Source organism: Cibotium barometz, chromosome 16 (assembly GCF_041138505.1).
Source record: "Cibotium barometz isolate CiBa-2024 chromosome 16, ASM4113850v1, whole genome shotgun sequence".
Taxonomy (NCBI): Eukaryota; Viridiplantae; Streptophyta; class Polypodiopsida; order Cyatheales; family Cibotiaceae; genus Cibotium; species Cibotium barometz.
In genome coordinates, this window is record NC_141061.1 from 4,176,939 (window position 1) to 4,249,027 (window position 72,089).

Genomic DNA, 72,089 nt, shown 5'->3' on the forward strand with positions numbered 1-72,089 from the left:
TGTTTCATAAAATGTATTGTATACATGAGCTCATATTTACAATGTTCGGCCGCCCAATTACAAGTGGGGGCCCAAAACTAGTCTTTCTAATTTTACTAGCTCTATGTACATCAATTCCTCATGAGACCAGCGTTACACATGCTGTAATCTCGGTCATCCCATGTCTCATATACAATCATCACATTATGCGGTTACAAAAAGATAGGTTACAAAAGGGGCGTAGTAGCCGCGCGAAAGGTCATGTTAATCGGAGTGGTTAACAGCTGTGAACATCAGAATTAGACACTTATGAAACCACTTTTTGATGAAGAGGTGGATTTGTAGAGTGGTTTTCCACCCTTCTTTGCCCTTTGGTCAATAGCCACTAGTAATTTTCTTGTTCTTTGGATAAAAGAAATGCAACTTCTCATACCTTAGTGCCTCTTCTTTAATTTTTGAGCTTGACTTTGATGTAAGTACCTTTGTAGGCTTTTTGGTGGCAGACTCTCCACTTCCCGTGTAAGTATTTTTGAATTTGCTGAAAAGCCTTCAAATTTGCTACAAGCCAATAACCTTTGAGTAAAAATCAATTTCTTGATTTTTCTTCAACTCTCCATGATCCAAATTCAAATCTTGAATTTGCCGCGCTCTGATACCACTGTTACAGGACCATGGTACATGGAAATTAGAATATTTCACAAATTGAATTATAGAAGAAATAAACCATCATCACCATAGCATAAAACAAAAACATAAAAATCAAAGAACACAAGATTGGGTGCAATATCCCCCTCGACGTGTGTGGCTCCACTCCCACATGCGATATTTAAATCATATTCATAAATTTAGTCCTTAGAACCATAAATAGCATAGCTTTTTCCAAAATTGGGCTTTTACAAAATTGAACCATAGTGTAATGCTTTTAAAGCATCTCATCAAAAATAAACCTTTCCCAACATATGTACAATGGGCCAAACCATATAAAATCAAATATTTAGCACATATGTGCTTGGCTAGATAATCTCGTCCAATGTCCACCTTGGTTGTTCCGAACTCATGATCTATACTCAACATAGTCCATAATGTTAGATCACAATTACTTTGGAATCACTCACAAAAATAATTTTAACAAATGGAAATAATTCACTACCATGCTTCACACACGAGTCATGCATCACACATAATTATTTAGATTCACTCCCATGATAAAATATTCTGAAAAATCTCACTCCCGTGATAGTTCTCCCGTTTGAGAGAAAACAACCGTCCTCCCGTTTGATAGTTACAACCGTCCTCGGTTGTAACTATCAGCACACACGAGTGATCAAACACATTAATTGTTCCCACATTAGATTCACTCACAATATAATTATGTATTTAAGTCGATTCACTCCCACATGTCCTCACACGCATCACACATGTCTTAAAGTTGATTGGATTCACTCACGATCGAATTCAAAGAACCTTTACATGCATCACACATGTCTTAGAGTTGATCGGATACACTCACAATGTTTTCATACGCGTCACACGTATTCACAGAGTACACCACATGTCTCACACATGTCACAGCAAGCAACTAGGGTCACCCTCATCAAGAATTAATTCAAAAGAGTTGATTGGATTCACTCACAATCAAACTCACACATTTCTTACATGCATCACACGTCACAGTTGGTTGGATTGACTCACAACCAAATTAATCACACTTGGGTCACCCAAGATATTTTTTCACTTATTGGATCACCCAATAATAAATTAATTACCATAACAGTCACCCAAGATATTCTTTTCACTTATTGGATCACCCAATAATAAATTAATTACCATAACGAACAAGGAGTTCTATTAACTTCTCTCATAGCAAAGGAACCATACGAGGTCATGTGCACTTGTGTAGAAAGGCTCCTATGGATGAAATGGTCATCTTCATTTAGGCTTGGTAGGGAGGGATTAAGAGAGTGAATCATAGGAGTAGGAACATAAATTGGTTTAGCAAATGATTCACAATGTTATGTACATTAACTAAGATGATGCGTTGCTCTTGGCTAAGTTGAAGTTGAGGTAGGAGTTGCATTATAACTACTTCTATCATTCGTTCAAGTTTGGCCTTGCAATCTTATCAAGCTACTCAAAACATGGAATTGATTTTTGTAGACATTTGGGGCTTGAACGTGTTCGTTGCTATTTGAATTGTGTTGGAAACAACTTCCAACAACATATGTCAATTGGAAGAAGGTGGTAGCCTCCCTGAAATTTGGACTAGACTCAATGTGGTATAGAAAGACAAAACAATCGGATTACATCTTCTTTGTGGTAAGTGAATACCCAGCTAGAGATAGGCCATATGTGAAAATATGGACAAAAAAAGTGAGTTTCTGAAGACTACTCCAAAAGGCATCACAATAGAGTCTTTGTTGATAAGTCGTATTCAAATGGGGTTTCAGTTCAGTTGGGAAAAATCCTCACTAGTGTGGGAAGATGAAACTTGGGATTTTGTGTGCTCTCAGAACTAGGAAGAAATGTATAGCTATGCTTTGGTTGTAAAAACTGTATGAACTTCTTGACTTTGTACTAAGCCGGGCCTATGATTGTTGATACTTCATTATTGAGTCCAGATACATGCCACTCTCTCTATCATGTATAACTTAGGTTAAGAAAAAGTATTATGAATTGTTTCATAATTTTTGAGTCCAGATACATGCCACTCTCTCTATCATGTATAACTTAGGTTAAGAAAAAGTATTATGAATTGTTTCAAGTGTAAAGCTATACATGCCCAAGGCAAGGATTGTGATTCACTTGTTATTAAATGTACATTGTGAGGTGCCACTTGAAGTGTGAGATAATCAAGTGGATCCTCCTTAGTCCAATTAAGAATGTACATTCTAGTGTTAGAAAAAACATCGTCCCTATCCTATTAAAATAAGAAGAGGTATTTATCTCAGTCACTTTTTCCTTTAAATATCTACACATCAATCGATTTCATAACATAATTTTTCAAAACCATAATCAGTGTTTTAAAGGGAAGAAAATTTTCAACAAACACTAATGGATTTTTTTTTCTAACATTGACTTCATTCTTTTTAAAGAGCATTAAATTATTCTTTCTAAAATTTATATCTCTATCACTTGTCTTTGTCTCTCTTACTATACACATGGTACACACACAAATCTCTCTCTCTCTCTCTCTCTCTCTCTCTCTCTCTCTCTCTCTCTCTCTCTCTCTCTCTCTCTCTCTCTCTCTCTCTCTCTCTTTTTGGAATATGTACTCTACTATTTACATTATCATCTCTGACTCATGGGTTATAGGTGAGTCATGATCCTCATACAATCTGCTTTAAGCTGATCATTTGTGATGCTGTAACAAACTTCCATCACTTTAATTCTAATAATGTTCCATGGAACAGTTACCTTGCAAAGCTGAACTTTTTCAAAGCACCAAAAGTTTCTAGCATTCCAGATATAGAATAAGAACCACATCCTTATTGACTGCATACAGAACTGCAATGCAACAGTAGGCATAGGGCATAAACCAAAGGTTACTGAAAACTGTGTAATTTTAGCAGGCATACACTGTTGAATGTGAGACAAAATCCATTGCCACCATTCTTTGACTGGTTTACAGTACCAAAATACATGTTTAATGTTTTCCATTTTCCCACAGAGGGCACATTTCCCATTGCCAATGTTTTTCTTGTGAAGCAACTCCCCAGTAGGCAGGGCACCTGCTAAGAGTCTCCAAACAAACACTTTGTGCTTATGTGAACAGGGTAAGCTCCATATTGATGATAATCTGGCAATCCACCAATCCTGAGATCTATGCATTCTCCACAATTTATTGCATCTTTCTGATATATTCTGTTGTGCCAAGAGAACCTGATAAAACTGTGAGGTTGTGGACTTCCACCAAGAAACTGCCTCCCCTGGAAGCTGCCAGTCTCTGAACCTTTCCCACAAATTGGTATTAGGTGGAATCTGCAGATTGAATGTGTATGTACATAGTTTATTCCAAGCAAGTCTGAAATTGCAGCCTAATCTGAACCTTCTCTTAGCTGTCAAGAATAAAACAAACTTGCCATCAGAATCAATTAGCTGCTTGATGTGCCTGACCCCTTTCTTGTACATTGTCAAAGCTTTCCTACCCAATTTATAACAGGGTGCCTTTTTAAACAAAAAACTCCAAAACACATTTTCATCCCCTAGTGAGTTCCCTGTGTATCTAACTCTGCCATCCCAAATCAGAAAGGAGCAGATGTGTTTCCATGAGTCAATAAAAAGTTGTGCAGTTTGACAACCTGTTTTCAAAGGTGCATGTGAAAAGAGTTTCTCCCAATCAGATAAATCCCAAGCCCCATGGAAATACACAATAGAATAGCCAATGATCTGCCACATGCATCTAGCCCATAAAGTATCTCTTGAAAACATGTGTTTAAGCATGGTTGCTCTTCTTGCATGAGCATGTGCAGCCAGATTTAGCACTCCCAGTCCCCCTCTCACTTTGGGTTGACAGATCATATCCCATTTGATGAATGCACAGGTTTTCCCCTTGTTCCCCCATAAGAACCTTTTGAATGCAGTTTCAAAAATACTCAAGTGTGAAGGTTTCCAGTTCAACAGAGGGATATAATAGAGCAGATAGGGAAGCAGGATAGATTGCACAATCCTTAATCTAACATGTAGAGGCCATTCATCACAGAACCATGAAGCAATTTTGGTCTGAACTTTGTCTGCCACCCAAGATGTGAGCTGTTTATTAGTCACATTGACTCCAATAGGATAGCCCAGATGTCTAAAAATGTGACCCTGATGCACTCTCTTACCAGCCCATATCAATGCATTAAAATTTTCTGCAATAATATCAATTAAGTGAGATTTATGCAGATTCAGGTTCATTCCAGCAGCCAAAGAGAACAGAGATATATATTGCATGCATTTGATAATGTTCCTATTAGAAGCCTGTAGAAACAAGATGGTATCATCTGCAAATCCCAAGGCTAAGAGTTGCTCTCTGGTAAGTTGAAGCCCTTGAATATTGCCTGCAGCAGCTTGAGTTTCCAAAAAAGTAAAGAGGGGATGTGTGGCCACTGCAAAAAAAAGGGGACTCAAGGGGCATCCTTGTCTGACTGATCTGCTCATATAAACTGGAGGACTTAATCTGCCATTGATGAGAACCCTAGAATATGCTGCAGCCCCTAACAGATATATGCATCTGCTTATTTTCTTCCCAAAGCCCATCTTTTGAAGAACCTGTTCAATGAAATCCCAAGCAACTGTATCAAATGCTTTGGCATAATCTATCTGTAGCATAACCATGTTCTGAGCAGTTTTTTGAGCAAGTTCAATCCCCAGTTGCACTGACAGTATATTGTCCAATATGGACCTGCCCCCAATAAACCCAGATTGGTTTTTGTGTACATGTTTCCTCAACTGAGGAGCAATTCTGAGAGCAACAGATTTAGCCAGCACTTTATATAAGAGTCCCATCATAGTTATGGGTCTCCAGTGATGAAGTTGATTACAGAAGGTTTGCTTAGGCAGCAATTTGATTACCCCCTGCTTAAGATCTGGGTGCATATACTGTTGTGCCCAAATATCATTGATAAGAGAAACCACAGTTGGACCAAGTTCTTGCCAAAAACAGATCAAAAATTCTTTAGAGAGACCACAGTATCCAGGAGTCTTGTCTACTCCCATTTTACTGAGAGCATAGAATACTTCATTAGCAGAAAAGGGGATCTCCATTCTCTGGGCATCACTTCCAGAAATGGAGGTGTCCACTGTTGCTAACAAAATATCAATAGCAGCTTGTCTTTCTACACATGTATCAGCAGGGGGGTTTAGGATTTTTTCAAAGTATGACACTGTTTCTTGCATAATGTACTGGCTATCTGTGTTCTCAGAACCATCCTCAGAGATGAGCATGTTGAACCCTTCCCTTCTATGTTTTGCTTGGAGTTTTTTGTAGAATGCCTTGCTAGTGTCATTGCAATCTGCAAGTTCTCTGATTCTGCATTTGTGTCTGGATTTAGAGACTTCCCTCTGAACAATCTCAAGCAATGATCCTCTTATGTTTTCAATTTCCCTGCATACCTGAACAGTAACATGCCCTGTATGTACCAAGGATAGCAGAGGAACCAGTTTATTTTGTAGATTAACAAGTCTGACTCTTTGTTGCTGAGCATGCTGCTTGCCTACCTTTCTGATACACTGTTGCATACCCTTACAGATAGAGACCCATGCTTCCAGATGTGATAGATTCATTTCAAGCACTGCTTTAATCAGTTTTTTAACATCATTTTGAAAGGAGACAATATTTAATAAAGAGTTATTAACCATCAACCCTCTGTGATCACCAACTTGCTTAGTGAGTGCATCAGCATCAGAAAATTCCAATATGAGAGGAAAGTGATCAGACATAGCCATTTGAATTTGCACTTGCATCTTGCATTTGGCAGGGAGCCAAGAGTCCCTAATGAAATAGATTCTATCAAGCCTAGACCAAGACATGAGATGAGATTTAGAGTGAAAAGTATAGCCAGGGGAATTCTGGCCTGAGCTCCATGCATCTACAAGATGGTGTTCATTTGCAACCTGTAGCCAACTACTGCTTTCTTGAGAGGATATAATAGAATGCATAGAAGTAGTATCTTGACTGTTGAGCACCATGTTAAAATCTCCCCCCCATATACCTTGCTGCACAGGCACTGATTCAAGCCATGACCAGAGATCTGCCCTCTCTTGCCAATTGTTACTTGCATAAATATTTAGAATGTCTAATCTGCCCCATGGGCTGTCTACTAAGAAGACAGAAGCTCTGCCAGATCTGTGATCTGTGACCCATTGTGGGTTTAGAGAATTTTTAATGAGAGTTAGTACTCCAGAGTACTCTCCCATTTTACCTCCATAGAAACAAGAATAGCCTTTAAAGTGGAAAGTGGCTCCACCTCTAGAATGCATTTTATGCTCTTGGACAAACACAATGTCACTATCAGTTTGTAGAACCCATTTATTGAATATGCCTAGTCTAGTTGGGTCATTTAGACCTTTAACATTATATGAGGCAATCTTCATTACTGAGAATCAAGCACCACCTGAGTGGAATTCAATCCCTGAGAACTTTCCTCAGAATCTGTCATGTTAATTTCCAGATTATCTATATTTTTAGGATCCTGTATTTGCTTTTTAGCTGTATTACAAGCTTCCTCAAGTGCAGCCAAAGTTTCAGGTGATGGCATCTCTTTAAGTAGATCAAAAACATTAGGACTAATATACCCAGATGATTGTTGCTTGGCTCTGAATGATTTCCTAGAAGCTACCAGCTGAAACCCTTCAGCATCAATGGCTCTTTTCCCTCTATCTCCACCTCTGATCCCAGGGAGAGGCCTGGATGATGAAGTTGCTGCATTGGTGTTTCTCTCTCTCTCTCTCTCTCTCTCTCTCTCTCTCTCTCTCTCTCTCTCTCTCTCTCTCTCTCTCTCTCTCTCTCTCTCTCTCTCTCTCTCTCTCTCTCTCTCTCTCTCTCTCTCTCTCTCTCTCTCTCAGGGTGACGGCATGACTCCGCGCAGGGATGGGGGGCCTCCCTTCTCTCCCTTCTCGGGGTGATGGCACGGCTCTGTGCGGGGATGGGGGGCCTCCCTTCTCTCCCTTCTCCCCCCTAAGTCAACGATACATTGTTTTGGAGTCACACACACACACACACACACACACACACACACACAAATCCCTCCCTCCCTCCCTTCCTCCCAATTGATTAATCACTTGTTTTGGGCTCTTTTCACAAAGTTGCAATTTGGAGGTTCGAGGAGGGGTAGAATTTGAAAAAAATATCAAGTTGGGAATTATCTACGTGTGAAGCATGGCTCAGCCCACTAGTCACAATATTATTGTTAATAATCGGTGTTTTAAAGGGAAGTAAAAATTTCAATAAAACACTAAAGGAAGTTTTTTTTTAAATAATAACATTGACTTCATTCTTTTTAAAGAGCATTAAATTCCTCCATTCATTCTTTCTAAAAAGTATATCTCCGTCTTTCTTGCTATACACATTGTACATACACAAATCCTTCTCTCTCCCAATGATAATACACTTGTTTTGGAGTCTCTCTCTCTCTCTCTCTCTCTCTCTCTCTCTCTCTCTCTCACACACACACACACACACACACACACACACACACACAAATCCCTCCGCCCCCCTTCTCCCCCCTAATTCAATGATAATACACTTGTTTTGGAGTCTCTCTCTCTCTCTCTCTCTCACACACACACACACACACACACAAACACACAACACAAATCCCTCCGCCCCCCTTGTCTCCCTTCTCCCCCCTAATTCATTGATAACACACTTGTTTTGGAGTCTCTCACACTACACACGTTGTACACACACACAAACCCCTTCTCTCCCTTCGTCCCCTTAATTCAATGATGATACACTTGTTTTGGAGTCTCTCCCTCCCTCTCTCCCTCTCTCTCTCTCTCTCTCTCTCTCTCACACACACACACACACACAAATCCCTCCGCCCCCCTTCTCCCCCCTAATTCAATGATAATACACTTGTTTTGGAGTCTCTCTCTCTCTCTCTCTCTCTCTCTCTCACACACACACACACACACACACACACACACACACAAATCCCTCTGCCCCCCTTGTCTCCCTTCTCCCCCCTAGTTCAATGATAACAGACTTGTTTTGGAGTCTCTCACGCGACACACGTTGTACACACACAAATCCCTTCTCTCCCTTCGTCCCCTTAATTCAATGATGATACACTTGTTTTGGAGTCTCTCACACCATACACATTGTACACCCCCCCACCCAAAATCACACACTTGTTTTGGAGTCTCTCACGCGACACACGTTGTACACACACAAACCCCTTCTCTCCCTTCGTCCCCTTAATTCAATGATGATACACTTGTTTTGGAGTCTCTCACACCATACACATTGTACACCCCCCCACCCAAAATCACACACTTGTTTTGGAGTCTCTCACGCGACACACGTTGTACACACACAAACCCCTTCTCTCCCTTCGTCCCCTTAATTCAATGATGATACACTTGTTTTGGAGTCTCTCACACCATACACATTGTACACCCCCCCACCCAAAATCACTTGTTTTGGGCTCTTGTGTGTGTAGCATCGCATCATGATAATAATAAACACATCATGAACTTTTTTTACATTTATTCTATTCGGGAATTGGGACAGGCGAGAATGGCATGTGCGTGGTCACGTGTTCAGTGTTCACCGTTTGGCAACACTAACAAGTTAAGAACGACTCAGCTTTAGGTGAGAAGCGATATCGTTTACTCTCGTCATGTTCGCAGTAGCAAATCTCAGTATCTCTCTCCCCATCTCTCTTCTTCTCATCAGTAATACAGCATAATCTTCCCCCCATCTCTTTCTCTTTTTCTGTCACACACACATACAGGCGCAGAGGCACGCGCTGGATCGATCGAAATAGATGGGCGAGAGTTCTTTGGAAGCGCAAGGAACCCAACCTTGCGAGGATTCTTGCTTATCGACGTCACAGGACGTGTTGAGCGAAGCATCGGAGCCTTTCCAACACGAAGCATCGGAGCCTTTCAAGTGCAGCACTTGCTTGTAACTCTCTCTCTCTCTCTCTCTCTCTCTCTCTCTCTCGCTGTGCGTGTGTGTGCCTGTCCGTGCGTGTGTGTGTGTGCGTGCGTGCGTGTGGGGGGGGGGGGGGGGCGCGGGCGGTTGCGTGTCTTTGTGCCAGGCTTGAAATTGCCCAATCTTAAAACCAGACCAATTGGCTCTTGGCTTTGACAGGGAGCTGGTGTACAAGCCCATAGTTCAAGGTAAATCACATGCCTAGGTCGAGTTAAGAAACATGACACCCGCCACTACTCCGGCCGAACCTCACACCATGGCTATGTGTTTGTTTTTGTGAGTTGCAGCATGCGGCCACATCTTCTGCTTCTGGTGCGTCTTCCAGGCAATGAATGTCCGAAGAGAGTCTCATTGTCCAGTGTGCAGGCGGCCTTACATGTATTTCCCCAGAGTATGCGAACGGCTTCACTTCATGCTCTCCAAGGCGGTTCCGAGAGAGTACGAGAGGAGGGGCCGCGAGATTCAACGTGGGTTTTTCTTCTTTTTGCTTCTCTGATCTTTCATCTATTTCCACAATGAGTGCTTTCTTAGGTCACGAAACTGAATTTCCCCTTTCTAGGTACGGAGGAGGAGAAGCAAGTGTTTTCACCCCGCTTTCTAGAGTCCCCGAGGCACCTTTGGAGTCCTCGCAATTATGAAGAGGCTGTTGGGCTGAAGGCTCAGATAACGACTTCCTCATCTACACCACGAAGTGGCACTTGGGCTAATGGCACTGTCACACCAGATGTCACCACCCCTGTTTGCAACCGTGACCAAGACAACAACCAAGCATCTGTGCCGACGCCTCTAAAGAAAGAACTTGATTGTGGGCAAAGGGATCTTGATCTTATGCAAAGCATGCTGACAGTGGATGACTTTTTGTGTTCCTTGTGCCATGGCTTGCTATATCGTCCTGTTGTCTTGAACTGTGGTGAAGGTGAAATCAACACTTTGAATTTTGTAGGGGATAATGACTTTTACAATATTCAACTTATTTTGTGCCTCTGATTATCAATTTCTTCAAGTATTAATCTAGTGTTTTTGCTGGCCAGTCTTTTGTGAGTCATGCTTGAAAAAGTCAACTTCCATAGTCCTCCATTGTCCATCTTGCAGAGAACCTCACCCCGGGGGCTTAGTGCTTATATGTTTGGAGTTACATCAATACCTGGAGTCTGCATTTCCGGCTGAATACATGAAAAGAAAGCAAGATGCCAAGCTTCAGGAATTGGCAGAGAAATTTCAGTCAGTTGATCGTAAGTTATTTTTGTTGCTTTCATGTGCATTTTTACGGTGTTTTTCAAGTTTATCCAAGTAATCGTATGTGTGTGTGTCCTTGGGCCTTGGGTCTCCCGGGACACCAATTGATCTAGGCTGGCTAGTTAGGGAGGTCTTGAGGACATGTGGATGTTGCCTCCATGCCAATTTCTTTGTCCTTTAGTTTGCCAGCCTATATGGGGTAGCCACATAACTCTCGCCCTCAATAAGGAGTCTTGCTGCTTGAGAGTAATAACTTTGGGGGATCATCTACCTTCTTGTTCCCTTGGAGGGGTTTGCTCATCATCTAGTGATAATGCAGTTGCTTCTTGAAACTTGTTGATCTATTGAAGTTGGGTATAATTTCAAGGTCCTTGCCTAATGCCTTGGGAGTTTAACAATGTATACCACGGTGTTGGTGTTTTTTTGCCATTCGATTAATGCAAGAACTTCTTGACCATTCGATTAATGCAAGAACTTCAAAGCTAGAAACCTTCAGTATGATTGTTACAAAGTGGAGCTAAGGGGCTCTCTTTGGGTGTGAATAACGAGCTACACTTGTTTTTAGTTGACATGCCTGTTCTGTAGGTAACTCTGGAGACATCGGAGAGGGTGGGACGGAAGGACATCTTCATGTGGGAGTTGGGTGTGATGGATGCGGGGTGAGCCAACCTAATACACCAGTTGTTACTGCATTTTCCAATTATAGTGCTTGTTAGGGCCACTTGGGTAAGTCAATGGCTCAAATCTATTACAGATGTTCCCGATAGTCGGTGACCGATACCGTTGCCGAGAATGCACCGAGAAGATAGGTTTTGACCTTTGTGGAACTTGCTACAACAAGGGAGGGAGTCTTTTTGGGCGGTTCAATCAAGAGCATAGATCAAGTCATTGCATGGATTTGGTCACGACTGAATTTCCAAATCGCTTAGTTTTGAACATGCGGAACGGTATATTACAACGCCGCCGTCAGCAGCAGCAGCAACAGATGATTGGTGACTTGGATGACTACATCAGTAGTTTCGTTGATTGACACTGTGACAAAGAACTGAGGTAAAAATCAGTGACTCTTCTGCAAGGGGTTATGGTGATTTTCTGTGGAAGTCTTTTGTATTTTCACTTTTTCAAAACTGTCAAGTCTTTGTTTCTTAATGCACATGATTTTTTAATCAAAGTGTATCATCCTTGTCTGGAGGAATGCCTAGTCAAGCACCTCTTGAAAAGCATCTGCAATTGATGAGAATCCTCTTAGACAAGCACCTGCTTGAGATTCAAGAAATGTCTTGCCCATAACTCTCTTGTGCATTTGCACGTGAGAAGTCCCTTGAGTGATTCTACTCAAGAAGTCATTGATGATTGAAGTACAAGTGGGACTTGCAAAGTTTCACCAAGCTTGATACACCACCCCTATTCTTCTTTGTAGCCGCTATGTGCAATCTACATTCTAGGAGCACATAGCCCAACATCTAGCTATCGGGCTAGCACTTGATCTAGGCTTGAGAGGATCTTGATCTGGGAATCCTCCCAATTGGAGACCCTTGATTATGAGCACTCCACTCACCTTTATAGGTATAGAGCCCTAGTAAAAGTATTACTATTATTAGATAGGTCCTTTACACATTGGGTACTCATCCAAGGCACGTCTGGCCTAATCTTAGTAATAAAGTCAGGTCATTATGGTCTTTTGGGCTTTTAATATTCCATTCCTTCATGTTATATGCAGAAGCTTCTGGGACTCCTTTACTTGATTAGCAGAGAACAATCACAAACTAAAATTATGCAAGAGAGATGGAAGAGAGAGAGAGAACGAGAGAACTGTACACATGATTGGGTCCAAATAACCCTTGGAAGGGCCCCTACCTGCAGGTTATTGTGGTACGAATGTAAAGGGCTGTAAACCCCTGTTTGCTGACCATGAGAGATGTACAGATTTTGAGAACAAAAGCTGGTTGCTGGTCGCCTTGTGCAGCATGTGTTGGACAGCACATACGTGGTGTGCTTTCCTCCACACAGGCTAGAAGTGCTTCTAATGCTGATTTGGGACGGTTTGTGACCTCTGACTGCTTGCGTCTGTGGCTGAGGGCTGCAATGAACAGTTGTGCCAACCCATGGTATGCATGCGATTGGTGAGATGATCTCCTATGCTGGATGTGTATGTTAATAAAGGGCCTAGGCTACCGGCCGACTAGGCCCAGTCCTAGCTGACTATGCTTGAAAGGTGAGTTTTATGGGCTTCCTTCACATGGGGCCATGGGCACCCAGCTCTCCATGGTTCACTCCATGGGTGGCCCAAAAGAGCTGCCCACAAATCTCTTTATGAATTTGGCCTTTGTGTCACGTGCATCCTGCACTTTGGATGCCACGCAGACATATCTGAACAAGAAGGTGTAGGACTTGGAGTGGAAAATTGATCCCATGTGAGCCGAGTCCAGGATGAGTCAGCCAGGGTTCCACTCTATGCGTTCGAGGTCAGGCGTGCATTGTCTTGCACATGAAGCAGTGCCAGTCCGTATGTTAGTCTCCCTATGGAATGATGTCAGGTGATCTCTGTGTATCTGGTCTACGACCGGGTGCCGGACATTTGAAGGTGCATGTAGGTTTGCATGTAGAGAAAGCAGAGTCACAGGGAATGGGCATTTTTAGACTCGGGAATGTTGGGGATGGCAGCATCTTCCCGTTCCCATCCTCATCCCATGTCACTCTATAGTCACAGGGAATGGCCATTCTCAATCTTTTCCGTCCCCGTTCCCCATCCCCATTTCGCGTCCCATGTGACTATGAGAGAAAGGGCCAGCCCATAAGGCTACCCCAAGGCAGAGCATAGTGCTCTTGTTGTGGGCATGGGGGAGGTGTAGAACCACCCCCAAGGAGCCAGGAGGGCCCCAGGCTGTGCCCACCAGCCTTGGCTTGGGCAGGAGGGGCTATCGGCCAGCCCCATGTCCACTGGACAGCCAGCCGATTGGTCCCCAAGCCCCAGAGAGGCTGTCAGCCAGCTGTGGGACAGCCCAAACAGCCAGCCCAGGGGCTGCCCAGCAACCAGCAGGTTTACTTGGGGTGGCCGGCCATGACAAGTGTGAAAACAATTAGATTTAATAGCATTTAAGTCTCAGCAGGTTGTGAGCATTTATGCTGCTGGCTGACTTGTTTATGCTGGCCGACTAGGGCTAGAGAATAGTATAAAAAGCCCAGCCATGAATTCAGTCCATCATCTCATAATTCACAAGGGATTGCTGCTTCGAAGGGGCCATGAGAGCCAATGGAAACCAGAAAAAAAGAGATTTTTTTTTTCACTTGTGTGGTTGGTTTCTAGACTTCGGTGGACCACTCCCTTTTGGTGTGACTCCTGTTTGTCGAAGGATGGTTGGTTTTCAGCCTTCGAAAGCCTTAGGAAGTTTCCGCACACGCATAGTGGATGGTCAGATTGTGCTCCGGAAAGAAGTGCATTTTCCTACTATGGTGAGCCATGACGACAAGAGAGAACGCACCAGGCAGGACATCAGGCATGAGTGTATAGGAGATGTTCCTTGCAAATGATGCGAGCAATCGGCGAACAAGGTACCAAATTGGAAGAGTAGAAGGCGCAGATCTTGGCCTTGGAAGAGCGCACCCATTCTCGAGCACCTCTTTTTTCGTCTCCTTCTCCCTCTCCTTTCGTTTTTCAGATTCTGGATCCTCTACTACATGACTCTTTTGATGAGGTACGACCGTAGCCGAGTTCGATGCTTAGGTTTAGCAAATTTGTTATGCTTATTCCTTGTAGGGCCAATATGACCGCCGAGGATGTTGCCCAATTATTCATTCGGCATTGGTACCCGATTGGCGGGATTCCTAGGACCATAGTGTCAGACCGAGATGCCAAGTTTACCAGTCATTTTTGGAGGGCGTTTGATAATTTTGGTACTAAGTTGAATTTTTTCGGTGCATTCTACCCACAGACAGATGGCCAAACAGAGATATACAACCTGTTGGCCTTTGATGTGCTGAAGTGTTATGTCCGCGATCAGCAAGGTAAGTGGGAATCGTATTTGCCTTTAGTTCAAGCTGTTTTGAATGACTCTTTTTCTTCAGCTATTGGTAGGACTCCATATGAGGCAACGTTTAGAAGACCTTTCCAGTCGTTGTTAACCAAGACTTTGTCTTCAGTATCGGAGGCGAACAGAGTGACGGAGTCTTACCAGGAGATCTTAGAGTCAGTAAAAGACAGATTGGCTAAAGCGCAAGAGGCCTACACTCGAGAGGCCAATAAAGACCGAAGTATGATAAGTTTTCGGAAGGGGATTGAGTTTATCTTCGGATTATGAAGCAAAGACTGAAACAGGTGGGCAAGCGATGCCCAAAGTTGTCTTTCAAGAGCTTCGGACCATTTTCCATCCGGAAAAAGATTAATGAGGTGTCTATGCAGTTAAAGCTTGCTCCGAGTTGGACTATGCACGATGTATTTCATGTCAATTGGTTCAAGCCATATGCAGGTCCACCCCCTTCAGAGGTCAAAAGACGAAGCGGAACCAGACATTGTTGATGAAGCAGAAGTAATGGTTACAGAACAGATCCTTCTGCACCGTTTCAAGCATGGCTCAAGCCGAAGACTACGACAGTTCCTCACGAAGTTTCAGGACCGAGGAACTCAAGGAGCGGTATGGCTCGACAAAGAGTTTTTCGAAGACTATTCGGCGTTATTGACGGATTATTTGGAGGCTATGCAGCTTTTGTCAAGTTAAGCAGAAGGGGATGTCACGTGCATCCCGCACTTGGATGCCACGTAGACATTTCTGTACACAAGGTGCAGGACCTGGGATGGTGAATTGGTTCCATGTGAGCCCAGTTCGGGACGAGTCAGCCAAGGATCCATCTCAGTCGTCCGAGGTTAGGTGTGCATTGTCCTGCACATGAGTCCAAGGTCAGGTGTGCACTGTCCTGCACATGAAATAGTGCCAATCCGCGCTGTGAGTCCAGATGTCAGTTGTTTTGTACGTTTGGTCTGCCACCACGAGATGTCAGACAGCTGTGTAGATGTAGGTATGGAGCAGGTTTGGACACGAGGAAGGCTATGGGCCACCCCAAGGGGGACCAGGCAGTCCCAGGACTTGCCCACCAGCCCAAGGAGGGGCTGGGCAGGCTGTCGGCCAGCCCAAGGAGGGCTTGGCCAAGCGGTCGACTGGCTTTTGGGCCAGCCAGCCAGTTGGCTAGTCCATAGGGAAGCGTGCGCTGGACTGAACAGCAGCCCACAGAGGCAGCCATGACAGTCCAGTGTAAACACGTGGCATTTTCAGCATTAAATGTTATTAAAACAGGTCGTGGAGGAAAAGTAAACCAGCCGACTGCTCTTGATGGGGAAGTATAAATAGTGGAGGCCACAATCCCATTCACCATCTCATTATTCACCAAGAGCTCAAGCAAATCAAGGGCTAGACAAGCCAAGGGAATTGCTAAGCAAAGGGGTGGAGAACTGAAGGTCAAGGGCAGGGTATTCCCAGCCAAGAAAAGGTCCAAGATTGCTGTATTTTCTTTCAATTTTTCTCATCATTCTAATAAAGCAAATACACCATCTGTGGTGGGGGTCCTACTGAGGGTAATTGGGACCCAATACTGTGTCCTCTCCACCTCTCTCTCTCTCTCTCTCTCTCTCTCTCTCTTTTCTGCACTTCTCCTTTCAGTTTGAGCGTTAATTCTCGTCGCGAAAAGAGTGCTAAATTTTGAGTATTGAAGTTACCGATTCTTCTCCGAACCTTCCGCATATTACACAAGGCCCCAAGGGCCAAGGCCCAAGGTCCAAGGCCCAAGCCTCAAAGGCCAAGCCATCCCCAAACGGCCAAGCCAAACAACCATAAACGGCTAGAAACGGCCAAGCGTACCCAAACAGCTAGAAACGGGCAAAAAAACAGGCGGACTGCGCAACGGCTCCCTGCCGTCCCCGTTCTCGCAAGCGTCCCCGTCCCCGTCCCCGTCCCCGTCCCCGTGAGTAACGCTTCCAAGGGGACGTTCGACCGTCCCTTGCTGTCCTTGTTGCTGGTCCGTCCCGATTTGGCGTCCCTCCGTTCCAAGCATGCGTCCCTTTTGTCCCCTGTGACTATGCTTTGGTGGCAAGAGAGTCGTTGTCTTGTTTGACATCGGCAGCACTATGGAGGATGTGGTCACGGAATAGGCCGCTCGGCGAGTCCATTTCTTTTTGACTTCGGTGGATAAGAAAGTTGAGGGATTTAGCTCATGCATGACGACAAGCATCAAGTTTGAAGCTAGAGTGCTAAGTTAGTCATTGAGGGCATAGAGTTTGTGCGTGATTTTATGGTTACTTCTCTTCTAGGAGCAGACGCAATTTTGGGAATTCAGTGGTTTCACAAGTTCTAGTCAGATATGAAGTGGGACATGCACACTTTCGAGATTAGTCGGAATGTGTCCAAAGCCTGAGTGACCATTAAGTGTGAGCCATGAATCCCGAACTTTCCTCTCATAAGCTATTTACAAGCTAAAAGAGAAATCAAGAAAGGCGCACAGCGTGCGATGATTTACATCCAGACTGCCTAGATGGTGGCCAGGGCTTCAGAGAAGTACTATGTTCTCCATGACAAGTTCTAGAAGATTTGTAGTACTCGAGATAACACGACATGTTTACAATATACACGAGGGTTACAAGTGTGTGCATGACGGGCATCACACTATCGTGTATGGCATTGACTTGTGCGGGACGTGCATGCACTGACTACCCCTAGGCTACTGGTACATTGACGACTCGTAGTGGACAAGGACGCACAATGAATATGCTTGGTGTTCGGCTTTAGGGCCTTGCATTGGTTGGTGAAGTATATCCAATTGTGGTGATGCATGGGACATCTCCTCTTACTTAACTTGACGACAGGGTTAGTAATGTCGGCGGATGCTCCTTCAACAATGCATAATCTTTCTTGTAGAATCTTGTGTTGGCTTTTTGAGGGTCTCCTATACCGAATGACAATATTGGATCGTGGTAGCTCTTCGGAAGGATGTAGGTACCGTGGTCTTGTACTTTGGCATCCATTGAAGCGTGGCATTCGACTACTTGAGTGGATGACGACGTTGTTGGGGGTGTCTCTCGGAATGTCTCCTAGGCTCTTTCGTTGGGGGTTCCATCTTCTTTGTTCTTCCAACTTTGCGTTGTGGTATTGTCTATGTTTGTCCCTGAGAAATCTCATTAACACAGTTAGTCCCATCTACATCAACATATCATGGAGAATCACAATGTTAGGACTACTAGACTGTACATTGGAAATGATTTTGGTAATGTCTATGATTCACAAAAATGTAGCATGGATGCTTGCGGAAACATGTTTGTGATTGATTGATTGCAATTAGCACCTAACCAATGACTTAAAACCATGCAACAAAGTGCTTCTTCTTCATGCTCAATACATAGTAGAGAGAGATGACCTAATCTACCATGAATTACTAACATGAAATATATACACTGTTGAATAGAGATACTCAATGGTAGCACTGCTCTTGAGCTCTCAACATCTTAATGATGCTTGACTGGACTGGTCATGATTGAATATGACTAAGGCCTAGATTCCTATTTAAGTTTTATAATCTCTATGTTGGTGAGTTGGCTACCAACCCTAATAATGTCCAACTAAGTGTGTTCACACAATAATCCAATAACTCTATCCACACTTGGTTGTTCATTGGGTGCCTGTACAATATTACAATGAAGTGGCACGATAGCCCTTACAAACACATAAAACTGGCCGCATACCTCTAAGTTGGCCAATGGGTAGAAGCATGTCCACGTCACACTTGAGTGTGTATGCGACAAAATTTATCATTCCACTAAACCACTCGTTTGTATTGTCTAAATCATTTACACCCAAGATCATGTCTGCACCAATTAGAGGTGTGACTAAGAAATTGCATGTAAACTCCGCCTGTGGAAATATCAGTTTTGGTTGTTTGGCAATGCAGTTATCCTATCGACGCATTCCATTGCGAAATCTTGTGACTGCCATGTCTAGTGGAGTCAAGTCCAAACCAGCGTTGGGGGCAAGCCGCACAGAAATGACTTCTTCGGTATTGCCACAGTCAGATAAGACTCCGATGGGGCGTAGTCTGAAGTGCCGCAGTACTCAAGGAGATGCTCTTCCTTGTCTGGAGTCCCCTCATGCTGAGCTTCGAGCTCAAGAGTGGTTTCCGATGGCTGAACCTCCAACGTCTTGCTAATGATGGTACTAAGCACTGGGTTGGGCGAGGGAGGAGACTATGGGTTTAACAGTGGGGCAACAATTGATGGGGTTGAGATTGTGGTGGGAAGGACTGGGTTTCTTGGGGCATTGTCTGATAAGATGCCCCACCATGTGGCACCACAAACAATGGTTCTCACATTGATATTGTGCCCTTTCATTTGGGTTTAAATGTTCATCCGTTACACACTTGGTGGATTTCTCGTCCGGGGTAAGTTTGGGTTAAGGTGTGGAAGTGGTAGCCTCTGTTGACTTCTTTGGGATTGCCCTTGTTCCCAATATTTTGTGCTTTGGGAGAGTGGGTGGACTTGAGCTTTCCATTTTACTTCATTGCACACTATGTACTTTTTGCAAGCGAAACCACATGGTCGAATGGTGTGGGCTGAAACATCTCTACATCCCAATGGATGTTTGTATCAAGCGCATACATAAATGCCGTCTCCTTGACAACAGTCTTTTGTAGTTGTAAGGCCAAGTGATGGCAACCTGGATGAGGGGCTGTGCATTTTGACAAGCCTCGAAACTCATCGTTGAGTCTTTGAAGGTAGTGTGGCGGTAGGAACTGCTTTTTCAAATCAGCTACAAATTGTCCCCCACTCAGAGGTGGCCACACCATCCTCTAGGGACCAAGCTTGTCATCACACAATGGCATAGCCAATGAGGTGACAGTTAGCTAGTGTAACCTTTTCCTTATCTGACCTATGACTATGTACCGCATAATAATAATGCTTCAAATTGGTGAATCCAAGATTGAGATGCCTATGAATGTCCCTTCACTTGCCCTTGCATAGGGGATTGATAGCAAGTTGCATTCATGTCCGCTAGGGCTTTTATGTTCCCAATTTGTATCCCAACTATCGGTCCATGTTTTGGGCATTTTTGGGCACCTGTTGGGCTACCAAAATGTTCCCAATTTGTATCCCACCTATTGGTCCATGTTTTGGGCACCTTTGTGTGAATATATGCTCTTATGTGTGTGTGTGGAGTGCGTGTGTGAGAGCATATCTTGATACAGTGTTCTACACCCACTATTGGGCATTGATGACATTAGTGGGGATGTCGTAGTATCTAGTCCATACTATGTAGTCTTGTGGGTTGACTACCATGAGGATATAACATGCACATTCCTAAAAGGTGAATTGGGCATGTTCCTAGGTATATATATACCATAACAGCCCCAAACATGACATCTCACTTAGTTGTGACCGAGGTTCTCCATACATTCTTAGTACCGAGGAATATATGAGATTCCCGATCAACCATGAGACGAAACTTGTGATATGCTCCTACGAGAGGAGTGATCATGAAGTCGCGCACAAACTCAATGCTATTTATGACCAACTTGGCGCCGTGGGCCTCGTACTTAATGCTAGTACTCATACTTGTGCCAAAACCTTCAGTTGTTCTATGTACCGACGCAAGTGGAAAGCAGGCATGACGAGCGACTTGCTCAGTGATCACATCCTTTGTGCTGTAGTGGTCAAACAACATGACAACACACTTACCCTTAATGTGCCCATAGCGTCTGAGTAGCTCATTCCGCTTATACTCCTGACTATCATCCCCCCCTTGTTGATCTTCTAGCTTCCTGCTAACAATAGCACCTATGGAAGATATTGGAGATACTTAAGGTGGTGGGTATGCAGGTGCTTGTGGTTGTCATAGGCTGAACTCACCACTGTTGCCGTGGAGGCAGGGACGGGGGCCGGGTTTGATGTCATGTGCACGCCCGTGCCATGGCTAATCTCCAGCATGAACATCATAAATCCCTGGTCAATCCATCAGTTAGGACATCATTTAGGTCATCAACAGTATCATCTTCATTGGTACCATCAGCAGTAGTACCATCATCATCATCATCATCATCATCATCATCATAAGCATTGGAGGGCATGGGAGCCCTGTCGGTAGCCAGCAGGAGCCCAAGGAGTAGGTGGCCAGATCCTAGCAAGTCGCCAGCAGTTAAGTGAGCACAGCATATTAAAAGGGCATTTAATGCCATTATTTGTCCAGCGGACTGGGCCGACCAGCACCCCTTGCACATATATAAGGGAGTTTGGGATTGGGTAGTCTTGGGTTTCTTGTTGTTGTGCTTCATTTTTGCATTGTGCTAAGTGAGACCGCGTGGTCAAATGACGTGGGCTGAAACATATGCATATTCCAACGGATGCTAGAATCAAGCCCATACTGAAAATCCTCCCCTTTTTGTCGTTAGTAGATTTTCGTAATCATAAGGCCAAGTGAGTGACTTTAATGGCAAACTGTATGACGGGCTGCGAATTTTGTCACGAGACGCGAAATTCATCATTGAGTCTTTGAAGGTATTGTGGCGGTAGGAACTGCCACTTCAAGTCGGCTACAAACTGGTCCCAATTCCCATTCATAAGTGGCCACGCCATGCTTAGTGTGGGCTTGGGACTAAGATTTCCACTACACAATGGCATTGCTAGTGAGGTGATAGTTGGCCAATGCAATCTTTTCCCTATCAGACCTATGTACTGTAGCAAATTAGCTTCAAATTGGTGTATCCATAGATGTAAAGCGGAGGGATTGAATTTTTCCTCATACTTAACATATAGCATAAGCATTTTTGTTAGCACTAGTATGCACCTAGGCTTTAGGCATTGCACTAATAAACACACTTGTAAGGGTGTTTTGCCTTAGGGGAGTAGTTACATCCACATATCTCTTGAATTCTCATGCACGTACTTTCATCTTTTATGTGCATTTGGATATAGAAAGCAAGCACTAATAAACACACTTGTAAGGGTGTGTAGCCTTAAGGGAGTAGTTTCATCTTTTATATGCATTCGGACATAGAGAGCAAGCAACAATGTAAAACAATCCTCAATGGAATACAAGGTTTTTGCTGTTCATCTTGTGCTTATTCCCGTTGGGGTTAACACTTAGCGATCTTGCTTGACAAGAACCCGAGTCTTTTCCATGACATCTCTGAAGCCCAAGATATTATTCTTATTACTATTGTTCCATTGCAACAATGTTGGGAAGGTAGCAATTGTGGCTTGAAGGCATTTTTGGCTTCTCAAATGGTTTCGTAGAAACTCAAGGGGGTGAGGATGCTGTGCACACCCAAGCCTGAATTCCAGTGTCACCCTATTTTTTTGGGGGGGGGGTGGGGGGGTGTGGTGCGGGGGGAGAGAGGGTAAGGCGATTGCATTCCTTGGATCTTAGCACCTGTTTGCACAAGAAGCTGCCATAGATACCCCAGTAATGGTGTGCTGGAATTCACACGACCTTGAGGGAGACACTGGTCCGTACTTGCCAGACAAAGTCTGGCATTTGGAGTTATGTCTCTCACTTCCAATCTAGCATCTCGAGTGATGGCGTACTGCAATCTGTTCTTTCAAGGGAAATGAAGACCAATGGTCAAAGCCAGCCTGCACCATTTTTGTGAGAAGTCTATGCCATTTTAGAGGGCCACATATCGACTGAAGTAGGTGATTCCTCCACAGTCATGGGATCGGAAGGTGTCCATGATCTGGAGTTGGCTAAGTATCCCAGAGTCACCTCAAGGCCCCCGATTCTACTGGGATCCGACTGCTACAGTTCCTCCGAATCTTGATTGTCCAAATCGTCCATTTTTCCATTTGCACCTTCAAACAACTACAACGGTCGCCTGCAGCATGACAGATTATGATATCCAAGGTGATCAGACTTGTTTCTTGCGTGGTGATGCTGTTGTGCATGAGGTTTGAGATTAGACTAGAGGAGATGTACCATGCGATTGCAAGCTTGTCCATTGCAGCACAACAATATTAAGGTTTTATAATCTCTCTCCTTACATTTCACATCAGTAATACTTGTTCACATGCCATCCAAGCAATGGAGTTCTTTCATATTTCAAGGTCATTTTTAACCTCTATTTCATGCTACTGATTGTTGAGTTTGAGGCGTTCTCTCCATTGGGTTTCCAATGACTAATGAAGTACCTTTGTGAATATTGTCATAAGGTTGGCCACTGCACCAAATATTATCCTTCGGATTTTGAGGATGAGTTTCAAACGATTTCAACCATTCTTGGCGGTGATCCTTCTGGTTTAGTGGATGATCTACTTGCATTAATATGTAAGGCTTTTAGGAGGCATCAAAAGCATTGTAGCGGACCTTTTTCATTTACTCCCAATTTGAATTGCTTATTGCAGCACATGTTACACTGGTCAATGGTTTTAGATGCTAGAGTGGCATCAATGGTTCTAGATGCTAGAGTGGCAAGGGAAGAGGTAGATGGCTGAGAGAGCCAAGTGGATACCTCTATTGCATCTAGTGATGTTGCTGATGTTTATCAGATGGGCATTAATCCAGTTGAGGATGCATGTCTTAATGAGGTGCCACATGATGCATTTGAGGAGGTTTCCAATGATGATGATATTGTTGATGCATATGGTTACGATGATGATGATCAAGATTCTTGTTCTAGATGTTTCGGTAGATATAGATGATATTTCAGATAATGTTCTTATTGTGGATGATCATGATGGTGTTCATGATCATGTTCTAGATGGTTTATTCCTTGACGCAAATAGTCTCGTAGATGATCCCGATTATAATAATCCAAAAGAGGTGTGCATATAGTAGCTTATGTGATGATCGAGAGATTTTTGCTTATATGATGCAGATACCTTTATCTCACATGGAGGCTTTTTTTGGTGGTTCTACAAAGACATTTCTTTCTGGTGACATGCTATTTTTAGCATATGATCTTAATCCAGGCAGATATTCATGCAGATATCTTCTTCGAGTTGATATCGACTCCACTTCTTGGTCTACATTGACATGGAACCTACTCCTTATCATGTTATGGTCCTATGTATTTGTCATGTTATGGTTCTATGTATTCATCTTGTATGATCCTTCATGGTACTCTTGGGTTCTCACTTATCCGACCATGGTCTACCTTGCCTACAGCTGTAATTGTGTTGTCAAAGAAAAATTCAAGCTACAAGGGCCAAGAGAAGGGAGGCTAAATATTATCTTCTCTCCTCTATGGAAGATAATAGTGGAAACAACTCAATTCATGCTCGGTTGTATGAAGTAAGGCAAGCTCTTACGTAGGAAGAGGTTATAGAAGCTAGGTAAAAAAGGCTATAAACTAGATTTTGGTGGGAAGGGTTTGCAAACAATAGACCTTCCTTAGCCACCTATGCCCTGCTTAAAAAGAAAGTTACCAAGGATCGCATCCCTGAAGTCCTTAAGTAGGAAGAGGTTATAGAAGGTAGGCAATACCCTAACTGTTTTTGAAATCGAAACTCTTCAAATGGTCCAGTAGTATTTCTCTAGCATCTTTTTTAGCTTGCCCAGATCTTTCTTGAAATTGAGCAATGTAGAGTAGACAGCGCAGGCCAAAGAGCACACATGCCTTAAAACATTGATGCTTTGATGGATCTCCCCCTTTCAGAAGAGGAATTTCATAGTGTAGTCATGGCTATGAATTACAGTAGAAGACTCCAAATTGATGAGCTCCATGCATAATTTTATATAGTTTTTTGGGACTCTAAAAAAAGGGGTTATTTGTCCAGAATGGCACCCTCCCTCCATATATTAGTGTTGGCATTATTAAACTTATCCACAAGAAAGGAAAAAAAGCATCTTTTGGTTACACTTGTGTCCCATAACCATGTCGATCATTCTATATAAATTATGCTTTTTCACCAAATGGAAATTTGGGTAAGGAAGGAGCAAAAAGGAGGTATCAAATTTGGACGCCATCATCACTCTCTTTGAAAGCATTAGATATGGAAAGATGCTAGGCATGATTTTATATTTTGTAAAGTTGATTTTGAAAAGGCACATGATAAGCTTGAATGGCCTTTATCTTGTGATCTATGTTGTCTATGGAGTTGGGAAAGCCTCTCATTAAATGGACTGAACTTTCCTTTGGACATGCCTTTGCTAGAGTGTTAGCTAATGGTCAATTCTCTAATAAATTCAACTTAAATAGATCTATTAGGCAAGGATGCTCTTTAGCTTCTCTCCTTTTTGTAGTAGCAGTAGATGGTCTTTCATGGCTGGTTCAAAAATAGATGCATACTTAGTGCATCAAAGGTATAAACACTTGCATACCAAGAGAGAAGCTACCTGTTCTACAATTCACAGATGGCACAAAGGTTGTAATTCATAATGATCTATAGTTTTGTTGCTTCTTAAGGACATGGGTGGCTTGGCTATCCTAGGCATTAATGTACATGCTTGGAGAATATCTGCCAAATGGATTTTGAGGGCCTTTTACACTCTGGATGAAGAATGGATATTTTGTTTCCTTGAAACACCACTATATTTTAAATAGACTACTAGAAAACTTGGAATAAACATTGCCCATACAATATCATTTTGTTTCACGCAATGTTAACCACATTGTCAGCCCGTATGCGTGCACTACATGGGAAATCACCCTTAGCCGCCATGAATCTTCACCTACCCTTAATGGCTTCACCTACTTTTGGGTCAGCAACTACCTTATGGTGGTGTGTGATTGTTGTAGTGCGAGTATTATTCGTAACTATGGATTTCTGAGAGCTGCAATGGATGCCTTCTTTGTTTTTCTTTTCTTTGTTGTTTCTCTGTTAGGGCAAAAATGCCACTAACACTTTCGCCACCGCGATGGCAGCAGCCTCCTTGGTGATGAAGACCAGTGTGATCGCACAAGAGAGCATAGCTAGCTTTCGAAGAAATCACTCTCTGCCTCTCCAGTCTTCACTCAAATACTGTTGCCCTAGGACGAATGTTCGCAACCCCCTCGTCAATGCCTAAAGCTTAGGCTACACCTTCGCGCTTGCTGTAGCTTGTCTGCAGTCGAAACCCTAGCCATGGCGGCGGAGACTGAAACTTTTGCCTTCCAGGCCGAGATCAACCAGCTTCTGATTCTCATCATCAATACCTCCGCCTACATGCTGTTGGATTCGGCCTCCACCAAGGTCTACAGTTTCGGGAGTATATTTTCGCACCTCTGAAGATGTGCTACAGCGGGTAATCTTTCCGGGCAATCCACTGTCGCTTCTGGACTGTCGACTCGCTCTTCGGAAATCGCCGTTTCCACCAGCCAACCCCGACTGCCCAGGACTGCCATCTCTGCACACGCCACCCGGATTGCCGACCTCTCCCTTCTCCAGCGCAGCGGTGCCCAATCTCCCTGCGAGTGCATTGACCAGGGTTGTTTTGCCGCAGCCAGAGGAGCCCATGATGGCTACGAGGCTACTGAGCTCTGCATAGCCGGTGACCGACTGCAGCATGTAGCGTGTTCTGCCTCTGGATGCACTATCCACCTTGACAGTCAGCTCAAGAAGACCCCGTTTCCATCCGGACTCCCGATCCGGACAGCCACACCCAACGTTCAGTCTCTGCAAGAATACCCGGAAGCTGCTTCCGCCACTTCCAGATTGCTTCGTATACCACCTTCCGCACTCCGCCACAATTAAGAACCAAGAACCCGGAAGTATTTCCGCACGCAGGCAGACTTAAGGATTCCTCAGCCCTCCGCCACCTTCACTGCGCAACCACCCCACCCCGGTTCATCCACACCGGGCTGACCCCGACACTACGCTTGCCACCCCGGAAGAAGAGTACATTGCGCGTGCTGATTCAAGAAGGGGATACTTATTTCGCTTAGAACTTCGGAAGGCAGCATGCACTCCGCTTCCCTGAACCCGGAAGCCCAGCATTGCCCGGACTGAGCCTGAACAGCACATGGCACGTCCAGTTTGGACAGACGCAGTTGAGAATTGTGCAAACCTGATAACCCTGCTCCTGGATGTTGCATGGGAGGAAAGCTAGGTTGACGGTGAAGCTGCTGTTGATGGAAGACTTCAAGCATGCACATGGGAGTGAAGTCAAAACGAGTTGGCCGTATTCATCCACCTCCCAAACTCCAGATATGCATGTGTAGCAACTTGTTGCAGTGGAAATCTTAAAATCTGGTCCAATGTAGACTCCGAAGCTTGAGTTGGAAAGGATGGTGCTGATTTCTTCAGAGTCCAGTCCGACATCCGCTTGACATTCTGTGAATTCAGTATGTACAAATCAGTATGCCAGAGCCGGGTAGACTTGGCTGATGGGTAGGTGGGCATCCAAGCATTGTGGCAGCAGACATCGGTCTAGTGACTGTGTGACCTGCAGGCAGTGTGACCAACCTGGCCATTGAACCAATGATTGCTTGTATCATGTATGTGGCCAATGTGTATTCTAGGGTCACAGCTCTCGTGTCGGCCCACATGCATTGTTGGAACAGTTTGAGAATGTCTAGCACCGATGGCTCAAGCGGAAGAATGCCTACAAAGTTGACCGAAAAAGGAGCTCAAGCGGTTTCTCAAAGACACTGCCTTAGCAGTGGAATGGCATTCCCAATACCCTTGAAGAGGAGACTCCTTGTTGTAGAGTATGGCATGTACGGTAATTACAACCAGAAACTTCTTATCTGATATCAAGCATGCAATTGCAAACCTTGAGGATGAGGACACTAGTTCGGATAATAGTCTAGAGAGTGACTTTGAAGCTTCTGATGTGGTAATCTGGATTCTCATTATGGTTGCTCTCATAATGGTGCGGATATGGCTGCGATTGACCATCCAAATGAAGAGCTTTTGGCTGCCTAGAATGTCCTTGAAAAGCATGGTGATGATTAGCAGAAGCCCATTGAGTATATCAGCTATGTTAGTGATGGTACCTAGCATAAGCTAAATGAGCAGCCCGTCCCTCTTCCCAATGAGGATGATGCCGTATAAATTCCGGAAGCAACCCATACCAATGATGAACTAGATGTATGGCACATGTTCTCGCTAAGCGGGGCAATAGAGGTCATGAGCACTTGGGCTGAAATGTTTCCAGATTCCAGCTTTGTACCTCCTACATACCAACATCCGCATTACCAATCCGGATTGGGTTTTGGCCAAGTGTGACCGGATCAGAGACGTTCCAATGTGTCAGAGGACAATCATGAATGTAAGAATGCTCATCCTATGCCCAACAATCCAGAGAAGCAAGCTTCTGATGAGTCTCCATCATATGTATAGTTGATGGCGGAATTCTTGGATGATCCGGAAGAGAGAGGCTTTTGTTGCAGATGATGTATGTGGAAAAGACTTGCTTTGGGATTCTTTTAATTTGGTTGATGATTACCCGAAGGCATTGGCAGCCCACACAGAGATGGTTGATGATTCTTTTAATTTGGTTGATGATTACCCGAAGGCATTGGCAGCCCACACAGAGATGGCCCGAGGGCATGCACTTGTGGTAAATGCTCATGATGTGATTCATGGTGATTCTGTTGACCTTGTGGTTCATCCGGAATATGTGGTGCCCAGACACAACGAATCGGAACCAATCGAAATTACCCACAACAGCCGAACAAAATCTGAATATGCAATAAAACTTGCTTAGTATCCTAGTGGATATGGTAGGGATCTTGCCTATATCCTTGCCAATCGGAAAGCTCTATGTGATATGCATTCCATAGAGTCATGGTCATTAGATACATGGAAGGGTGAGAAGGACGGAGATGTCCAGGCCACTTTCTTGAATGTGCATATTCTCATGTTCAGGTTGCTGTGGATCAGGATGATCTATATCCAAGTGATGAGAAGGTTCTCATAAAAAATGGGTTTCTTGTCGAAGCACAAGAGGTGTTTGATACACTGTTGGTTCCAGAAGCAGTCTCTCAGAATGCTTTGATCTCTAAATATGCTGATAAAGGGCTTACTAGATTGCTTGGGACAAGAGAAATATGCCATGATGATGGAAGAAAGAACAATGGACAAAGACAACCTGCAGGGAGATTTCTCGGATGCTATGGCTGCCTTGGAGCAGCATGATAGGGTTGAATTGTCTGTATGCAGTCTTAAACCTGTTTAGGCAAGCTCTTTTTGAGATCGAAGATAATGCCAATCTACATGAGCAAAGGTGGCTGGACAACCCCATGACACCAAAGATGCAGCTCGAGGAGTAGCATGGTTACCAGATACATGCTCAAATGAAGGAGCAGGATATATACATGATGGATGCTCGCATGAATGACCAAGATGGATGCTTTGTGGATGCTCGGATGGATGAGCAGGATGGGTTGCAGCATGCACCCATGGATGAGGAAGAGGGTGAGGCAGTGGAGGAACTGTGTGGCCAAGAGAGCATGGGAATGCCCTCACATGACGAGACCCCTCAAACGGATATGCAGGACAGTATGGAGGACGATCTCTAGGATGCTTCAATGCATAAGAACAAGGGTAAGGTTGGGGAGGAGCAGAGTGGCTGTGAAAGCCTGGAGAAGCCCTCACATGCCGAGATCCCTTGGATGGATAAGCAGGTCAATACCCAGAATGTAGCTTATGCTCGGATGATGAGAAGAGGAGATTCGGATGATCCAGATGGTAGTCTTAGCCATGATGATGGGTTGGTTATGCTAAAGGTTGAGAGAGCATGGAAGGCCGGAAGAGTCAGGTGATGCCCTTGGATGTCTCTAACCTTGCATCAGGTTTCCTGCTTGGTGTAGATAGTCTAGAAAATCCAATTTCCAGTTTTGGTGAAGGTGATGACATACATTGGTTTGATATGTTCATTAGGAGACCTTTGGACAACTTTTGGGCCTTGTAAGGATTCCTAATTTTTAGGGATTAAGGCTAATTTTGTGCTTTCTTAAGGATACAAGGTCAATCAAGAGGACTACTTGGAGCTTATAATTTGAGCTTTATAGCTTATAACTCCCCTACAAAAATAGGGTCTAATGTTGTCATTCTTTCTCCTCTTCTCTTTCTAGCAAGCTCATAACTAAGGGGGGGCCCAAAATGAACAATTTTTTTTCCCATTTTATAAGTTTTATACTTTGAAACTGACCCAGACCCATATATATGTAAAACATTCAATTTTTAACCTTGATTTTTTTCTAAAACCCACTCTATTGCATCATTTAATGCCTCCACCTTTTTCTCCTTCATTTAATGCCTCCACTTTCCTACCAAATCAACCAAATCAGAGATCTCATCTCACAACTAGGGGGGGGGCTAAAATAGTGGTGTTTTCTCTCATTTTTAAACTTTTTTTGCTTTAAAAGTTATCCCAAACCCATATATATGTCAAAAAATCAAATTTCAATCTCTTTTTTTCCCAAAAATTGAACCAACACTTTCTCCCCCCCTCTCTCTCTCTCTCTCTCTCTCTCTACTCATCTCTCTACTATGAGCTTGGCCTGCGTAGCCTCACTCTATTCCTTTCTCTACAATCCTCCAATCTACTCTCAACTCTCTTTCTCTCTCTACTGTGAGCTAATGGCCTGCAAACACACACACACACACACACACACTCTCTCTCTCTCCCTCTCCCTCTCTCTCCTCTTTGACTGCATCCTCTCTCTCTCTCTCTAATCTCAACTCCTTGTAAGGTTATGGCATGCACTCACTCCCTCTAATCTCAACTCCTATCCCCCCTCCCCTCTCTCTCTCTCTCTGTGATCTTAGGGCCTCCCTCTTCTTTTCCACTATCAACTCCTAAGCATGGCATTGCGTGAAATCACTAACACTAATGTGCCATTGAATCGACGCAAGGTGGATTTGCATGCGCGGGTGTTGGAAGAGTATGCAACTTTGGGCAAGGTTCATCTCACAGAATAGGAGAGGAATGTATGTAGACAAGGGGTCACATCACTAATGTGGATCTATGGGTTGATGGACATCTATACCCAGCTGACCCAAGAGTGTATTTCCCACCCACTTTCAAAGACTCACTATCATTTATTTAGTATGTGGGAGATAGTGAGTATGGATTGCTCGGCTATTGTAAGAGATTAGCAACAACTGATGCTGGTAGAGTCTTCTACTTGTCATCACAGTTGCATATGCTTCAAGTTAACCTTGCTAGTGTACACCAAGGCCTACTTCAGGCTCAAGCAAAAATCAAGGAGCTTGAGGGTGTAAATCAAGAGAGAGCAGCGTGTGTGGAAAAGCTTATGGAGACCATATCCCATATGAAAAGCACTCTTACTGGAGCTAGGGAGCGTAAGAGGCCACTCAACCACATCGAAATACTTTCCTTTGGAGGGGGGAGGGGGTAGTAAAAGCGGAGAATTCAAGTAGCGCGGTATGGCTCCTCTTTCTTATTCTCTAGCACTTCCAATTCAAAATGCCAATGTAAATCATGTGTGTACTTGTATAATGTCAATGTAATTTTGTTGGTTTTGAGAGTATTCCTTCAAGATGCCACAGATTTTGATCAAACTGGGGATTGTAGTGAGCTCTTGCGCTCTTTCACAAAACGAGGGAGCATGTGCTTAAAATGATTAAGGATCCCCTTTGAAATCATACAAGAGGTTTTCCAAAGTATCAGCACTGTTGATGTTGTTAATTCATGCGATGAGGTAGGCATTAGCACGAAGGGCTACAAAGCTCTTCATCAATTGCTAGGAGACATCCTTCGTAAGAAAGGTATCACACACAACCTTTTTCCGCTACCAAAGAGGGTTCGTCTAGCAAAGGGAATGAGTAATGAAGATGTAAAATGCAGGATTGGGGATTACTACCACATCAACGCTACACTTTTCATTGCAGCATGGGAAAAGAAGAAGATTGCGGATGGTATTGTTTCATTTGAATTCAATGATTTCAACAACATTTTTGTTGAATGCGAAAGCTACAAAAGGCGATGCACAACCTTTTTCCGCCACCAAAGAGGGTTCATCTAGCAAAGGGAGTGAGCAATGAAGATGTAAAATGTAAGATTAGGGATTACTACCACACACCAATGATACACTTTCCATTGTAGCATGGGGAGGGAAAGAAGAAGATTGCAGATGGTAATGTTTCATTCGAATTCAATGAGTTCAAACAACATTTTTGTTGAAATGCGAAAGCTACAAAAGGCAATCATATTGTTTTATGGGTTGCCTTCTGGATGTAAGTAGGTTTCGTAACCTTGCACGCATTAGGTTTGTGCTCATTTATAGGAAATGACTTAACATTTTGTTTGATTTTCGTGTTTTATAGGTTCCAAGGTCTCCTTTGTGCTAAAGTTGGACGAGTGCCAGATTGTGAAGGGAAGAAGGCTAGAGAGAATGAGTGTCACACTCATGAGCCACACTATGGCGGCAGCCTTTAAGTCTCCATATGCTACCACTGTTGTGCAGAAGGGCCCGATGATGAGGAAGAGAACACAATTGATTTTCAAGAGCAAGGGAATGACAATATTTCACACACTAAACCATCGTTGTTCAATCAAAGAAAGATATATGGTGGTTAGGAGCATTTGAGGTTCCCTTGGGTGCTAACATGGGTCTTTGAGAGGTTGCCTTGGGTTAGTGATGTGATAAAGTCACAACAAATAGGGGGTGAGAAGTTGGATGTTGATGGTTTAGGGAGCTTTGACGTTGATTGGCATCTTGGCGGGGATCTCAAGACAATAAGTGTATGCTAGGTTGCACTCAAGGTGCAAATATAATTCACCCATGCCCTTGGTGCATGCATGGATTGAAACAAAAAACCAAGAAGAAACACAGGGGGACGACCAATGGTGAAGAGGAATGTGGCGAGGAAACAGGAAATTGCGAGGGAGAGTGGGATGGTGGTGTCCTTTCATCACCTATGTTGGCTCCTCCAAATAGGACTTAAGGGATAATAGCTGGAACCCCATAATTCCTTTCCCTCTTAGAAATGTTCACTTTTGTACTTTGCATGCTTTCATGTGTATCTTTGACCGCCTCTTAAAGTGTCACAAGACTGCATTCACTATGCCTGGTAAAACTTGATAGGATGAGGCGATTGCTAGAGTGGAGAAGATTTTAAATGACATTGGTTGCCATGGGTGCAACATGGAGATACGAGTTAACCAAAAGACCTCTGAAGTTTCACATATGGTTGCTCAAAAGGTTTCAATGAGTGGAGGCAACATGAGAAGATTGCTCTAGAAGCCTTTCAACAAACGGGACAAGGTTTAGAGAAATGTACATAGGCAACATGTCGAGGAAGGTGAAAATGTTCCTGCTAAGAGATGGGAGCCGTGGAAAGACCTTCGTGCTTGTACTACTTTGGACTGCTTGGATGCAAACATTGTTGTTTTGCGTGAGTAAGTGGAAAAATTTCAATAAGATATTGCGGTTGATGAGTCAAAGCAACACAACAGACAAAAACCGCAAATAATTTCAAGTAGAGTTGCAAAGCTTCATTGAAGCCGTGGTCTGCACATGGGGTGAATTGAATATTGTGCATTACATGGTAATATAATGCTTTTAAAGGTTTTGCAAAACATATTTCTTCTTCTAATGCACTTTTCTTGAATGTGGTTTTGTTTGGTATCTACAGTACATCTTGTACGCTAATGGTGCATATTTCATGAACGCCTACGGCTCTCTTGACATATGGAGCACCCAAGGAATGGAGAAAAGTTATTACCGTGCAAGGGGAGTTTATTTCACGAACACAAGACATGGAGGTAGCAGGACTCGATCAAACTATCTCATAGAAATGTTTGATTGGTTCTTCTGTTATACCTTTGGAAGAAACCTTTCAAGGGAGAGGGCTTGAATGTCCAAATTGGCCCAAATTGCCAAAATAAAAAGTAAGGGTCAGAAAATAGCGAGGTGGACGGCAGTGAGGACAACCTGCATGTCATGTGGCATGGAGGGTTACATGTAGGAGAGTTGGTAAAGTGCTTCCCGAACTCGCACGATACTTATTCTTTATCAAGGTCTCCATCCAACCTGATGAAGATGCCCTCTCAGTCCAGGAGCTAGAAGTCAGGGATTTGTACAACCTTGCCACCCAAATCGACAATTTTATTTTTGCATGTAGCATCAGCAAGGCTGCTTTTTTCATGCTGACGAGCAGGAGGCCAGGTAATGACTCCTCCATACTACGAGCGGGTCGCACGAGGGCGTTGCGGTTTGCTAGGAACATTGTAGAGCACCGACAGTCTATGGTGCAAATTTTGTTGCAGTTTTTGGAGCCCCCCTTGGTTTCAAGGATCGTGAAGTCATGCATCATTACCAATTTTGTTAGATTGATACACTTCCCTTGCTAGGTTTGATTGGTAGCGAGAAAGCTTTGTAATACCCTCAAATATAGTTTTTTTGATGACCTGAATTGTATCCCAAAGATTTACGTTGCTTTGTAATACTTGAAGAAGTCTCAAGATGTTGATTTTTGAAATATGACATGCTTTGTATTCCACATATTCGTGTGTTTTGATGCTTTGTGATAAGTGTCTAGAAGGGTGTGAAAATTCATTGTGCAATTAGGCTAGAAAGGCTATTTTTGCACCCTTCCGAACCAATATAAAATCTCTTCAGGAATGGACGTGGCAAGTTTAGGAACGGTTGTGGCATAGTTAGAATGGGAATTTTTCAGAATTGATTGCGGCTTAATGGCTCTAGGTCTGACAGCGTCCCTGGATATTCTCTACCAGTACAATATCCCTCTAGATTGAATGCACTGTATGCCCAATTAAATGCATTTAATCTATTTTTAATGGCTCTACCACTTTTAGGCAGAGCTGATCTTACTAGATTTGGGTTGCAGAGGGAAGGAATGGATGTGGCAGATTTGCCACAACCGTGGCCTGAGAAGCAAACAGATGTGCGCTTCTCAGAGCAGCTTGGCAGAATGCTGTTTCGCTTGGGATTTTCTTCCTTCTCCTACTAATTCAGGTATCTTCCCATGATTTTTTTTGTGTTTTTGTTTTAACAAGGAGCTAGAGCCAGTTTCTAGCTACTTATTGATGCCTATGATGCAAGATATAAGCTAACAAATTAAAACTAATTAGATGTTTAAGCTAAAAATGCAAGCATGAAGACAAAACATAGAAATTTAAAAATTTCTTGAATGTTTAAGGGCAAGGCAAGGGCACTCACTTGCTTCTCCTACTTTCGGGGTGAAGACTCGAATGCGCCAATGCTTGATTAATAAACAAAACTCGGGGTAATCATCACATCAAAACACAAAACAAAACAAGGTTAATCAATCTACTGGTGGGTTTGCACTCCAATCGAGCTAAATCAAAGACTCTAGCTAATGAATCAAGTGAAGGACCCTAAGCCAAATGCCCTGGCGGCGAGACGACACCAAAGATGTTAAGGAACAATGTACTACCTTACACACACAAGAGAAAAGAGAAGATAAAGATGCATGCAAGGGTCGAATCCGATGAATGGCACTTAGCCAACCCTATGAGTTAACTCTTCAATGTGAAGCCACTAAGGGCTCACTCCACACTCTCTGTGTGTCACCCAAGGGGAGATCCAATGCTAGGTAGAGAGCTAAAGGGAAGGAGCTATAGAGAGCTCAACCTCTACCTCATGCCAATCGTATGCTAATGGGACATGGTAGATAGCAATGAGAAGGTGGAAGAGAAGAGAAGGGAGAGCACTACCATTCCTATTCACATACACCAACAATCAAAGCAAGCAAGCTACCATAAACTCAAATGAGAGAGAGAGAGAGAGAAGGAAAAAATATATTGAGACAAATGGGATTGTCCCTTTTCATATTTCATAAAATTTTTTATATACATGAGCTCATATTTACAATGTCTAGCTGCCCAATTACAAGTGGGGGCCCAAAACTAGTCTTCCTAGTTTTACTAGCTCTATGTACATCAAATCCTCATGACTGGCATTACACATGTTGTAAGCTCGGTCATCCCATGTCTCATTAATAATTAGCACATTGCACAGTTACAAAAAGATGAGTTACAAAAGGGCATAGTGGCCGCACGAAGGTCATGTTAACCAGAGTAGTTAACAACCATATTTTTTGAAGAAAACAATTGAAAAAGAATCACCTGAGACTGTTGATTTTGCTAAAAATTCAATTGTGAAGCTCTTGCAATTCTGATAAGAGAAATCTGATGTGCACTTTTTATTGAATGCATCCATAGCCTTTAATTTTTGAGAGGTTTAGGGAAAAGAAAAGTCGTTTTAGTAGGTGGTTTTTGAGGTAGCAAAGAAGACTTTAACGAATGGTCCAAAACTCGGTTATCTTTTTCCAAAGGTCCCCAAAGCCATGTAACTTAGCCTTTCAATTCACATGTACCTATTGACAGTGGCTTGCAGCCCTTTGCCTCTTCTCGTGCAATTGTTCCTTGCTTTATTAAAGCCTTAATAATTTCTAGAAATAAATTCATTGGCCTCCTTTGCTCCAAAAGCTTGCATAAAAAATTGCTTTTAAATTTTTCTCAAAAAATGGTTCTCCTTGAGTGGTTGGCCAAAGCTTTGATACCACTATCAAAAAATGGTTCTCCTTGAGTGGTTGGCCAAAGCTTTGATACCACTATCAAGACCTTTATGACACTTGGGAGCATGAGCATAATCTTTTTTCTGCATTTTTTCAGAAAATACACTTGTAAATTTTTACAAATATGACTTTATTTTAGTACTAATTATATATATAAACTTGGGACGATCATTGTACTTACAAATGGTGCGATCAAGGCATGTTTTTTGCCACGCTTGTTGTTGAGATGGGTGACAACACCTCTCCTCAGCCTCTTGTCTCATTGTTGATGTGTCCACCTCTTCTTGCTCTTGACCTCATCTCTTACATGACCTCATGTGTTGGTACTGAGGTTAAGAGGAAGTGTTCTCTTCTTCTTTCGAGCCTCCCTTCTACATTTTTAAACAAAGACAAGATTAAGATGTGAGAGTTGAACCATCATGTCAACTAAAGAAACTTTAAAAAGGTGATTTAAAAAAAACCTTTAAATTAAAACATGTAATATAAGTCACTTTTATAATTCCATTTCATTTAGATGTAATGTGGTGTGATTAGAAAGCTCTTAATCTTGTGATTTTAATTTATATTTGGGTGAGATAAAGATGTATATAAGTATTGTCCTCTTTAAACATGTAGGCTGATAGTGACTATGATACATACATGCATATACCTTCGTTCAATCCAGATCCTATGGGACAAGCACCATATATCCCGCACCACCTCCTGGCGAGCCTTTATCTTTAGCATCGCGATCAATGTCTTCATTTGACTCTGATGGTCAGTAGAGATTTTAGTGGGGGCAAAGAAGAATATATTCTTATGTGGATTGTAGGGGTCTTGTTCACAGCACATGGGCCAAACACATGGCCCTTGTAGGATCATCTTCATATCTCACTCCGATGATCAGTGGGGCAGAGGAGGATATGCTATTATGTGGACTATAGGGGTATTGTTCAGCACATGGGCCATGTTTACACATAGCACGAGTTTGAGAGGAATTTTTTTGGATGCTCTAGCACACCTTTGACCTCGATGTGTACTCTTCATCTGATGTTAATTAAAAAGTTATGGTTTTTTCTCAAATTACTTGTTTAACATGTAGGTTGCATCACATAGTTGAGAACCATAGTGGACCCTAGTCACGATAGCTCAGACTCCTCCCATAATGATAAGGTGAGGAGAAGTCCTGCCATTGGGGTGTGTTTACACATTGCTCAATTGCTATCCATGATGATTGAGAAGAAACATGGACTTGCAGCTTGGTATTATTACAGAGACAACCCCAAAAATTACTCGCTACCACCACACCTGGCCCAGGCTTTTTATGACTGTAGAGCAGAAGGTGGCTGGATAGCAGAGGATCTTCCATCTAATTGGGAGGAGTTCCATCATTGGGGACATTGCTTAATTATAGTTCCATCCATGATTTAGGGTGCAAGTCGTGGTATCTACATTGCTCAGGATAAACATGTACCCACACGAGAGGTGTAGTGACATTGATGAGATTTTGTGGTCCTCTATATTCTTGGGGAGTATGGTTACACCTTATATGTTAAGGGCTTAGTATGGCCACATATAGGATGTATTCGAATGCAGCATCTATCGGGAGAGAGAGCACACATCTAGTAGAAAAGTTTCACATAGAGAGTGCACTTACATAACATGGTCACCTTATGGGTGGTTAAACAATAAGGGTCCTCATTTAGGGTCATGTCATGTGGATGGGAAATCGTTGATGTCCATTACTCTCTTTTCTTGTCATTTCAAACCCACTTGCCAGCCCATTTATTGCACCTCCTGTTCACACCTCCTAACCAGGCACTTGGGGATTTTCACACATGGATTTTTGGTCCACACCCCAGATTTGGGACAACATGGGATCCATTACTACCTCTACCCAGCCTATAATCTCTGTGCTACCCACCATCATCATCGTCAACATCACCACGACTCCATCTCAGCAGATGCTGATCGTGTGACATCCGCTCATACCCTATCACTTTGGCTCTATGCCCGTCATCTTGATTTACCATTTTAGGTGAGGAGATGCATATCATTTTCCGAGTTCATACATACATTTGGCACATCGCGGCTTCAACCTCTAGATCCTTCTTCATAGACATCATGGTATGATGACACATCATATTTATGTCACTTATGGATGTTTGATCTTGAGATGTTGCCTAGCCAATTTAGACACTTATTTGATGAGGGGGATGTCCGTGCCAAATGGTTCAGACGTTCTACATATGGCGATTTTTGTTGAGGATCTATGTGGTTATCTTTAATGGGATGGTTTGGCATTGCTGCATGGGATGATGTATGTGGGGACTTGATTGTGTGCCCTACATTTGTGAGCAGAGATGACTATATAACTGAGGATGGGTATCATTATGACATGCATTCAGCGGGTGATGATGATGTTCATTCTATGACTATAGATGATCATATGGGTGATGATGATTGTAGTGATCATTCATGGGATACATTTTTTGAGTTATGGCATGACAGTTTTGGATCCTTAGAGGACATAGATCAAGCATGCTACAACTTTCGTCTCGCTATCATAGTGGTGTCCGCATGGGCCTTGAGAGCTTCTATGACTCACCCACAACATTGACTAGCCATTATCTCATTGATTTTCATTTCCTTAGACCGACTCATTCATTATATTATGATGGGGATAATGAGGATGATGTTGTATTGTACACACACACACACACACACACACACATATGATGATATTGATGTATCACACACACATACACATGATGATAGTGATACACGTGCACATGATGCCACTGACACATATGCACATGACGATGATGTATGTGATAGTGACAATAGTGAGGGTGATGTGTGTGAGTTAGATATGTGGGCATGGTCTCAAGGGCAGAGATAGCAGTAAGCACATCGAGCATTGTGAGCGTCATAGAGCTACCTATCTCTATTCCTAGTAATGACCATAGTGATGCATCCCATGACCTTGATGGGCCTTTGACTAGTCATGATCATTTGGCTAGCCATACATCCCTGGTTATACATGGGGATGACACTTCACATGTTGATGAGCACATCATAGACCGTGAGGAGCATAGACCCGAAGTTCTAGTATTAGATTTATTGGGCTACTCCTCTAGAGTTGTCACATGTGGAAAGATTTCGGATACGACCACTACTCCTAGTTTTTATAGCATTCCTAGCAACATTCGTGTGGATTGAGTTGTTGTGATTAGGCAGTCAGGGACAGTGCATGAGAGTAGTGATGAGTTCGTGGAGGTGAGACATCATAGGAGTATGCATATCAATCATATTTTTAGCATATACTATGAAATTAACTTTGAGAGCTTACATTTGATCTATATATTTTCTTAGATCCAGTGTTATTGGAGATTGATTTATCATGGGATTTAGGTCATGTAGGGACATATCAACACAAGCCTATGTTCATTGGAGCCATGAAATTTTCCTTTGGATGCATTCTTTGCCATTTGAGGAGCATAGTTTTGGATATATGGCTCGAGATTCAGACGCATCTATGACATATTCTAGTCTTGGCCTACATGATGATTCTTTTGTGCCAAGACCATTTGACATTCTAGCTAGGAGTTTTGAGCTTCTTTGGTGGATACCTTTCGTGCCAGATTCACACTGTGGTCATGAGGATGGGTTTATGAGTTTCCTTTTTGACCTTGGAGCTGCTATCTCTTTGAAGTCAAGCTTTCCTTTTGATCCAGGAGCTACCATTACTTTGGCTTTGGAGTTGATCTTTCCGTTTGACCCACGAGCTACTATGATTTCAGCTTCGATGGTTCATGATGTATACCATACATATCCCTTTAATCCTAGAGGATACTTGACTAACTTCATCATCGACAGTGGTTGATTATCCTCTCCACTTGCACCATATTATCATGGGACCATTGCCTAGTATTTTGCATGCCTCGGATTTCCTTTCAATCCATGCATTTGCATAGACAGCTTCATCATACGGGAGCCCTTTATCCTTTCCATTTGACCCTGGGGGTCATATGATTCATGTATGGGTCTTCCGCTACATTGACATTCAGTTCATGGATGTGATTTTTGGCTCTTGTACATAGCCACTTGTATATGTCTTTTCTTTGGGCATGACCACCCTTTGATTTCGAGGACGAAATCATTGTAGGAGGGGATGGTTTGTAATGAAGTAGATTTGGTTTCCCATGCACATGGGGAATGGGGCCTAGGAACTTGGGCTTAGGGACATTTACATGTGTATTTTTGGGGGGCCTTGGGCTATATTAGGCATAGGGCTCATTGACATTGTACCTTTTTTATCATATTCACTTTATAGACATCTATGTCTTGTTAGTGCTCATGCCCAAGCTTTCATTTGGCCTTCTTGGCTATTACTCCATGCTTTGAGTGGCTAACCCTAGTCTCTTGCACCTCCCAATCTTCTTCTTCTAAGTTGACCACTTGGGCCATATTGACCATGATATGTCTTTGCCTAAGCTTGGCTTGCCTTGCTCTTTGGCCTCTTTTTGTGAAACTTTTTCCATATCCTCCTGGTCCTTCTTTCATTGTTTTTTTAATCATGGATGGCTTTTAAGGTGGCCTCTATGAGAGGACCGTAGTAGCATTTTAGTTTGCTACCATTGAAGTAACCAGCCATCTCAATACCATCAAAGTGTTTCAATGCGCACTACGCCTTGCAGTGTTATCTCGGTGACTAGGAAATGTCCTAATCCTCTGAGCTTGAGCTTTTTCTTGTGTGTCTTGGTACTGAATACAAGGACCATGTCACCCTCATTCATCTATTTATCCTTAAGTTGTTGGCCATCAAACCATTGTTTACGCCTTAATTTCTCGACAATCATGCTGTATACAGCTAGAAGGTGTGTTTCGTCAAGCTTTTCAGGCTAAAAAAGGCGATAGCCTAAGGCATTTTTGGTGAGTTTTTCTTGCACAGTGATACATAAGCTTGGATCTAAGAACTCCATGGGCTTGACCACTTTAGTACCATAGGTTAAATTGAAAGGGGTAGTGCTGGTTGCTGCCTTGTATGAAGTCCTATAAGCCCAAAGTACAGCAGGCAACTTTTGTTCCCAATCATTGTGGGTGGCTGGCCTCCATGGTTTTAGTTAGAATGGCACAAAGGATTTTGTTCGTGCTTTCTACTTGGCCATTAGCTTAGGGGTAATATGGGGAGGACTTTCTGTGGGTGACAAGGAAATCTTACAAGAGGAACTTGATTGCCTCATTAATGAAGTGTGTCCCATTGTCACTGAGACGAGCTCGAGGGGGCAACCAAAGCATGTGATCTGACTCATATAAAGAAATTTAGCAGTCGATCGAGCATCAACCTTGCGAGTTACGGGAGCTTCTACCCACTTGGTACAGTAATCCATAATAGCAGCAATTATATAACATGCTTGAGTGTATTTGGCTTCTGGATTGATAGGCCCGATGAAATCTATGCCCCATTTCATCTGGATTGATACGTCCGATGAAATCTATGCCCCATTTCTCGAATGGTTGTAAGGACACTATAGGGTTTAGGGGCATGTGGTCTTTGAAGCATGGAATGGCGGTACGCTGGCACTCATCACATTGTTTGACATACTCAGCAGCGTCAGCCATTAGAGTGAGCCACCATAACCCAGCTGCCGTGAGAACCTTATGAGTAGTGATATCTGCTGCAAAGTTCCCCCTAGTGTAGGTGGAAGGAGCATGTTCGAGGAGGAAGACATACTCGTCTTCTCGAACACAACATTGAAGGATTCTATTTTCCCCCTCTTTATATAGTTGACCTGCAATGAGTTGGTAGGGGGAAACTTTTTTGAGCAAGTGGTGGGCGCAGTCTTTCTTGAGGAGTGGATTAACGGGTAAGCCATTGCCAAAAAGTGACCCACTTCCTTGCCCCATTCAAGATTCAAGCATAGTTGGAATAGGGTGGCATTTGGTAAATCATCATCTACTCCCACCAATTGTTCACCGTTGGGGATCCTTGACATGTGGTCTACAAGAACATGTTGAGAGCCTTTCCTCACCATAACATTAAAGTCAAACTCAAGAAAAATAAGCATCCATCGAGTGATTCTGTCTGTCATACAAGGCTTATTTACCAAGTACAGGAGGGCTTGATGGTCTACGAAGAATACAAACTTGGTCACCAAAAGATAATGGCAAAACTTCTTGACAGTGTAAACCATAGCTAGTACCTCTTTCTCAGTCATAGTGTAGTTCTTCATTGAGTTGGAAAAACTGATGGGAAAATCCATCTTGTGTTCTCCTGAGTTGGCTGGAGAAACTGATGGGGAAATCCATCTTGTGTTCTCCTGGTTGGGCCAGCACACATCTAATAGCAAAGGCTGAGGCATCGATGTGGATGTGAAAGATGATATCCCAGTTTGGGGATCTAAGAATTGGAGCACTTGCTAGGGCTTTTTTGAGCGTAGTGTAAGCCCATTGGCATTCATCAGTCCACTCAAACACAATGAGGAGTCCATAAAGAGGCCAAGCGATATCAGCGTACATGTGGATGTGAAAGATGATATCCCAGTTTGGGGATCTAAGAATTGGAGCACTTGCCAGGGCTTTTTTGAGTGTAGTGTAAGCCCATTGGCATTCATCAGTCCACTCAAAGACAATGAGGAGTCCATAAAGAGGCCAAGAGATATCAGCGTACATCAAAATCTATTGCCGATAGTAGCCGATGTGTCCAATAAAGTGCTAGACTCCCTTGAAGTTTGTGGGAGATGAGCCGCACTTGGCTGTCTCATCGGTTGAGATTCCCTACTTGGAGATGATGTGTCCCAAGATCACTCCATGTCAAATCCAAAATTGGCATTTCATTGGGTTCAACGAGATGCGCTATAGCCTGCAACTTTCTAGCACTTTGCACAAGCATGCAAGGTGCTCCTTTCAGTAGGAATTGACACAAAGGTCATCCATGAAGACCTCGAGTAATTTCTAAAGATATTCCTTGTAAGTTGTACACATAAGATGTTGGAGGGTTCCGGGGGCATTGGTCAGCCCGAAGGGCATGACTCGGTATGCATAGGTGGCCCGCTCGGTGGAAAAGGCTATTTTATGCTGGTCCTTTAGATCGATCAGCACTTGATTATAACTAGAGAATCTGTCAAGGAAGTTGTAGGCTTCTTTTCCTGCTACTTATGGGATGGTGGAGTGGACCAAAAGATAGCTACTGGCAAACTCCTTTGCCACATTTCATTGAAATGATCATGTGCTTCCACAGTTCCCACATATTTCAACCAATGGGTTTCCAAGTTGTCTAGGAAGACGTATCGTTCTGGCCCAGGGAGGAATCCCTCAGGCTTGTGTGTTCTATGGCAGCATGTAGTCCCTGGTGGCTTTGCTCTAATGGCTTGTTCGAGTTTTTGGGTGGAAACATCGGGTAGGTATGTTGAACTAAGCATGTATAGAGATGTGATCTCTTGCCCGTTGACCATGGGGAAAACCTTGTACCAATTCTTCTAGGTAGAATGGCTAGGGTAGCAAGGATATGCATCCAGTACTCACAGAGTCCTCAGGCTCTGGAAGAGGTGCACAACTCTCACTCTCCTTTTCATCCTCAAGTGTCTTGTGGCATGTTTGACACAGATGGACCGCAATGGATCAGTTGTGATGACTGAGTCCTATGCGGATGGTCTATGGTGGCTCATGGGGTGTACCTTCCACGTGCATAGATTGATCTTAAATGTAAGATCTTTTCTCTAAATGTATATGTGGTAAGTATCCCAATCATGAATCATTTTAGATTCTCTCATAAATGGTTCCCAAGATCTTAATCTTAAGATCCCTTAGTAGACCAATGGGTCTAATTGTGGCTCCATCAGTGAGTGTAACCAACAAAGTAGTGTCGTCCAAGCCGAGTGCTCCCCATTTTTCCTTGCATTTCTTTGTAACAATGCTTACACCTGCTCCACCATCCAGATTGCTATAACTTGGTGGCTATCAAAGGTTATCGGCAAAGCACCATTGAGTTCATCACCTTCGAAGTACTATTCGAGCTTGTTCACTCTTGAACCGTAGGTTGTCCTCTCCTCATATAAACGGAGGACATTTCAAGAAATGGAACATAAGCACAACATCTCAAGTATTTTTTATGAGTACAAGTTTCCATCTTGTAACCTGACTGAACTTGAGTCTAAACTTAATTAGCACACATACTCATCACAATGAGTCTCTTTCATTTTTATCCACCTTAGGTTAGCAATGTCATTAGAGTAGATTAGTGTAAGATTAATTTATGATTAGGTAAATGTCTTGTTATTAGGAAGTTGTTTGAGAGAGCTCCATCCATGCTTTTAACAATAACCAAGTGTGCATCACACACTGTTAAGATGTGGTTTGCGCAGAGCCTACATAAACTAGCCCTCTAAGCCAACAATGTAACTCAAATCTACCCTGCTGATCGTGACATAGATCAAACTCCCCATAATTTTCCTGTACATAGTGGGATTCTCCAACACATAACCGGCATCCCCACTAAGCTTGCCATTTTGTAGGGAGAAAGATATGGATGAGGAGATGGATGCATTGTATGGAAATGAGACTTGGGATTTGGTGCCATTGCTTGAAGGTAAGAAAGCTATTGGTTGTAAGTGGGTGTATAAGGTGAAACATAATAGTGATGGTAGCATAAGCAGGTACAAGGCTAGATTGGTAGCCAAAGGATATGCGCAAACACATGGGATTGATTATGAGGAGACATTTTTCCCAGCTTGCAAAGATGGCAATTGTGAGAGTTGTGATTGCCGGTGGCTGCAACTAAAGGCTGGTTTTTACATTAGATGGATGTCAAAAATGTGTTTTTGTATGGTGACTTGCAAGTAGAGGTGTATATGGATTAGCCACTAGGTTTTGAGGATACAGGTCACCCAAAGTATGTGTGTAAGCTTCGTAAGGCCTTGTATGGGTTGAAGCAAGCTCCACGAGCATGGCATGACAAGATTGCTGAGTATCTTCTTACTATTGGTTTTCATATGGCAGATGCAGATCACTCTTTATATGTGCACAAGAGTGATAAGGGTATTGTGATCATCACCATTTATGTAGATGATCTTATTGTTGGGGGTGACAACTTGGAAGAGATTGAGCATGTGAAAAAGTCTTCTCAAAAGGAAGTTTGAGATGAAGGATTTGGGAGATCTGTGCTACTTTTTGGAAATTGAGATCATTCGCACACCTGAGGGTATTTGGCTGTCACACAGAGACAGTATGCATTGGACATGTCTTCCTTGGTGCCATTAGATCAGAATGGCAAGCTTAGTGCGGATGCAGGTTATGTGTTGGAGGATCCCACTATGTACAGAAAGATTGTAGGGAGTTTGATCTATGTCATGATTAGCAAGCCAGATTTGAGCTACACTGTTGGCTTAGAGAGCCAGTTTATGTAGGTTCCGCGTAAATCACATCTTGACAGTGTGTGACGTACACTTCGATATTTGAGGGCCACTGTTGATTATGCATTGTTTTATGCAGCAGGTGTACCATTGGAGCTATTTGGGTACACAGATGCAAATTGGGTAGGTAGCATCTCAGACAAGAGATCTACTAGTAGTGGATTTATGTTTTCATTGGGGAGTGTTGCTGTGACATGGAGCAGCAAGAAGCAGCCAACAGTTGCCTTGTCAAGTACAGAGGTAGAGTATAGAGGAGCTGCAGTGGTAGCATGTGAGGTAGCTTGGTTATGCAAGCTACTTGTTTGCTGATTTGGGGTTGCATGTGGAGAGAAAGGTTGTCATATATTGTGATAATCTTAGTAGTATAGAGTTGGCCACCATGAATCCAATTTTCCATGCAAGGATGAAACACATTGAGGTACATTACCTTTTCATCAGAGGGAGAGAGTCTTGGTAGCAGGCGACATCGACTTGGCAGCATGCGACATCGACTTGGCCTATGTTAGCACACAGGATCAAGTTGCTGACATCTTCATGAAGGCCTTGGGAGTTGAGAAGCTCTGCAGATTTCAAGATACGCTTGAAGTTCATGAGCTAGAGTTGAGCTCGAGGGGGAGTGTTGAGATGTCAAGCTCAACATGAGCTGACATAATCATGATCATAATTATAGAGTTATCACCATGCAAGTATTGATGCAAAATCTTGTTTTGTTGCTTTTCTAACTTTCAAACAATGCAAATAACTTCTTCAAATGCTCAAACAATGCAAAATAGTCCCTTTTTACCTCTTTAAAGCTTCACAACCTTATCCACATATCATTCTCTTCCCTACCAATCACACAGCTTAAACCCCCCATATTGAGTGAGAAGAGACTTGTAAGAGCAAAAAAGACCAGTGGTTCCCTGACAGCACAGCGATGCCAAAAATGTTATAGGCTTCACCATCCCTCTCCTAGTGTAATGGATAGTGCTCACCTTAATTTGTCATGGGGAGAACTTGCCAGTGTCCAAGCTCGTATCTTGATAGACTCCAAGCTTTGCTCGTGGTAGTGAGCACCACTCTCTTGCCTCTGCCTCAAGCTGACAACATGAGGTTGCCATTCTTTTTACGAGGACATTCACTTCTCTCTACTTTTCACACTCAAGAATCCTAGCATAAGAGGAACATGCACCAAGAATGTAGCTCTCTCTCCTCTCAACTCTCTCTCTCTCTCACATAACATAGACACACAAGAGATCAAGGAGATAAGACTAGACTCAATTGGCATAAAAAGGGATTGTGTCTTGCATTATTAGAGTAATGTTATTTATACATATGGCCCTTATTCACACTTGGGTATCCAAAATGTAATGAAAGATGAACTAGATGCTTAGAAGTTACATAGTTTTTGTGGCATAGCTAGCTATTCTCGTAATTACAATGTTTAGAGTGTCATTTCATGACACTTATTATGCTATCTCTCATATGTAATGGTGGAGAGATGCTAAGTTAACCTAAACTGGGGTAGAAGCTATCACCCAGGCAAGTCATCAATGTCTACATCACTGGTTGAGATTGATATCTCAACACTCTGTTGAGATTCAAGCTCGATGTTAGCGTGTGCCAGCTGTGCTATGTGCTGGCATGTTAGGTAGGAACATGTGTGAGACATAAATGACCACGTCCAGCTGGTCATAGTGTGTGGACATTAGCTAGGGTTAGATGTGTGTGGACACAACACATATTGTGTCTTGTGTATTATGGATTATGGCTTTATGTAAGGTTCCTCCCTTTAAAAATGGGAGAAACACTTAAGATAGTCCGCTAAGTCTTATCTTGGGAAAAATTTCCTATTCATCGACACCTTGACCCTGTAGAGATTCAAGGATACGATTTATAGGTATGACCTAGCTCTATCCCGCAGGGGGAGCGTGATTTCCTAAACATCAAATCACCCATAGGGCAATTGATCAAAAATTGGGCAACTACTAGACTTGATTTCTAGGGACAACGCTTTTTTCCTCATCTTATGCAAGGCACAGCCGCTGGCCTAGTCTTCTTGAATAGAGTTGCCCAAGAACCTAACTATCTAACATAGGGCTTTCACTTAATTTGTTGGAAAGCTACCTGACTAATCGGGTCCACCCATCCGTAGGATGGTGCCGTCAGGGCATTCCATCCTCCCACTTTCCACCCTACTCACGGATCAATTTGTTTTCTAATTAATACTACCACACTGTTTGACATAAATAAGCATATTCCTTAATTAGGGCCCTTCTTCACAAGGTTCGTTATAACAGCCTTCTTACACAATACAATCATACCAAAGACAAGATGCAATTATATAAAAAGTTTATACATGAATCCATTTCCATACAAGCCAATCCGGCTCTCTTATTCTTATTCTGCCGATGATCTAGAATTCGGCCTTCCAGCCTCTACATGCTGGGCAAAACCCTACGGGACCATACACCTCATCGTCGGCCGCTGGCGAGGACTCAAGCCGGCCTGTTGCCCTCTCAGGCTCCATCGCTCGATCCTCCCGCCCCTCAGAGGGATGTCTGCGCACTAGGGTGGGCTTATTTACCGCACTAGCCTGGGCCCTCAGAACTAGGCAGCCTCATAATCTCTCGCCTCAATCGGCGATCCTTATTCTCCCAAAGGTATGAGGGATACCTTGGGCCATTCCCGGGCTTTGCTAATGACGCCGCCCGGCTACACAAGCACGGAATGGAGTTAGCGTTGAAGCCAAAAGAAATCTTGAATTCCAAAGATAACAACTTCAATGCAATTTTCTAAGTATAGCATTCACAATTCATGAAGATAGCAATTTCAACGCAATTTATCGAAAACAACATCACATAATTCGTAAATTCATATAACTTTTATGTCCTCGTTTTAAAAGAAAAAGACACCATTCATTAATACTAATTTAAGGAAAATTCTCTTCTTTTGAAAATTAACCAAGCTAACCTGACCACCGTTTCCTTGAGGGACTTGAAAAGGGAGGACTGGAGCCGCATTGGGCGCATCTCCCTCCATCTCGTTGTTACGTGCGTCTCTTGAGGCAATATTTTGCCGTCTCCAGGATGAGGCCATCTTAGGCGTTTCCTTGTAGAGCTCGCTGCTGCGATCGAAACGCTTCAGTCGGATCTGAATTCCGAGCTCGTTTGCTCACCGTATGAGCAAAAAAATATGGCGCACGAACCCTCGCTTGAGCCAAAAATCCCTTACTAAAGTCTACGCAAATGGGGGGGGGGGATTGTGAGATGTCCTTAAGGCCAAAGGCAAAAACGTGGAGAGGGCTGGGAGGGGTTGCTGCAAGCCTCTCTGTAAGTCTATTCACACGGGGGGGAGAAGAGTTAAGGACACTGGTCCATGGCAAGAGGAGGATAGAGGAAAATTGGCTTATCTGAAAAGAGCCAAATGAGGGGGTGTGAGAGGGGTGGCTGCAAGGGCGGCTGTACTTGCAGCAAGTACGCTACGGCGGTACGGACGGCGGCACAACAGGGCATATGCTACACAGAAGTGCGTGCCGACTGGGGAGCAGGGGTTTATATAGCTGAGGGGTGAGGGTGCGGGTGCTGCGCAAAGCAGGGACGAAAGGACGGTGTACCTTCAAAGGCTATGGATCAGTGGCCTGCATGGGTCTACCGGAAAGGTACGGTGTCGGTTGTCTGGGAAAGGAGTGGTACGCATGTACCTTATCCGGTCAGGGTGTCCGCCCAAGGGTACGCGTGGACCAAACAGTGGACGGCCGTCCTTTGGTTCTTGGGCGGCCATTGTACGGGCGCCCTAGTAAGTGTGTACGGACCAAATTTTTGGGGCGGGGCACCCAAATTTGGGGCGCCCGCCTCGATTTGCGTGCCGGACCGCCCCGGGGGGCGAATTTTTTTTTTGTCCGGGAGGTTCTCCTGGTCGCAGGGGTTCAGACCGTTCATCAATCGGACGTGTGGTTGTGCATTTATTAAGGTTTAAAGGTCGCCGTTTTCTAACTAAAATGATTGAAATTAGCGTATAGGCTTGATCCGGTGTCCGTTTTGGATGCTGTAAAATCCTATATTAGAGTAAAATCACGCGCAGATTCCAAATTTGGGCTCAGAATTTGAAGATTCTAAGTGGAAATGACTCAAATAATAAAATTATTGATATTTAACCATAAAAACTCATAATTACATGGACATTTCTTTATTAGTGAAGATGGGTACGTTACATCCTTCCCCCCTTAAAGAAATCGAGATGTCCTCATCTCGTCATGAATTGGGGATAATCCTTTAAGAGTGTAGCTTCATCTTCCCAAGTTGTATCCTCTTCAGGGTAATCTTTCCACTGAACTAGATGTTCTACAAGAGTTCTATTTCGGAGTTGCCTTTCCCTAGAATCTATGATGCTATTGGGCTGTAATTCAAGGACTCCTTGAGTAGGGATTACAACTTGTTCATCATCAAGAATATGATCGAGACTGGGGACATATGGCTTTAACAAACTTACATGAAATACATTATGGACTTTGATATGGGCTGGAAGTTGGAGTTTATAAGCACTTTTACCTAGACACTTGATAACTGTATAAGGACCACAATACCTAGGGCTGAGCTTCTTATATTTCCCAAGTGATAGAGAACTTTGTTTGGGGCGCACTCGTAGAAGAACTTTGTCTCCTTCCTTGAAGATCCTTTCAGACCTCTTGTTGTCAGCATAATGCTTTTGTCGATCTTGGGCAGCTTTAATATCCCTTTGGATAGCTTTGGTTTGTTCCTCCATCTCTTCGAGCATTTTCCTGGATGCCTCAACTCTTATGGTCGGATCAGAGAAATTTAGAGGAGACAAGCATTCTTGCCCATAGAGTGCTTTGAATGGTGACATTCCTATGCTTTGATGATAAGACGCATTGTAGGCAAATTCTACCAGAGGAAGGTATTGAATCCACCTTCTGGGTTCCCGTTCACAGTATGCTCTGAGAATGTCTTCAATTACTTGATTGACTCTTGTTGAGATTCAAGCTCGATGTCAGTATGAGCCAGCTATGCTATGTGCTGGCAGATTAGGTAGGAACATGTGTGAGACATAATGACCGCGTGTCCAGCTGGTCATAGTGTGTGGACATTAGCTAGGGTTAGTAGAGTGTGGACACAACTCATTGTGTGTTGTGTGGATTATGGATTAGTGCATTATGCTTTGTGTGAGAGTGGACATGGCTTCCCTCTATGGTGAAGGTTTGCAATATACATTAGGGTTTGCTCCTGTGTGTGTGTATCCTCCTCCTCTACCGTTCTTTCAACATGGTATCAGAGCCTTGTGCTGTTTATTAGGGTTTATGAGTGAGTGAGTGAAGAGGGAAGAAGAAGCTGTGAAGCTTGCCATTGGAGCTGTGAAGCTTGGAGCACACCGAATACTATCAGATCTGAAAGCTTGGCCTACCGGGTAAGGTCCTCTAAACATCCTTGAGCGGATTGCAGGTGAAACAGGCAAAAGCAAAGCATTTTAGAGCAAATCAAAGCAAAGCAAAATTCTGGTTTTGAAGGTTTCCATTAAAGCTTGGGAACATTGATGTATGGTGGAAATACAAGTGATTCTGGCAAAAAGACATATGCATTTGTCAAAGAGGGATGTATTGGCAACCCATGAGCAAGCCTTGAACAAAGTTTGGAGCAATTTGGATGTATTTGATTGAGTGCAAATTCTGTTTTTTTGAGCTCTCACAAAACAGTGAAAAAGAAGCCCAAATTTGATGCATTTGGAGTGAGGTTTTTGCAAAAATCCAAGCTTTGGTGGATTGCACATGTGCCTAGGTGTGTTGGGAACTCAATACCATCATCAATTAGCAATTTAATTACTCCCAACAAGCCCTACAGCAGGCGGCGTAGCCCATACAGAGAAAACAGGGCAGTTTTCTGGTATTCTTCACACGAGGAGGTCAAATTTCACTTATGTGCTTGATTACTTCCACAAATTCCTTAGCAATTGGATGCTTTACATCTTGGAGAAGAGGGCTATGTGATTTGTTTGGTCAATGATGCTTAATTGAGCTGGGAATGAGCTGATTAAAACAGGCTGTCCACTGGTTTGCAGAGAAACAGAGCATTTTAATCGAGCAATTAATCTTTGGTGTTTTACAATTGGACAAATTCCTCTTACATGGAGTTGATGGACACTATTGCTAAGCCAATGAATGCCTGGTTGCTCAATTTGGTGAAATATTGAAGGAATTAGAGCCAAATCATTACTGGTTTTTCTGGTTTTTTCAAAAACAGAGAAAGGGGTTTTCAAAAATTAATAATTACACATGTCAAATGGAGTTGATACTCAACATTGAGGTTCATTAGATGTCAATGCAAGTTGCCCATACTTGATTGCACCATTACATTGTGATTTGGAGCCTTGGAAGGCGTGTCAATACAGGGTATCCCGCATTGAGTGAGTCAGTTCATCGTGGATGATTACAGGTTGATTTTCTACCTCAAATTTGGAGTTTGTTGGCTATCTTGGAGTATCTGGAACATTCATTGGATTGTGGTTGAGCTGAGGAAGGCTCATTTACAGATTTGAAGTGTGCGGAAGGTGTACACATTGAGCAACATGTCGGACAATCCAGTTCAGATTGTTGGTGAAAAGCTGGATAGGAAGAACTTCCAGGCATGGAAGTACAGGATAAAGAGTTTCTTGAAAGGAAAAGGATTTTGGAATCTAATTATAGGTGCTGAGCCAGAGCCTGAGCTACCTCGGCAACCTACACAGCAGCAGCTTATTGCTCATAAGCAATGGTCAGAGAGAGCATTCAAAGTGCTGCATTATTTGTCTATATGTATTTCTGATGCTATGCTCATACACATTCAGGATGCTGAGAATCCCAAAGATGCATGGGATACTTTGGTCAAGATGTTTGATACAGATACGAGTGCTCGCAAGTCTCAATTGCGACAGCAGATACACAATGTGAAAAGGAATAAAAGGAGCATACATGATTATGTGCAAGAAATCAAGAAGTTTGCAGATGCATTGGCCACAATAAATGCTCCCATGCCTGATGATGATTTGGTGGATATTACCTTGCGTGGTCTTGGCAAGGAATACAAATCTTTTGATACATCTATCTCAGTGAGGAGTACAGGTCTACCCGACTTCGATGAGTTGGTTTCACTCTTATTGGTTGAGGAAATCAAACTCAGTGATTCATTTTTGGATGCATCTACTAGCCATGATGATGGCAGAAATCAGGCTTTCTACTCGCAGAGAGGTTTTAGAGGCAGGGGGAGATTTGCATCACGTGGACGTGGTGGTAATGGTCGTGGATGGCAGGATAGACCTCCACAACAGAATTTTCAGCCTTCTTATGGTGCTCGAGGTGGTCGTGGTTATGCACCTCAGCGAGGCAGAGGTACCCCCCGTGGTCGAGGACGTTGGCAAGGCCAACAAAATTCTATGCAAGATGTGGAATGCCATTATTGTGGCAAATATGGTCATATGGCGAGAGATTGCTTTCGCAAACAGAATGATTTGAGAGGGGGAAGAGCACAACGTGGTGGTCATTATGGTGGAAACTATGCACAACATGGTGGTAACTATGCATCAAGTAGCAATGATGGAACTGCAAATCATTTGTTTGCCATGAAGCATGTTGTGGGTTCAATGACGACAAATGCTGAGAATGATGATACATGGTATATGGACTCAGGAGCATCAAACCATATGACATGTCATGGTGAATGGTTTGAGCATATGAAGCCAATGGATGTCAAAGGCTATGTGGAAACAGGTGATGATACCCAGCATGTCATTACACATGTTGGAAGTGTACCATTGGTCATGCATAATGGTCAGACAAAGTCTATGTCAGATGTGCTGTATGTGCCTTCGATCACTAAAATCTTGGCCTCAGTTGGTCAAATGGTGGAACAGGGATTACAGGTTAGATTCAATGAGCATGGATGCTTCGTTGAAGACTTCAAACATGGATGTAGAGTGATTGCTAAAGGCAAGAAAGAAGGAAGACTGTTTAAGCTGGATGCTGGAATTCCTGAGCTAAAATCAGCCATGTTCTCAAAGAGCAGGAATGTGGTACAGGATATTGATATGTGGCACAAGAGGATTGGCCATGTCAATATACAGAGATTAAAGAACATGCAAACAAGAGGCATTGTCAATGGTTTGCCTAGGTTCAAATATGATGGACATATGCATGTTTGTGAAGCCTGTCAGTTTGGGAAGCAGGCAAGGTTGAGGTTTCCTAGAGAAGGAAATATGAGTAACAGGCCACTTGAGATCGTGCACAGTGATGTATGGGGTCCTGCACAAAACCCATCTATCAAAGGCAGTTTATACTATGTTACATTCATTGATGACTTTAGCAGGATGACATGGATATACTTTCTGAAAGAGAAGAGTGAAGTGTTGGAAAAATTCATGGATTTCAAAGCTTTTGCAGAAAAGCAGTATGGTTGTTGGATTAAATGTTTGAGGACAGATGGAGGTGGTGAATACACCTCAAAGGCTTTTGAGCATTTCTTGAGGAAGCATGGAATAAGGAGACAATTGACTTGCAGGTATACACCTCAGCAGAATGGTGTGGCTGAGAGAAAGAATAGAGTTATATGTGAAGTGGCAAGGGCAATGCTTAATGAAAAGAGCATGCCAGATTACTATTGGGCAGAAGCATGTGCTACTGCAGTATATATATTGAACAAAACACCTACAGCAGCCATTCATGGAAGCACGCCAGAGATGCGGCTCACAGGTTACAGGCCAGACATTGGACATCTTAAAGTTTTTGGATGCATAGCTTATGTGCATGTGCCTGATGAAAGAAGAAGGAAGTTGGATCCTAAGGCAGAGAAATGTGTATTTGTTGGATATGCACAGGATCGAAAAGCCTACAAGTGTTATAATCCACAAACTAGACAAGTGGTCATCTCACGTGATGTGGTGTTTGATGAGCTTGCTAGTTGGTATAAAGCAAAAGATGAGGGTGTTATTGAGTCACTTGAGGCTGATGTACATGTGAACTTGCCACCACAAGCAAGTTCTAGTTCTACTACTATGTCTGGGCCAGCAGCAGAAGCTGAGAGTAGCAGTGTACGTCCATGGTCAGGACGTTTGAGGCATGAGAGTGTAAGCACTGGGAGTAGTGCTATGGATAAAGGCAAAAAGAAAGTCGAAGGAATTGGAATCACAGGATATGAGTCATCTAGTTCGGAGAGTCTTGATGAGGAGCTTGGCATACCTGTTTTACGCACACCTGGTGCTAGACAGGACAGATATGTGCCACCACATGCTAGAGTTACAGGTGTACAGAGTGACCCGCATGCATTGCGGAGATCCCAGAGAGTCAGATATCCTGTTGACAGGTTGACATATAGAGATTTTGCTATGCACTATGCATACATGACATCTATGGTCAAGCATGTGGAACCTACATGCTATACAGAGGCTATTGGAGAGCATGTATGGGAAAAAGCAATGGATGTGGAGATGGACGCATTGGTCCGTAATGATACATGGGACTTGGTTGCACTACCAAAGGACAAGAATGTTATTGGATGTAAATGGGTTTACAAAGTGAAGTGCAAATCTGATGGTTCTATTGAGAGACATAAAGCAAGGTTGGTAGCAAAGGGTTATGCACAGACCCAAGGATTGGATTATGATGAGACGTTTAGTCCAGTGGCTAAGATGGGCACAGTGAGAGCAGTCATTGCTATGGCTACAGCTAATGGCTGGGAAATGCATCAGATGGATGTTAAGAATGCATTTTTGAATGGAGATCTACAAGAGGAAGTATACATGGCACAGCCAGAAGGGTATGTACACCCTAGATATCCCACTCACGTATGCAGGTTGAAAAAGGCATTATATGGTCTGAAGCAAGCACCACGTGCTTGGAGTGATAAGATGAGCAGATATCTTATCTCACTTGGTTTTCAGATTTCTACAGCAGATTCTTCACTCTATGTGAAGAAGACACAGCATGGGATTGTTTTATTAGTCATCTATGTGGATGATTTGATTATTACAGGTGATCATAGTGCAGATGTGATGCATGTCAAGAAAGCTTTGAGTGGGCAATTTGACATGAAATATCTTGGTGAGTTGAGATACTTCCTTGGCATTGAAGTGGTGAAAGATCATGCAGGTACTTGGTTAGTACAGCGCCAATATGCATTGGATATGTTGGCAAAGTATGGCATGACAGGGTGTAAACCTATGAGTACACCATTGGAGCAAAATGTGAAGTTGCGGGCTGATTATGGCGAGGAATTGGATGATCCTTCTATGTACAGGAAGATGGTTGGTAGTCTCATATACATGACTATCACACGCCCAGATTTGAGTTATGCGGTGGGGCTAGTCAGCCAGTTTATGCAGAGCCCCAGGAAACCACATTTGGATGCAGTGAGACGCATCATGAGATATGTGAAGACCACAGCACATTATGGTTTATTCTATGAGAGTGGTAAAAGCTTGGACATACATGGCTACACAGATGCTGATTGGGCAGGTAGCGCATATGACAGGAGGTCTACTAGTGGATATGCTTTTACACTTGGAAGTGCTGTGGTGAGTTGGAGTAGCAAAAAGCAACCTACAGTTGCTTTATCCAGTACAGAGGCTGAGTACAGAGGAGCAGCCATTGCTACTTGTGAGGCTATATGGTTAAAGAGTCTCTTGGCAGATTTATGTGAGCCTCTTGATGGCAAAGTTGTCATACATTGTGACAACATGAGTAGTATACAGTTGGAAAAGAATCCAGTGTTTCATGCGAGGACCAAACACATAGAGGTCCATTATCACTTTGTCAGAGAGAAGGTGCTGGATGGTACAGTTGATCTTCACTATGTGAAGACTGATGAGCAGGTGGCTGATATCTTCACGAAGCCACTTAGCAGGGAGAAGTTTGAGTACTTCCGGACTATGTTGGGAGTACATGGGATGAGCTTGAGGGGGAGTGTTGAGAGTCTTGATATCCCAAGCTCATCTACATCTTCATCGGCAGTACATCATGAGCTTGAGAGGGGCTGTTGAGATTCAAGCTCGATGTCAGTATGAGCCAGCTATGCTATGTGCTGGCAGATTAGGTAGGAACATGTGTGAGACATAAATGACCGCGTGTCCAGCTGGTCATAGTGTGTGGACATTAGCTAGGGTTAGTAGAGTGTGGACACAACTCATTGTGTGTTGTGTAGATTATGGATTAGTGCATTATGCTTTGTGTGAGAGTGGACATGGCTTCCCTCTATGGTTAGGGTTTGCAATATACATTAGGGTTTGCTCCTGTGTGTGTGTCTCCTCCTCCTCTACCGTTCTTTCAACAACTCTTTCAGTCTGGCCATCGGTCTCTGGGTGATAAGCTGTGCTAAAGCAAAGTTGAGTCCCCAGAGCTTGAAATAAAGACTGCCAGAATTTTGAAGTGAAGTCAGAATCCCGATCACTTACTATCCTTTTTGGGAGACCATGAAGTTTGAGGACTTCCTTGATGAATATTCGAGCAACATCAGAAGCTTTGAAGGTCTTTTTTGCTGGTATAAGGTGAGCTACTTTGGTAAGTAAGTCCACTACTACTAGAATGGAGTCATATCCTCCTTGAACAGTGGGGAGACTTGTGACAAAATCCATACTAATGCACTCCCACTTCATTTGGGGAATATCTAAGGGTTGAAGCTTTCCAGGCATCTTGACCCTTTCAGCCTTGATCCTTTGGCATGAGAGACATTGTTTCAAGTACCGAAGCACATCATTTTTCAAGCCTGCCCAATGAAAGCTCCTTCTTACTGCATTTAATGTTTTTGCATAACCTGGGTGTCCTGCAACAGGGCTATCATGAGCTTCATGGAGGAATTTCTTTAAAGCAGGATCCTTAGGGATACATAGCCTGTGATTGAAGTAGAGGCTTCCTTCATGAGTGGAGTATCCCTTGATTAGATTCTTCTCTTTCTCTGAATGTCCCCCTTCTTCTACTAACTTTATCATCCTTTGATAATCTGGGTCATGAGATGAGACTTCTTCCACCTTGACCAGTATGGGATTATTTGGCATTGAAATTGCATTCAAGAAAGATTTGCGGCTAAGTGCATCAGCTACCACATTATCTTTCCCAGGGCGGAATTTGATGTCGAAATCATATTCTTGTAGAATTTCAATCCATCTCCTTTGCCGCATGTTGAGGTTAGGCTGGGTGAAGATCCACTTTAGACTTTTGTGGTCAGTTACAAGCTGGAATTTGCCTCCCAAGAGATAATGTCTCCATAATTTGAGGCAATGAACAACTGCTAAGAGTTCCAAATCATGGGTGGCATAGTTTGCTTCATATTGCTTCAGCTTGCGGGAAGTATAAGCGACTGGTCTTCCTTCTTGGCCTAAGACACCACCAAGTGCTAGACTACTAGCATCGGTAACCACTTCAAATTCCTTGGAGAAATCAGGAAGCTTTAAGACTGGGGCAGAAGTAATAATGACTTTCAGCTGATCAAAGCTGTTTTGATGGATTGGCAGCCACACTATTTTGCAATCCTTCTTAAGAAGATCTGTCAAGGGTGCAGTTACCAAGGCATAATCTTTGATAAATATCCTATACCAACGCGTGATTCCCAAGAATCCACGAACTTCACGAACTGATTTAGGGGGTGGCCATTCTAGAATATCCTTGACTTTAGCAGGGTCTACTGAGATGCCATCTTTGGAGACGATGAATCCAAGATACTCAATTTGATGAGTAAAGAAGGTACATTTGCTCTTCTTGGCATAGAGTTTGTGTCTGCGCAGCAATTGCAGAACTCTACGCACATGCTCCTCATGCTCTTCCATTGATTTGGAGTAGATTAGGATGTCATCAAAGAAAACAAGCACAAACTCATCCAAGTACGGGCGGAATATATCTTGCATTAGGCGGTTGAAGGTTGCAGGAGCATTGGTTAACCCGAATGACATTACAGTAAACTCATAGTGGCCATAACGGGTATTAAAGGCTGTTTTGGGTATATCTGCTTCCTTGACTTTGATCTGATAGTAACCAGACCTCAAATCTATTTTTGAGAAGACTTTGGCCCCATGAAGCCTGTCAAGAAGTTTATCGATGCGAGGGATAGGATACTTATTCTTGACAGTGACTTGATTTAGCCCTCGATAATCTATGCAGAGGCGGAGAGTCCCGTCCTTCTTTTTTTGGAAAAGAACAGGTGCTCCCCACGGAGAGCTATTGGGGCATACAAATCCTTGTTCAATGAGTTGGGAAAGTTGCTCCTTAAGTTCAATGGCTTCAGGAAGGGACATTTTATAGGGAGTTTTTGAGACGGGTTGAGCTCCAAGGATCACCTCGATTTCATGGTCGACTTCTCGAGGAGGCGGTAACCCTGTAAGCTCGTCAAGGAAGATGTCAGAGAATTCTTGGAGCCAAGAGGGTTCTGTCTCCATACTAGGTTCAAAGACTTTGTTGAGTTTGACTAAGAAAACTTGCTGACCCTTACGTGTTCCCTTGAGAAGATGTTTTGCCTTGACTACCCTAGACTTAGGTTTTCCTGTGATCCCCTGAACAGATATTACTTGGCCATGCTCATTTTCAAAAGTGATACTCCCCTGGTTACAATGAATGCTAGCTTTGTTCGCAATTAACCAATCCATCCCAAGGATTCCATCATAAATTCCTAGTGGCAAGACTCTAAAGTGACCATGAGTTTGCTCATTACCCAGCTCAAAATCAAGGTTTCCTATAGAGTGGCGAGATACTACTTCTTTTCCACTGGCTAACTCTACAATCATTTTTCTAGCTGATTTTTGACTCAAGTTTAATTTTTGCAAGCACCTAGGAGAAAGGAATGAATGGGTACTGCCACAATCAATCAAAAGCTGAAATGGCTTACCGTGATGAGTGGCGGGGGCTTGGATTACACCAAATTGTTTATTCGGACCTTGGTGTTCTACTGCCGCATGGACGGTGGCGCGCTCTTCTTCAGCCTCTTCCAAGGTTGGTTCTTCACTTATAACACAAGCAGTTCTAGCAACTGTTCCTCCGCGGCCTCTGCCACGACCACTGCCTCTTGCACCTTGGTGGGTAGGGGTTCCACGGCCTTGATTTCCTCTGTTACCTTGGGGGAATGATGTTGCCATCTTGGGACAGTTGGCTCTAAAGTGTCCCGGCTCATTGCACTCAAAACACAGAGGGCCTTCTCTGGAAGAAGCAGCATACGAGTGGGGGGCAAAAGAGTTGCCTTGTCGCCCTCTGTTGTAGTAGGGGAAATTCTGTTGAGGTTTCTTGTAGGGTTGATCTCTACTAAGGTTTGCCTCAGGGTAAGATCTCTTTTGATTCTTCGGTTTGTTAGCCTTCATTTCTTTCACAAGGGGCTTTGCTCGTATGAGAGCATCCTATAAAGTGGTTGGCCTCATTGCTTCAAGGCGGGAATCTAGGGGTTCATTTAGCCCTTGGCAGAAACGAGCCACTTGCTGGGAAGTAGTCATAGCTAGGGCATACTTCCGAAGGGTAATGAATTTGGAATAGTAGTCCTCAAGAGTTAAGCTGCACTGTCTAAGACTAAAGAACTCATTCATCTTTATGGATTCATGGGATGGAGGAAGATATCTTTCCTTCACTGCCTGCTTGATGTCTTCCCACGTTTGAGAATGCTCGGTGACTTCCTTGTCACGGCACCACTGTTTCCACCAGAGTCAATCCAGACTTCAGCATCCTTCTCAACCTTTGAACCTTCTCCTTTAAAGGAGGGAGGTTGCATTTGCTTGAGCAGGAGCTTCTCAATCCAACGAACCTCACCACCGACCTTAAGCGGATTCGTTGGATTGAGAAGCTGAAGATGGTCCGCTTATTTTGGTTCGTCGGTACCCCCAGGGACGACACCTCGGTGACTATAGATGGGCAACTACTAGACTTGATTTCTAGGGACAACGCTTTTTTCCTCATCTTATGCAAGGCACAGCTGCTGGCCTAGTCTTCTTGAATAGAGTTGCCCAAGAATCTAACTATCTAACGTAGGGCTTTCACTTAATTTGTTGGAAAGCTACCCGACTAATCGGGTCCACCCATCCGTAGGAGGGTGCCGTCAGGGCATTCCATCCTCCCACTTTCCACCCTACTCACGCATCAATTTGTTTTCTAATTAATACTACCACACTGTTTGACATAAATAAGCATATTCCTTAATTAGGGCCCTTCTTCACAAGGTTCGTTATAACAGCCTTCTTACACAATATAATCATACCAAAGACAAGATGCAATTATATAAAAAGTTTATACATGAATCCATTTCCATACAAGCTAATCCGGCTCTCTTATTCTTATTCTGCCGATGATCTAGAATTCGGCCTTCCAGCCTCTACATGCTGGGCAAAACCCTACGGGACCATACACCTCATCGTCGGCCGCTGGTGAGGACTCAAGCCGGCCTGTCGCCCTCTCAGGCTCCATCGCTCGATCCTCCCGCCCCTCAGAGGGATGTCTGCGCACTAGGGTGGGCTTATTTACCGCACTAGCCTGGGCCCTCAGAACTAGGCAGCCTCATAATCTCTCGCCTCAATCGGCGATCCTTATTCTTCCAAAGGTATGAGGGATACCTTGGACCATTACCGGGCTTTGCTAACGACGCCGCCCGGCTACACAAGCACGGAACGGAGTTAGCGTTGAAGCCAAAAAAAATCTTGAATTCCAAAGATAACAACTTCAATGCAATTTTCTAAGTATAGCATTCACAATTCATGAAGATAGCAATTTCAACGTAATTTATCGAAAACAACATCACATAATTCATAATTTCATATAATTTTTTATGTCATCATTTTAAGAGGAAAAGACACCATTCATTAATACTAATTTTAAGAAAAAATCTCTCCTTTTGAAAATTAACCAATCTAACCTGGCCACCGTTTCCTTGAGCGGCTTGAAAAGGGCGGACTGGAGCCGCGTTGGGCGCATCTCCCTCCATCTCGTTGTTACGTGCGCCTCTTGAGGCAATATTTTGCCGTTTCCGGGATGAGGCCATCGTAGGTGTCGCCTTGTAGAGCTCGCTGCTGCGATCGAACCGCTTCAGTCGGATCTGAATTCCGAGCTCGTTTGCTCACCGTATGAGCAAAAGAAAATGGCGCACGAACCCTCGCTTGAGCCAAAAATCCCTTACTAAAGTCTACGCAAATGGGGGGGGGGGATTGTGAGGGTGTCCTTAAGGCCAAAGGCAAAAACGTGGAGAGGGTTGGGAGGGGTGGCTGCAAGCCTCTCTGTAAGTCTATTCACACGGGGGGGGAGAAGAGTTAAGGACACTGGCCCATGGCAAGAGGAGGATGGAGGAAAATTGGCTTATCTGAAAAGAGCCAAATGAGGGGGTGTGAGAGGGGTGGCTGCAAGGGCGGCTGTACTTGCAGCAAGTACGCTACGGCGGTACGGACGGCGGCACAACAGGGCATACGCTACACAGAAGTGCGTGCCGACTGAGGAGTACCCCGGGGGTTTATATAGCTGAGGGGTGAGGGTGCGGGCGCTGCGCAAAGCAGGGACGAAAGGACGGTGTACCTTCAAAGTCTATGGATCAGTGGCCTGCATGGGTCTACGGGAAAGGTACGGTGTCGGTTGTCTGGGAAAGGAGTGGTACGCATGTACCTTATCCGGTCTGGTGGGTGTCCGCCCAAGGGTACGCGTGGACCAAACAGTGGACGGCCGTCCTTTGGTTCTTGGGCGGCCATTGTACGGGCACCCTAGTAAGTGTGTACGGACCAAATTTTGGGACGGGGTACCCAAATTTGGGGCGCCCGCCTCGATTTGCGTGCCGGACCGCCCCGAGGGGCGAAATTTTTTTTTGTCCGGGAGGTTCTCCTGGTCGCAGGGGTTCAGACCGTTCGTCAATCGGACGTGCGGTCGTGTATTTATTAAGGTTTAAAGGTCGCCGTTTTATAACTAAAATGATTGAAATTAGCGTATAGGCTTGATCCGGTGTCCGTTTTGGATGCTGTAAAATCCTATATTAGGGTAAAATCGCGCGCAGATTCCAAATTTGGACTCAAAATTTGAAGATTCTAAGTGAAAATGACTCAAATAATAAAATTATTGATATTTATACCATAAAAACTCATAATTACATGGACATCTCTTTATTAGTGAAGATGGGTACGTTACACCCTTCCCCCCTTAAAGAAATCGAGATGTCCTCATCTCGTCATGAATTGGGGATAATCCTTTAAGAGTGTAGCTTCATCTTCCCAAGTTGCATCCTCTTCAGGGTAATCTTTCCACTGAACTAGATGTTCTACAAGAGTTCTATTTCGGAGTTGCCTTTCCCTAGAATCTATGATGCTATTGGGCTGTAATTCTCAAGGACTCCTTGAGTAGGGATTACAACTTGTTCATCATCAAGAATATGATCGAGACTGGGGACATATGGCTTTAACAGACTTACATGAAATACATTATGGACTTTGATATGGGCTGGAAGTTGGAGTTTATAGGCACTTTTACCTAGACACTTGATAACTGTATAAGGACCACAATACCTAGGGCTGAGCTTCTTATATTTTCCAAGTGATAGAGAACTTCGTTTGGGGCGCACTCGTAGAAGAACTTTGTCTCCTTCCTTGAAGATCCTTTCAGACCTCTTGTTGTCAGCATAATGCTTTTGTCGATCTTGGGCAGCTTTAATATCCCTTTGAATAGCTTTGGTTTGTTCCTCCATCTCTTCGAGCATTTTCCTGGATGCCTCAACTCTTATGGTCGGATCAGAGAAATTTAGAGGAGACAAGCATTCTTGCCCATAGAGTGCTTTGAATGGTGACATTCCTATGCTTTGATGATAAGACGCATTGTAGGCAAATTCTACCAGAGGAAGGTATTGAATCCACCTTCTGGGTTCCTGTCCACAATATGCTCTTAGAATGTCTTCAATTACTTGATTGACTCTTTCAGTCTGGCCATCGGTCTCTGGGTGATAAGCTGTGCTAAAGCAAAGTTGAGTCCCCAGAGCTTGAAATAAAGACTGCCAGAATTTTGAAGTGAAGTCAGAATCCCGATCACTTACTATCCTTTTTGGGAGACCATGAAGTTTGAAGACTTCCTTGATGAATATTCGAGCAACATCAGAAGCTTTGAAGGTCTTTTTTGCTGGTATAAGGTGAGCTACTTTGGTAAGTAAGTCCACTACTACTAGAATGGAGTCATATCCTCCTTGAACAGTGGGGAGACTTGTGACAAAATCCATACTAATGCACTCCCACTTCATTTGGGGAATATCTAAGGGTTGAAGCTTTCCAGGCATCTTGACCCTTTCAGCCTTGATCCTTTGGCATGAGAGACATTGTTTCAAGTACCGAAGCACATCATTTTTCAAGCCTGCCCAATGAAAGCTCCTTCTTACCGCATTTAATGTTTTTGCATAACCTGGGTGTCTTGCAGCAGGGCTATCATGAGCTTCATGGAGGATTAGTTTCTTTAAAGCAGGATCCTTAGGGATACATAGCCTGTGATTGAAGTAGAGGCTTCCTTCATGAGTGGAGTATCCCTTGATTAGATTCTTCTCTTTCTCTGAATGTCCCCCTTCTTCTACTAACTTTATCATCCTTTGATAATCTGGGTCATGAGATGAGACTTCTTCCACCTTGACCAGTAAGGGATTATTTGGCATTGAAATTGCATTCAAGAAAGATTTGCGGCTAAGTGCATCAGCTACCACATTATCTTTCCCAAGGCGGAATTTGATGTCGAAATCATATTCTTGTAGAATTTCAATCCATCTCCTTTGCCGCATGTTGAGGTTAGGCTGGGTGAAGATCCACTTTAGACTTTTGTGGTCAGTTACAAGCTGGAATTTGCCTCCCAAGAGATAATGTCTCCATAATTTGAGGCAATGAACAACTGCTAAGAGTTCCAAGTCATGGGTGGCATAGTTTGCTTCATATTGCTTCAGCTTGCGGGAAGTATAAGCGACCGGTCTTCCTTCTTGGCCTAAGACACCACCAAGTGCTAGGCTACTAGCATCGGTAACCACTACAAATTCCTTGGAGAAATCAGGAAGCTTTAAGACTGGGGCAGAAGTAATAATGACTTTCAGCTGATCAAAGCTGTTTTGATGGATTGGCAGCCACACTATTTTGCAATCCTTCTTAAGAAGATCTGTCAAGGGTGCAGCTACCAAGGCATAATCTTTGATAAAAATCCTATACCAACCCGTGATTCCCAAGAATCCACGAACTTCACGAACTGATTTAGGGGGTGGCCATTCTAGAATATCCTTGACTTTGGCAGGGTCTACTGAGATGCCATCCTTGGAGACGATGAATCCAAGATACTCAATTTGATGAGTAAAGAAGGTACATTTGCTCTTCTTGGCATAGAGTTTGTGTCTGCGCAGCAATTGCAGAACTCTACGCACATGCTCCTCATGCTCTTCCATTGATTTGGAGTAGATTAGGATGTCATCAAAGAAAACAAGCACAAACTCATCCAAGTATGGGCGGAATATATCTTGCATTAGGCGGTTGAAGGTTGCAGGAGCATTGGTTAACCCGAATGACATTACAGTAAACTCATAGTGGCCATAACAGGTATTGAAGGCTGTTTTGGGTATATCTGCTTCCTTGACTTTGATCTGATAGTAACCAGACCTCAAATCTATTTTTGAGAAGACTTTGGCCCCATGAAGCCTGTCAAGAAGTTCATCGATGCGAGGGATAGGATACTTATTCTTGACAGTGACTTGATTTAGCCCTCGATAATCTATGCAGAGGCGGAGAGTCCCGTCCTTCTTTTTTTGGAAAAGAACAGGTGCTCCCCACAGAGAGCTACTGGGGCGTACAAATCCTTGTTCAATGAGTTGGGAAAGTTGCTCCTTAAGTTCAATGGCTTCAGGAAGGGACATTTTATAGGGAGTTTTTGAGACGGGTTGAGCTCCAGGGATCACCTCGATTTCATGGTCGACTTCTCGAGGAGGCGGTAACCCTGTAAGCTCGTCAGGGAAGATGTCAGAGAATTCTTGGAGCCAAGAGGGTTCTGTCTCCATACTAGGTTCAATGACTTTGTTGAGTTTGACTAAGAAAACTTGCTGACCCTTACGTGTCCCCTTGAGAAGATGTTTTGCCTTGACTACCCTAGACTTAGGTTTTCCTGTGATTCCCTGAACATATATTACTTGGCCATGCTCATTTTCAAAAGTGATACTCCCCTGGTTGCAATGAATGCTAGCTTTGTTTGCAATTAACCAATCCATCCCAAGGATTCCATCATAAATTCCGAATGGCAAGACTCTAAAGTGACCATGAGTTTGCTCATTACCCAGCTCAAAATCAAGGTTTCCTATAGAGTGGCGAGATACTACTTCTTTCCCACTGGCTAACTCTACAATCATTTTTCTAGCTGATTTTTGACCCAAGTTTAATTTTTGCAAGCACATAGGAGAAAGGAATGAATGGGTACTGCCACAATCAATCAAAAGCTGAAATGGCTTACCGTGATGAGTGGCGGGGGCTTGGATTACACCAAATTGTTTATTCGGACCTTGGTGTTCTACTGCCGCATGGACGGTGGCGCGCTCTTCTTCAGCCTCTTCCAAGGTTGGTTCTTCACTTATAACACAGGCAGTTCTAGCAACTGTTCCTCCGCGGCCTCTGCCACGACCATTGCCTCTTGCACCTTGGTGGGTAGGGGTTCCACGGCCTTGATTTCCTCTGTTACCTTGGGGGAATGATGTTGCCATCTTGGGACAGTTGGCCCTAAAGTGTCCCGGCTCATTGCACTCAAAACACAGAGGGCCTTCTCTGGAAGAAGCAGCATACGAGCGGGGGGCAAAAGAGTTGCCTTGTCGCCCTCTGTTGTAGTAGGGGAAATTCTGTTGAGGTTTCTTGTAGGGTTGATCTCTAAGGTTTGCCTCAGGGTAAGATCTCTTTTGATTCTTCGGTTTGTTAGCCTTCATTTCTTTCACAAGGGGCTTTGCTCGTATGAGAGCATCCTGTAAAGTGGTTGGCCTCATTGCTTCAAGGCGGGAATCTAGGGGTTCATTTAGCCCTTGGCAGAAACGAGCCACTTGCTGGGAAGTAGTCATAGCTGGGGCATATTTCCGGAGGGTAATAAATTTGGAATAGTAATCCTCAAGAGTTAAGGTGCACTGTCTAAGACTAAAAAACTCATTCATCTTTATGGACTCATGGGATGGAGGAAGATATCTTTCCTTCACTGCCTGCTTGATGTCTTCCCACGTTTGAGAATGCTCGGTGACTTCCTTGTCACGGCACCACTGTTTCCACCAGAGTTTAGCATCTCCAGTGAGGCGAAACCGTGCGAGCATAGACTGATTTGCTACTCCAGTACCGGCAGCAGAGAAATAATCGTCCATCGCCTCAATCCAGACTTCAGCATCCTTCTCAACCTTTGAACCTTCTCCTTTAAAGGAGGGAGGTTGCATTTGCTTGAGCAGGAGCTTCTTCTCCTGGGTATCGGTATAAAGCGCATTGGGAAGTGGAGGGTGGTCAACCTAGCCATCATCGTAAAAACAATTTTTAAGATTACAAGATTCATATTTGCACAACGCTTAATTTTTGGAGAGCAAAACCATTGAAATTATTTTATTTCCAAATATTTACAAGGACAAGTTTTATTACAAAGATCTGAGACTAATATAATTAGTCTTATTTGACATCAAGGGAAATTCCTAGGCTTCACTGTGACATAAGGGTAGAGCGGTCCACATAGGTGAAATATGGGGGTTCCGCTGTAGTTTCTAAGACTCTAAAAACTGATGGTAAGGGTGGTAAACTCTGGATTGGGGTGGGTCCCAACACTGCTACTCTATCAGCAGGTAAGACCTGCATCACTTTGTCATACACCCAACGATCCTGAGGTATACGAACCCCATCTATAGTCACCGAGGTGTCGTCCCTGGGGGTACCGACGAACCAAAATAAGCGGACCATCTTCAGCTTCTCAATCCAAGGAATCCGCTTAAGGTCGGTGGTGAGGTTCCCAATCTGATCTGCTCGGATGATGAAGTATCTCGGCCCACGACTCCAGAAATCTCTACCCCATCCTCTCTGAATACGAGAGAAATGAGGGAGGGATATCTTCTCTAATATCTGCACCATGGTATCGCGGAACTCGAAATTCGAGGAGTGACTAGCAGTCTCGAAGATGCATTGGAAAACTAGAAATTTGGAGTAGGCATCTTCCTCTTCCTACAATCATTCAAACATCAATTTAATTTATTTGTTTTAGTAGGATGTCTTTACTAATTATGTTAGGTAAAACATTTATTACAAAACAATCCTTAAACTGCAATTCCTAGGAGCCAAACTTGCTCTGATACCAATTGTAAGGTTCCTCCCTTTAAAAATGGGAGAAACACTTAAGATAGTCCGCTAAGTCTTATCTTGGGAAAAATTTCCTATTCATCGACACCTTGACCCTGTAGAGATTCAAGGATACGATTTATAGGTATGACCTAGCTCTATCCCGCAGGGGGAGCGTGATTTCCTAAACGTCAAATCACCCATAGGGCAATTGATAAAAAATTGGGCAACTACTAGACTTGATTTCTAGGGACAACGCTTTTTTCCTCATCTTATGCAAGGCACAGCCGCCGCTGGCCTAGTCTTCTTGAATAGAGTTGCCCAAGAATCTAACTATCTAACGTAGGGCTTTCACTTAATTTGTTGGAAAGCTACCCGACTAATCGGGTCCACCCATCCGTAGGATGGTGCCGTCAGGGCATTCCATCCTCCCACTTTCCACCCTACTCACGCATCAATTTGTTTTCTAATTAATACTACCACACTGTTTGACATAAATAAGCATATTCCTTAATTAGGGCCCTTCTTCACAAGGTTCGTTATAACAGCCTTCTTACACAATATAATCATACCAAAGACAAGATGCAATTATATAAAAAGTTTATACATGAATCCATTTCCATACAAGCCAATCCGGCTCTCTTATTCTTATTCTGCCGATGATCTAGAATTCGGCCTTCCAGCCTCTACATGCTGGGCAAAACCCTACGGGACCATACACCTCATCGTCGGCCGCTGGCGAGGACTCAAGCCGGCCTGTCGCCCTCTCAGGCTCCATCGCTCGATCCTCCCGCCCCTCAGAGGGATGTCTGCGCACTAGGGTGGGCTTATTTACCGCACTAGCCTGGGCCCTCAGAACTAGGCAGCCTCATAATCTCTCGCCTCAATCGGCGATCCTTATTCTCCCAAAGGTATGAGGGATACCTTGGGCCATTCCCGGGCTTTGCTAATGACGCCGCTCGGCTACACAAGCACGGAACGGAGTTAGCGTTGAAGCCAAAAGAAATCTTGAATTCCAAAGATAACAACTTCAATGCAATTTTCTAAGTATAGCATTCACAATTCATGAAGATAGCAATTTCAACGCAATTTATCGAAAACAACATCACATAATTCGTAATTTCATATAACTTTTATGTCCTCGTTTTAAAAGAAAAAGACACCATTCATTAATACTAATTTAAGGAAAATTCTCTTCTTTTGAAAATTAACCAAGCTAACCTGACCACCGTTTCCTTGAGGGACTTGAAAAGGGAGGACTGGAGCCGCATTGGGCGCATCTCCCTCCATCTCGTTGTTACGTGCGCCTCTTGAGGCAATATTTTGCCGTCTCCGGGATGAGGCCATCTTAGGCGTTGCCTTGTAGAGCTCGCTGCTGCGATCGAAACGCTTCAGTCGGATCTGAATTCCGAGCTCGTTTGCTCACTGTATGAGCAAAAAACTATGGCGCACGAACCCTCGCTTGAGCCAAAAATCCCTTACTAAAGTCTACGCAAATGGGGGGGGATTGTGAGATGTCCTTAAGGCCAAAGGCAAAAACGTGGAGAGGGCTGGGAGGGGTTGCTGCAAGCCTCTCTGTAAGTCTATTCACACGGGGGGGAGAAGAGTTAAGGACACTGGTCCATGGCAAGAGGAGGATGGAGGAAAATTGGCTTATCTGAAAAGAGCCAAATGAGGGGGTGTGAGAGGGGTGGCTGCAAGGGCGGCTGTACTTGCAGCAAGTACGCTACGGCGGTACGGACGGCGGCACAACAGGGCATACGCTACACAGAAGTGCGTGCCGACTGGGGAGCACCCCGGGGGTTTATATAGCTGAGGGGTGAGGGTGCGGGTGCTGCGCAAAGCAGGGACGAAAGGACGGTGTACCTTCAAAGGCTATGGATCAGTGGCCTGCATGGGTCTACCGGAAAGGTACGGTGTCGGTTGTCTGGGAAAGGAGTGGTACGCATATACCTTATCCGGTCTGGGTGTCCGCCCAAGGGTACGCGTGGAACAAACAGTGGGCGACCGTCCTTTGGTTCTTGGGCGGCCATTGTACGGGCGCCCTAGTAAGTGTGTACGGACCAAATTTTTGGGGCGGGACACCCAAATTTGGGACGCCCGCCTCGATTTGCGTGCCGGACTGCCCCGGGGGACGAAATTTTTTTTTTGTCCGGGAGGTTCTCCTGGTCGCAGGGGTTCAGACCGTTCGTCAATCGGACGTGTGGTCGTGCATTTATTAAGGTTTAAAGGTCGTCGTTTTCTAACTAAAATGATTGAAATTAGCGTATAGGCTTGATCCGGTGTCCGTTTTGGATGCTGTAAAATCCTATATTAGGGTAAAATCACGCGTAGATTCCAAATTTGGGCTCAGAATTTGAAGATTCTAAGTGGAAATGACTCAAATAATAAAATTATTGATATTTATACCATAAAAACTCATAATTACATGGACATTTCTTTATTAGTGAAGATGGGTACGTTACACTTTATGCATTGTGTGAGAAGGGAGATGGCTTCTCTCTATGGTTAGGGTTTGTAATATACATTAGGGTTTGCTCCTGTGTGTGTGTGTCTCCTCTCTCTCTACCTGTTTTTCAACATGGTATCAGAGCGTGGTGCTCTTTATTTCGGTTTATGAGTGAGTGAGAGAAGAGCGAGAAGAAGCTGTGAAGAAAAGCTACGAAGCTTGCCATTGAAGCTGTGAAGCTTGGAGCACACCGATTTCTATCAGATCTGAGAGCTTGGCCTACTGGGTAAGGTCTACTAAACACCCTAGAGCGGATTGCAGGTGATTCAAGCAGAAACAAAGCAAATTAGGGTTGCCCAAAGCAAAGGAAAATTCTGGTTTTTTGGAAGCTTTCCATTGGAGCTTGGAAGCGGTGATGTATGGTGAAATAGATGCACATCTGGCAAAGAAACATGTATGTGACAAGGATGAATGTATTGGCAACTCATGTACAAGCCCTACAACTGATTTTGGAGCAAATTTGATGTATATAAGTGATTGAAAATCACTGGTTTTGAAGCTCTCAACACACTCCCCCTTGAGCTTAACTCCACACACTGCACTCCAAGTAATCTCCTAAACTTGTGAACCTTCTATTTACCTAATGTCTTCGTGAAGATATCAAACATATAATCCTATGTGCTGACATATACCAAATCTACATCACTTGCAAACCTTATCTCTCATTAAATAATAATGCACTTTAATGTGCTTCATCCTAGCATGATAGACTAGGTTACTAGATGCTACTCATGTTGTCTCACAATAAATGACAATGATCCTATCCACCACAGGATCACCCATATTACCAAGTAACTTCTGAAACCAAGCTACCATAATAGCTCCCCTGTACTTTACCTCTGTACTTGACAAGGCAACTCTTGGTTGTTTCTTACTAATCCAACTCATAGTAGCACTCCCAAAAGAAAACACAAGCCATTGGTAGATTCCTTGTCTAAGACACTACCAATCCAATAATCAGCATCTATATATACTCATGTAGTTGTAGCTCTCTACCAGCCTTAGAAAATTCTATAATCAATAATGGACTTTATGTATCTACGTGTGGCTTAGTGGGGCTTGTATAAGTCCAACATCATAGCTCAAATTTGGCCTAGTAATGATCATGTAGATCAAGCTACCCACCATTCGCCTGTACATAGTGGGGTCATCTAAATCTTACTTGTATCTGCAAAAAGCTTAGTGTTCTTCTCCAATGACTAAAATAGGCTTACAGCCTTTCATACTATACTTGGACATGTCCCCAAGACATACGACCACTGTAAAACACCAAAAATCCATTAGGTGATCTCACCACCTCTATACTAAAAAATACCACAACTCACCCAAATCTTTCATCTTAAACTTCTTCAAAAGAATCCTTACATCATGTATGTTGGTATCACCATCACTAGTGATAATCATGTCATCCACATAAACTCCACATAAATGACTAAGAGCAATATCCTTCTATATGTCTTTTTCACATAAAGTGAAAAAATTACAACACTAATTCTCATGTTGTGTTTCTATCCAATAATATCATTCCCTTATCCATGGCAACTTTCCATTTTTGGAAAGTTACCATGGATAACTTTCCATTTTTGGCTTCCAACAAGCACGTGGTACCAAGAGAGATGATGCATCTAAATTCCTTGCATTTGTCCTCAACCTTCCTGAACACTGGATCCACTACTAGAGGAC

At 43.5% G+C, this 72,089-nt stretch overlaps 1 protein-coding gene across 7 annotated transcripts; it reads left to right on the top strand.

Moving 5' to 3' along the window:
* Positions 1–9,271: 9,271 nt before the first annotated feature.
* LOC147630280 (E3 ubiquitin-protein ligase PRT1-like) lies at positions 9,272–25,790 on the top strand. Of its 7 annotated transcripts, XR_015267627.1 has the most exons (9): positions 9,272–9,589; positions 9,779–9,807; positions 9,907–10,086; positions 10,179–10,535; positions 10,651–10,851; positions 11,441–11,514; positions 11,610–11,905; positions 23,031–23,103; positions 23,223–23,957. XR_015267627.1 is itself a non-coding variant. In XM_086810124.1 (8 exons), the coding sequence occupies exons 1-7, from the start codon at positions 9,450–9,452 to the stop codon at positions 11,883–11,885; spliced, it is 1,257 nt and encodes a 418-aa protein (XP_086666250.1). In that variant the 5' UTR covers positions 9,272–9,449; the 3' UTR covers positions 11,886–11,905; positions 25,688–25,790. The 7 variants fall into 7 exon arrangements, 6 of the variants coding, with proteins under 6 accessions (XP_086666250.1, XP_086666249.1, XP_086666252.1 ...); XM_086810124.1 differs by lacking the exons at positions 23,031–23,103; positions 23,223–23,957 and adding an exon at positions 25,688–25,790; XM_086810123.1 differs by lacking the exons at positions 23,031–23,103; positions 23,223–23,957 and adding an exon at positions 25,685–25,707.
* Positions 25,791–72,089: the final 46,299 nt, after the last annotated feature.

Excerpts from the sequence above, each read along its gene's own strand:
- LOC147630280 (XM_086810124.1), top strand. The coding sequence starts at position 9,450 with ATGGGCGAGAGTTCTTTGGAAGCGCAAGGAACCCAACCTTGCGAGGAT. Across the intron at positions 9,590-9,778 it reads TTCAAGTGCAGCACTTGCTT|GGAGCTGGTGTACAAGCCCA; the intron begins GTAACTCTCTCT and ends TGGCTTTGACAG. Across the intron at positions 10,087-10,178 it reads GAGGGGCCGCGAGATTCAAC|GTACGGAGGAGGAGAAGCAA; the intron begins GTGGGTTTTTCT and ends TCCCCTTTCTAG.